The sequence below is a fragment of the Zingiber officinale genome, chromosome 2A (assembly GCF_018446385.1).
Source record: "Zingiber officinale cultivar Zhangliang chromosome 2A, Zo_v1.1, whole genome shotgun sequence".
Classification (NCBI taxonomy): domain Eukaryota; kingdom Viridiplantae; phylum Streptophyta; class Magnoliopsida; order Zingiberales; family Zingiberaceae; genus Zingiber; species Zingiber officinale.
The window spans coordinates 147207941-147278624 of NC_055988.1; the positions used below are offsets into that span (position 1 = coordinate 147207941).

Below are 70684 nucleotides of genomic sequence, written 5' to 3' on the forward strand. Positions count from 1 at the left end.
TGACTTGTGTTTGTGTTACCATCGTTTGTGATGATTTTTATTGTATAAAAATTATATATATGATAAGTGGGAAATGCAAAGGAGGGGTTTCAATTTTTTTACTGCATATTGCCGACGGAATTCAATATTCCGTCGGTAATTTATTGAACTGCAACAGGGTCTTTATGATAAAATGACAACGGAAAAGGTAATTCCGTCGGAAATCATCGACGGAAAAGGTAACTCCGTCGGAAATCAGGGACAGAATATTGAATTCCGTCGGAAATCACTAACGGAATTACCTTTTCCGTCGGTGATTTCCCGACTACATTTTATTCCGTCGATAACCTCCGTAACATTCCGTTTGCCTTTTGCCGACGAGATAAGTTTTCTGTCGTTAATATATACCGACGGAATTCATGAATTCCGTCGGTAATTTACGACCGAATATAATTTCCGTCGGTAAATTGAGCGACGATCCAATTCTTCCCGATATCAAAAATTCCGTCAGTATTCCGTCGGAAAACTCATTTACCAACGGAATACCGACGAAATATTCAGTCTTTATTCGCAACTATTTTTGTAGTGTATTATGAGATTTGGGCATTAATCATCAACAACCAATACTTTTATATTGTGATAATCAAGCAACTATGCACATCGCTGCCAATCCGGTTTTTCATGAAAGAACAAAACACATTGAGATAGACGGTCATATTGTCCGCGAGTGAATCGAAAAAAGAGAAATTAAGACTGCTTATGTGTCAAGTGAAAATTAGATCGTAAATATATTCACCAAGGCATTAGGTGAATCTCCATTTCACATATTCACAAGCTGGGTATTCTTAACATCCACGCTCTAATTTGAGGGGAGTATTAAAGAAATGATTCTAATTGATTAACGAAATCAATTTAATTAATATGATTTTCTAAATATATTATATATAATTAATTCATATTAAATTTAGTCTTAATTTCCTTATTTTATGTATTGAGAAGTTATATATATTTTTATAATTGACTTTTATTTTAGATACATAATATTAATGTAATTTTTCTTCCTACATATTTTCATATACTTTCATATTTTTCATGTACTGCTTCTTAGATCCGTACACTTGCCTACCTCCGTAACCGAGTGGGCCGCCTCTCCACCTATGTTGGATCACACTTAAAAACAGCTATTGTTATATGTTGGGATTAAAGGAGAAGGCAAGAGCCATGCATGAAATTATCCTCTTGTTATTATTTTTTACTTCACACTGTCGTAATTTTCTTGATACCTTACTCTTAAAAGAATTAGGGTAAAGATTAAAAAGACATTATTATTATTATTAGCAGCAGTAGAAGTGAAAAACAGATGTTCTTATTTTTAAAAAATTTATCATATTTTTTTTTTAAAAAAATTCATAATAGTTAGCATTAGATATTATAGATAGCATATTATTATATTAAACTATGCTTTATCACTTAATTAAAATTATTTTAATATTATTATAATAAGTATAATTATAGTTGTTATGATATGAAATTGAAATAAGTTGAATAAAATTATTTTAATTTAATTAAATTAAAAAAATATATATTAAGATATTTTTAAGCAATTTTATTAAAATTATTTAAATTTATCAAAACGACTCTAGCTTGATTAAACTCTCATTGCAGCTGGTGTTATTATAACAGAGTTAAATTGGATTTTAACCGATTTAGAATTATTTTAATTGATGAAGAGTATTTTTATTTAATAATATTTTATTTATTATAATTTTAATAATTTCTCCTTATAATTACTCCGCGATGGATCAGACCATCCGTTTGGTTCTGGGGCGTCAGGATTGGAAAAGCTCTGGGCGTCCCTTTTCGATTGGTCGCTGCGGTCGCCTTGCCATCCACCGGAGGAAGCAGCACAGTAGCAGCGCCATCGCCATCGTGCTTGCCGTCTCCTTCGCGTTTTCTAACTAGCCCTTGTCGAGGTCTAGGGTTCTGTATTCCCACCTCCTCATACTCCTTGGGACGCCCTTTCATCCATGTCTGCCGCTTGCCGTTCCCTCGCTCTACCTCCGTTGACTCCCCTGCCCTCGCCATCTAGGGCTCGCAGTTCCCTGAGAACCGTTTCTTCTCTACCTTCGACATTTGGGCGATCTTTGTCAGCTTGCAGAGCTCCCAGAAAGGTTGGTAGTTGAACGTAATAGAGATTGGGGATGGAAAAGGTCTTATGAGAGTTTTTCCCATGGAAAAATTTGATTTTTCATCAGAAAAAGGGTTCGATTGTGGGGTTTTGTTTTCTGCAGGGATGGAAGACTGCTCGTGTGTCGTGCTTTATGCACGAGGAGGACGAGGAGGAGACATCATCCAGCAAGAGGGAATTTGATTTTGTGGAAGTTAAGCAAGGCGGGGAAGTAGGAGAGACTAGGCTGGAAGAATCAGGGAAGGAGAAAGCAGGTTGGATTTTGCGAATTGGGAAGGTCAGTTACCCGTATTCAATTTTAGACGCTACTGTTATGATTCTGTGACTATTTCATTGTGGTGGACTTTTGTTTTCTGGTTGCGATGTATTATCAAGTTATTCTACTTTTAGGCACGAACAAATTTTGCATTTGGAAGCCACTGCATGCTAACATAAAGGAATGAACGAATCAAAAGGCAGTGTGAACTTTGTAAACATTTTATAACTACATAAGTTTGTATGTCTTTTGTAAAGATCCGGTGGATCTTGAACTACTCTCCCTTCCTTTGTTGGTAATAAGCTTACAACATCTTCTCTATAGTTAGTTGTATAGTAGTGCACTTACATAGAATCCATGAGGCACATTTAGGGTCTCACTCTTGTCAAACCTTCTAGAAGAAGGGGTTGGATTTCTATATTAAGAAAGCTACATTTAAGGTTGAACTTCTACGTAATGAAAGCAGCTGCAACCACAAAGAGTACAATTCTCTCTTAGCATCTATACATGATCTGTTCTAAGCTTGAGGAGATACCAAAACTGGTTGTGTGGTACATGGGTTATAGCACCTTGAGTTGTCTTTTGAGATTCAATCAGGAGATGCAGCCTCCTCTTCACTAAGGTATCAAAAATATATGCAATTTGCTTGCTGATATCAGGCCACCATGTCATAGGAATATGCAAGACATATATAGTCCTTATTTATATTTTACTTGAACTGATTTATATATGGTCCTTATGTGGGACATATATTGTCTTTGTTCATAAGAGCATAGTTTAAATAATTACGTAGAACTTAACCAATATAAAATGTCCATAAAAGGCTAACATCTGTTTTATAATAAATAACCCAATGCAAATAAGACCTACGTCTTTACATAAGAATAGATCATTTAGTGGCTACCCAAAAGCTTTAACACCGATTAGAGTATTTTTTGGGATGGAAATAAACTAACTAAATCACATCAATGCTCTAGTACTCATTGTTTGTTTACTGGAAGGGTTCAGGAAAGGAAATCTGGAAGATGAAAGATTGGGTAACAAGATTTATCTATTGCTATATAAAAAGATGATAACTTTTAGCCTTTTAGTACCTGATAGATGTTAGTTGGCTGAAACTCAACAATGCTTGAATTTTGTGAGCCTAAGCAAAGAAAAATGCAGTCTGCATATATGTTATGTAGCCCATGAAATTTCTCATCTTGAATGCCTGTTACTCCTATCTTCAGTAGGATGGACACTCCTATCTTTATTTCGTAGGCATCTTTTTATTTAAAAACAACTGTTGTGTTTGTTTAAACAAAGCATACACAACATATTTATCTCATATCCATAGAGTTGATAAGGTAACTCATAAAACCCGAAAGAAAAACCTGCTTAGGTATCTGAACAACATTGGCAAATTACTGTTCCCCTTTCTAATTGTATGTGATCCCTCTATCTCTATAAAATTTTCAACATGACCTTTTGTCTTAAATCAGATTAATTAGAGTTTATGGCATTGGCAGTGCTTTTTCACTTCTTAAATATTGTACCAAAACATCAGCATCTGTCTCTAGGCGAGTCCTTCCATTTAGTTTGAGCTTTTTTAGGTGGTACAGACCGTCTTTAATAATCAAAGCTTCGTTTCATTATGTTCCTGCCTCTTGCTTGTCAGTCTCCACAAATCAAGGCAGAAGTTAGCTTGGGAAAAATGATCTAATTTGAATATTAGTAGTCTATACATTTGCATAGAGCTCATTGGAGGATATGGTCCTTGAAACTGAGCTTGATGCAATAACAACAATAACAACAACCAAGCCTTATCCCATTAGGTGGGGTTGAGACAAATTGACCTTAATAGTCAAGACAAATACAATTTGACAATGAAAGTTAGAGGAACCATTGTGTGCTCATTGACAACACTGTTGACATTTTAATGTAACAGTCAATTTGGTGTAATATTCAAACACTGAAGTTACAAATTGCCCAATCTTGATCTTTCCTTGACATAATTCAATAGAAATATAAATCTCCATGAATTTGGCAAAAGAACAAAATCAAATAAGGGATCTTGATAGCTTCTCTTTTCCAGAGAAAATAAAAGAGCATCTTAAAAATGAAAAGTAAAAAATTAGAGTTGCCATCACCTTCTTCACTTGGCTACATGATATATTATAAAGGATGCTTGATCTTCACTCTAAACCATTTTTCTCATCAATAATTTCCCTTTCATTTTTTGAAATGGACTTCTTTATCTTACAAAATAAACAAAATCTTAGCTTTTGCCTCCTAGTATCTGTGGTTGAAATGGATTATGTACAAGGAAACTTCATTTTTTTAAAAGTAAATTTAAAGTAGAATTTTGCATTTTCTTTGATTTTCCTTCACTTATCTGATTAGAATTCAAGGTGTAAAAGTTAAAGAGGAACCAAAGAAAACTATACAAATGGATTAATTACCATGTGCATTACATTTACTGGTGATGTAGCCGTGCATGATGAGATCAATGCCAGCAAGCTTCAACAAAGTTGGAACACATGGCTTATTGTTGGGATTGTTATCGTAGTAGGTACTATGGAAGCTCTATGAATATATAAATGACACTAAACACCTTCAAACTATTGAGATTTCTTAAATTTCCGGAATAAACAACCATTGTGTGCTCGAATACAATGGATATTATATATTTAAGATGGTCTTTTATTTCATGTTGCAAGACCCAACTTTTGGGTATACCTTTTCTTTAACACTTGTTTTTCTATTGAAAAACTAGTTTTTCTATTTAGCTTTTCTGGGTTAGGATGAAAGCATTTGCTCATTGCTTGTTTATTTAGGCTGTACTATTTACCTAACATGATACTTTTCAGGTATTAACCAGGATCTTCACTCTTAATGGCAATGGTTGGACAGTACCATGGACTTTGGAAACAATTGTCCAAGTTAGTAATTTATCTAGCAATCTGTTGTCTTCACCTTTTTATTTTTAACTGAATATTTTAAGATGATATAGTTTTGGCAGTAGTTTTATTTGGGCTCTTTCATCAATTTGAGATGGACCAGCCTCTTTTGTGTTTTGCTAATTTGAGTTTAATTTTTCTTAAGTTCTTTTCCACCAAAAAAAAACGAGCTGTGTAGTCTTTCATGCATCTCCTTTAACTCTACCTGGTTTAAAAATCTGTTTTGATTGTAAAAATGGGAGTAACTCTGTTCAATGTTTTGTGGAATCTCAGTACTTCAGTTTCTTGAGTTGCATATCCATAGACATTTGCCTGTCTTGAAGTTGTACCTATGCAAGGTCTTTGAAATTCATCTGGAATTGTGCTTTATCACTAATCTTATTAGAGTGGGTTGTTGCTTGTGCATCTTGTTGTTCTCTTAGTTGACTCACGTATAGCCTTACAACTATCTGCATCTCAATGCCCGTCAATAACATTTTGTAATTCCTTTCATTTTCTTGTTTATTTGTAGCAGAAGCAATTAATCATCTCTCCATAATTTTGCAAATTATTTCACTTACCAAATTTTGCAATTAATCATCTTTCATATTAAAAAACACTATAATATGGATGCTCCATCAAAGTATGAAATTAAAATCCATGCCGTTGCCAACCAGATTACTTGATTTTTTGGCTAAAAGAACTGATGTATTGACCATATAACATATTTGTCTCCAGAGTATAGTTAGGTCACCACTTTGTCGTTTTAGAGAAGTCTCAACTTGTCCTCATTTATCAGTCTTTTTTTTTACGTGGAAAGTTAAATGTATAATGTCCTATCCTTGTTTTTCTTTTTCTCTATCTTTTATTTGCCTATTCTTGATGGTTATAGTGCTGTAACATGTGGTCTGTTCTGATAGCTGATACCATGGTTCATTCAACTATATGGTTATAACAATTACCATGTGTTCCAAGTTCATGCGCAATTGTTACATCCAGTCTTTTCAAAATTAAGTAAAATGATGAATTTTCAGGTAATGCTTCTTTGGATCGCATCGTTCTGGTTTGTGGGATCCTGGATAATTCCATTCTTGGCTCATGCAGCTGGTTTTAGCAAGGAATCTCTGACACACCGAGGTCAGGCTTTGTACAGCCTCCTTACGGATGTAGCTGAAGGTCTAGCTGGGATTGCAATCCTGCATCGATGTCTTTCCAGATTCCAACCCCTTCCATCAGGCTGGTTCCAATTCAATATCAAAGGTAAAAGCTGGCATTTAGATGTGGGTTTAGGATGCCTACTCTTTCCGTTGGTCAATCTTCTATCCCAGATCAACATAAGCATGGTGCCAGCTCTCCCTGCTCCTCCCGTCGGAGTTTCTAGCGTGGAGCAGTCAATTCTGGCCCGTGATCCCGTGGCCATGGTTATTTATGCCATTGTGGTCTCTGTGTGCGCTCCCGTGTGGGAGGAGATTGTGTTCCGCGGCTTTCTTCTCCCTTCGCTCACCAGGTACATGCCATTATGGGGATCAATTTTGGTGAGTGCAGTTGCATTTGCACTTGCACATTTTAATGCTCAGAGACTGCTTCCCTTGGTGTTCCTTGGAGTGGTAATGGGAGTGGTGTTTGCGAGATCCAAAAATTTGCTGCCTCCAATTCTCTTGCATAGCCTATGGAATGGTTTTGTCTTCTTGGATCTAATGAAATGACAACTTTTTTTTTTGTTTGTAATATTAGTGACAATTGTGGTTTATTTCATATTTATTTGCCTAGTCCGTATGATTAGTAATGAAATGGGAAGGCATCTTTTCAAGGATCATCAATGATTTCCTTCTATGAAGCATTCAGTTATACATATAATCAAGTTATATATACTCAAAAATTGTCATTTTGGAAAGATCTTGGGGTCGAAACTTGACGTATCCGAACATGCCTAGTAGCTATCCATAATTTTCCTCTTCTGTGCTGGCAACATATTAGTAAAGTACTGGGATGAGTGAATTTCCTTTTTTACTACATGATTAGAATCACATAGTAAAACTTGAACAACATTCAAAAGAATAATAAAGATTATAATTATTTTTATGTTATCTTATATAATTTTTTAATAACACAAATGATACAATACGTATGCTATAAAATTAATATAGCATAATACAATTGCCACCTTAATTAACTGCACCAAGTAACTTTTAGAAGGTGTCTATGGAGCTTATCCATTCAATCATGAGTGGAGAAGTTATCGTACAGAGACAAACAGCAGAAAGTCTGTAACAAGCGCAGCTAAAAAGGCAAATGGTGCACCTTACAATCAACAGATGATCAGTCACAGTACAAGGAATCTTAAATCCAGATGAACAAAATTTGAAAACATTAAACATGCTTGTTTCAATCCAAAGATGGGGAGTAACCACGTACAAACATCAAAATCTTCCAAGCGACTTGATTTGCTTAGATGTTTCTGTATCCACACACAAGCAATAGTATGAGAGCGCTTATCATACACGACAAGGTTTACCAAGGATGAAATCATCGGAAGCATAAATCAAGCTCCTGAAGCACGATAATAATAAAAATAGAGAGCATTTAGTAGCAGAGTAGCTGCTGAAGAAAACAACCCACTGCGGGAACGGATGCGAAGTCGCCATGCTAACTTGATGTTGGTTCCTGCATTACCCATCCAAATGCATGTTAGGTTATAGAGGCTGAATCTGAATGGCAAAATAAAGAGGAACCTCAAGCATACTAATGTTCACTAACTTTTATTCGGTTGTCACAGAAACATGATTCTTGTATTAGTCATGACTCGTGTATACATGTTTGAAAATGTGGGTTTAATTCCTGCAAGTCAGTTACAAGTATCTAATGTGCTCGGCTGAATTTCTTCAATTGCCTGAAATTACAAGTTAAAATGTTGTGGTTGAAATTGCCGAACAATAGAAATCAACACAAGAAGACGAATCACACTGGAAGAGGTAAGAGACCACCTAACTATTTGGGATTGATATGAATCTTATTCTTCAATTAAATTTTACCTAAAGATATATCACATTCAAAATCCTTGCAGGAGTTTTGGACCCCAACTATTTGGGTTTGAATTTATGAATCAATATATCACCATTGCTCATATTGGACAAAAATCAAAAGGGCGCCCCTTTTTTAACAAATTGTCAAAGGGACGCCCTACTTTGATTTGTCATCAAAAGGGTGCCCCCACCCCTTTCTACATTTCTCCTTTTACATTCCAGTAGAGTAATTGCTTCATACACAGGCATGCATCTGACACACGGACTCCCACCTATATTCCCACCTAAACCTTGACTCGGGGTCGCGCTATAATAGCTATGAGAAACGAGGAGTTAAGGTGCTTAGACCTATACCCCTAATTGCTCCCTACATAGGAGCCTATGGTTCCATTCTTAGTAGCTACATTTTGTTGCTGCTACAACTACAATAGCAACTACGCAACCGTAGTTATTACAACATGATTTTTTTTTTTAAATAAATAGCACTAAGTTCTTTTGTAACCCTAAAAAAGGACTTCTTTTGAATCTATTACAGATCGAGAAACTAATATGATGTGTGCATCTTTGAGTTCGTTTATGATAAATTCATCTAATTCTGAGTCGAGAAACTAATTCGATGTGTGCATCTTTAAGTTCGTTTATCATAATAAACTAATATGAGTTCGGATAGAAAAACTAATCCGATGTACGCATCTTTGAGTTCATTTATGATAAACAAACCAAAAATTACCAAAAATAGTGAAAAGATGCTTGGAGTCTCCAAAAAGGATCCTAAATGATATTTTTTGAATTCGAAATTTGACCAGTTATGGGTTTCACTCGGTAACAAATATAGATCTCTCAATGAGCTTCGATTAAAAAAAATGCGTCTTGTTCTGATATTCGAGTCAAAAGTTATGACCTTTGAAAGTTTGATTGTTTCCACATCATTAACTAACCACTCTCGATTGTAGTTGTAGCAGCTACAGTTTCATAGCTGCTACAACTATGTGGCAGTCAGTTGTAGCAACTACGAAACCGTAGCTACTACAACTATGTAACAACTATGAAATCCGTAGCTACTATAATGCGCCGATTTAGGTGGTAAATAGGGTTATAAATGAACCAAATATTCGTAAACAAGCTTGACATTTAGCTTGGTAAGAGCTTGTTTATGCTCGTTCAATATACATAAGATTGATTAAATGAATAAGCTTGAACAACTCGTTAAACTAAACAAACAAACTTGAACGCATGTGTTCAGTTCGTTAATGTTCGTGAACAACATTTGTGAATAATGTTTATTAATAAAACTCTTATCAACATGCTAAATAAATGAAAATAATGTTTCAAAATGAATAAATAAATTTATATTATGAAACTCAATAACCAATCAAACAAGCTTAAAACGTAAAAATTTCAAATAATTAAACAAGCTTGAGAATTAAGAGCTTAATAACATCTAAACGAACCAAGCTCAAGCCAAGCATGAACCAAGCTTAATATCATAAAAATGAACCAAGCTAAGCTTGAACAATTATTTAACAACTTGGTTCATTTTGGGCTCGGCTCGGCTTGGTTATCTTATCAAACAAGCTTGAACACCATAAAGCTTGGCTCGGCTTGACTCGTTTATAGCTCTAGCGGTAAAAAATAGAAGAGAGATAATAATGGAAATAAACTGCTACTATATAGTAAAGGACGAATGTGTCATTTTATAGGGAGGTGGAGTGTTTCTTTGATAATAAATCAACATAGGGCGCCCTTTGACGATTCCTTAAAAAAGAAGCGCCCTTCTGATTTTTGTCCTAAATTATTAACAGTTCATATCCATCTTATGTTTATAGTTTATTTGATGATTTTCTTGGCTTTCAGAACAGAATGTTGAACACAAGCACATACAATACAGAACCGAGGACAAGAAATAACACAATAACTTGAAAAATACATTGCAACAAAAGTGAGAGAACTGAAATTTAACAAAAAATGGTTCTACGTCAGTCAAATCTTAGTAGAGCTTAACATGAAATCAACTAGGATGGGATACTAATTCTTCAATTCAGATCCTCACCAAACATAAATGAGATTTAAATAGTCTGGATGATAGTTATAGAAAAAAAATGATCTGCTATCATTTCTAATACAATTAGGAAGATCTTAGCTTGTTTGTCGAACTATGGTTCCTAATCTTACCTATAAAGTATATTCCAGCTGTTGGAGCAAATTTGGCCTCTGCAATATCCCATCTAATGTACCTTAAGCTAAACTTATAATTGTTCAAGCTCTAGAAAGATCAATCCAACCCAAAGCACACAATAAGGACCTTTAGATATTTAAGAATGGTTAAGAAGTTTCAACAATGTGAAGTTAAGGAGGCGAAGTTTCTTGATATCTGCCTTTCCTATTTATCTCAAACATATTCTTTCACTAGAGGGAGATTCTATACTCTATACCATGTTAAAATCTAAGAGGTCACTGAATTTAACTCAAAATGCTAAGCCTCTAAGGTAGAAGACCTTTGTTTAAGCATGCTTAAAAAGTCTCACTTAGCAACGTGAGAGATATGAAGAGTTTAGATTTTGTTCTTCACTCCCTTTATATTCCTTTACCAGCAAGATCTTATTGTCAGCCTTATGGATTGAATAGTCTTTAGCTTCAAAAAGCTTGGCCATTCCAACGGGTCTTCTTATAATTCTACTACCCTTCTTACCGATTGGCTATGCCAAATTCATTGGTAGATAACTTCTAGATCCATGGGACACGTATTCTAGTAACGCTCCCAATTCAAAGGGAAAATATGACATATGAAAGAAACTCCAAGAAAAGAACAGCAGAAAATTAGCTAAGTACAAGGACCACCATTGTGAATAGGTCAATGTTTATCTCAACTACCTGAGGTGGTCTTTAAAACTCAATTCCTGCTAAAGATACAGATCAATGCTTTAAAACTTGGATGTTTAGCAGCATTGCTTTAAAACCGTCAAGTTGGCTAGAGGATGATAGACTTGCTACAATAGGACAAGGGATCAATTCCCGATGGGCACATATCCTTGGGGAAAAATATCCCTCCCACCCCCTCACCAACTTGGTGGTTGGCTATAAGCTGATCCCGTGATTTACCTTCTTTCATAGGAACTAGGGCGTCTAAGGTGAGCGTAGTCACCTTTTACTATAATTAATGGAACACATCACACGTGACCAGTGACCCTTTGCACGGGGGTGAGGTAAACAACATGACATTGTGCACACACTGGACTTGTGATGTGCTCCATTAATTTTTGCATATCCTGATTTATCTACTTGTATCTTGCTGTAGAACAGGCTATAGATACTGAGCCGCCTGAGATGAGCGCATTACCTTTTTGCCACGTTAATGGAACACATCATATACACTCTATCTGGAAGTCATGCATGTGTTTGAGCTCAGCATCCAACCGAATCATCTCTCATGGTTAATGTGAAGGCCAAATATAAAAATTAGATGATTTAGTAAATTAAATGCGTCCATTACATACCTTAAATTCCATTAAGTGGCATAGTGATACTACAGTGCCTCTTGGCTCTGGGACGAATGATCTCTCTGTGAAAAAGAGCTTTACCTCTACCATAACAAAAACTAAGTGCGACTTGATTAGGGTCAAGAGGGTGAACGTGATGACTAAGAATTTTATGATAATTTGGACGGTGATAGTGACACTTTGTCCAATAGTGCCACTCTTCCCTCTACTATAACAGAAACTAAGTGACTTGATTAGGGTCAAGAGGGTGAACGTGAACTAAGAATTTTGATGATAATTTGGATGGTGATAATGACACTTTGTCCATTAAGATCCTTGAGTTCCTTTTCAAAGAGGATTAATACTTTTGAGAACTTTTTTTCCCCAAAGATAATACTGTATTTTGCTTGCTTTGGTATCTAAAGTTAAGCTTATATGATGATATATTCTGTATAAATTGTAATTTTTTGAATGATTATGTTGATTTAGCAATTTATCTAATACGATATACACATTTTTTTTTACCAAGGATTATATATGTACCCGATGATATTTTGCATGGAACTCATTCGAGGAAGAAATTCATGTAGCTGATTGCAAATATTGGAGACAAGCTTGGCTTAAAGATGCTGACGTTGGTGCACCTACTCTTCTAGGCATCAAAATTTGTATGTTTTGCGTGGAAATTCAACAACAAACTATATTTTTCTAAAAGATCATAAAAATTTTTATAATCAACTGTACTATTTAACTTTTTCTAGATGTCAATACCCATCAAACTCAAAACAATCTCGGGTATAGGTTTGAATCAGCTATTGGGGGGAAATTTCCATGAATATAAACCTAAAATGTTCCAGCATGTATCGAATTTATGATGTAAGACAATGTGTTACTAAGGGTAACTCGGTGCACGAACCTCCCGCCATGCGGGGTGCCGGGGAAGGATCCATTGTACGCAGCCTTACCTTGTTTTTTGCAAAAGGTTGTTTCTAAGATTCAAACTTGTGACCTTTAGGTCATAAAGTAACAACTTTATCATTGCACAAAAACTCTCCTTCTAAGACAATGTGATACTGTGTTAAAGAAAATCTCAAGTCTACTGTCTGATTTTGTTATTGTTTAAAGAAAAATCTAAGGGATATTATGTGATCGATGGTTGTAACATGCTGAACTCATTGCTGGCTGCATGGATCTTATACATCCTTTAAATTCTATGAAAGACTACATTGCACCAAAATTATAACCCTCAAAATAAATAAATAAATATATATATATATATATATATATATATATATATATATATATATATCAAGGACTTTCAGTGTGGACTAGGCTTTTTATTTGGGCCCAAATCAAGTAGAATTTGAATCTACACCAGAACTAAACCTCTACCCGCTAATCCATAACTTAACCCTTTTGGGTCAATGGGTTGAGAAGGTCGCTTATTGCTTGCCTTTTCTTCCTCTCAATCTTCCCACATCTCATGTGTTGTTGTGAAGGATGCAAGTAAAAGCAACCCAATCCATCCCTTCCTTATCTTAACATGATCCTCATTTCTGATTTCTTCCATTCCTTATTCCTTCTCTTCCTCGCGCCGTCTTAATTGCTTCATCCCTCTCTTTTAACATTGACAAGGGCAGCAACAAGAAGACATTCCAAATGTGAGTTAAACTCCTAGTACTTCTTGAGATTATGAAAATATAACTTATCACGTTAAGCTAGATAATGTTGAGTAGTGGAAGTGTGATTACTACTTATTTGTGTTTCGTACGTGTGTACAATTTTATTATTTGCATCCATGTGATTGCTATGAACCTCTACTTGTCGACATGGTTGCAAGCATTTTTTTTATCCTTAACTCGCTTGATATATCGTTGACGAGTGTGTGCATGCATTGGATGCAGTATATTCAGATTGCTGTCAGCTACACTTAGCACAGAGATTTTGATGTTGAGAAATGAATGTGATTATTTATGCAAGCTAGTTTTATTAGTTGGGTTCCGCATGGACCCTAACTTTTTTTGTTATAGAAATCATATTACTATTTTCCTAACTGCTATTCCCAATTGACTCCTTTTGCTCTCGACTGTAAATTTTCTTGATGCAATTGTTCCAGATGTTAGAGTTAGCAACTTCATATTTTGATATTGTGTGTCTGTGGAGATTTAGTTGTAAAATAGAATGGAAAGAAATATAAGTACTTGAACTTATTAACAAGTGCAACATTTTCTTTACCTCATCAATATTGTATACTATACCAAGGTAAAGTTGCCATTTTTTCCAACATTGCACCTCTTTAAAAGTTGGTACAAAGTTTACAATTCACATGTATATGGGAATCAAATTTTTATCGCGTATTAAGTGTATCTTTGGATTGGATCAGAAAAAATTAGAGACGGAAAGGATCAAAGTAATTAAGGTTTTATTAGTAAAAAAAATTGCATATCCCTTCTCCTGTCAAAAATTTAAGTTGTGCCAATCCTTCAATGAAAAGCCAAGAAGAAAAGGAGTGTCAACAAGTAAGAAAAAACAATGCTTTATCAGCAGCAGCAAGGACAATAGGGTAAAAAAAATTACGTCGAGGGAAAAAAAGGGACATGAATGTTCCTATTTGTTTAGGGGAAAGTTTACAGTATAGAGGACAAAAAATTGAGCGGTTTGAATTTTGCAAACCAATTTCTATATTTTTCTGCAGGTTGATTTGGGCGAAAATTAAATATAAGAAAATGGAAGCTGCAGTTCCCATCTTTTCTCTACCCATATTTTCTACAGCAAAGGAGAAAATCAGTGTCTCTCAGAAAATTCCGTCTCTTGTATCTAAATAGATATAGAATTAAAAGAGCTTCTAAACAAAAGAGTAATTTACATCCTTATTCCCTCTCATTTTTCTCTCCATTCGTGTCCAAAAACACCCCCTAGCTAGAGCGTGAAAATAGGAAGGTGCCTTATTAGAATTTATTCAAACAATTACTATACTATGCGCTAAAAATATATAGGATACAAAAAAGAAAGGTCGGTCCGATGCAAATCATCTAATAAAAAAGATGTCAGGCTACAGTTGATGTTGTATGAGTGGGTGGCAGGAACAAGATTGCCTGATTATTGGATTTCATAACTGTGACAGTTACGCTTGTTCTAACCAACAAATAGGTGAATTACAAGTGAGATATAAAATTACTAGCGGCCACTAGTCAATCTACTATTAGTTTTTCTTCTCCTGTTACAGATTATTAGGTTATAAAATTATGGGGACTGAATCAATACATGCAACCTGGAGAATAGCAACCCAATCACATAAAACGGAGAACATCCCAAAGCATTTTGGAAAAGTGAACAGTGGTAAATAGAAAAGACATGATCAACCTATTAAACTAATAGCCATAGATGAACTTTAATTTGTTAGCTGAAATAACTTACCAGCAACGTGAGTGCACAAAGACCTCAATTGTTGACCATTCAGCTCTTCCTTTTCCCTTTCAGGTCTGATTGCCGATAGCCATCCCCGTAGTAGAGCTGCAGACGACCGTCAAAGCCTTCTGGGAAATGGTTCTCTGCATTGGTAGGAGCAGCAACCGGACCTGCGGCAGAGCCAACAAAGAACTGGAGGTTTGATCCGTCAACTGTAGACGAAAGCCTCTGCAGATAATTGTGACTGTGGTTGTGATGATGAGGCAACTGAGCTGGTGAATTGGACTGAAGGGTCCCCCTATTGAAACCCACAAAACCAGAGGAGGCAATTGAAAAGTTGAGGTTGTAGTCCCCTGTCGCTGCCACCGCCGAGGCAGGGAAGAATTGGTCCTGCAAGAAAGCGAAATGCTGCATCTCTTGATGGTCACCAGTGGAGACAATGTTAGAAGGAAGCATTCCCAGAGAAGAATTGTTTCCCAAGTGAGGTTGATTGGAAAACCCTGATGGCAGCTGGTGACTCTTCTGAGACTGGGGGAAGAGAGCAGCTTGGCCGAAGTAATCCGCCGTTGAGATTTGCTTGTGAATGCAGGCATGGCTAGAATTCTCGCCACCTGCGGCGGCAGCAGTTGCATTGTTATCGGCCCCATTGCTGCTGCCACCGCCTGTTAGAAGCTCAGTAAAAGAGGTCTGAGCATTCAGGTTCTGATGAGGGGAAACATCAATGCGTCCGCTGTCATCTATGTCTTTCTCTCTGTCCTTAGCGGCTCGCCCTTGCGCTCGCTCTCTAGCCATGATGCGGCTCTCGGAGCGCGAGAGTGACAAGACAGAGCCTTTGCTGGTGTCCGAGGTACTGCTGCACCCGGATTTGGTGGAGGGATGCTGCTGCTGGTGGTGGCTATGGTTGTAGCTCGACTCAACGTCTGGTTTTGTCTTCATGGCGTCTTCCTCCATAGGAAAAGCCAGCCTGGGGAAACCGTCGAGGGGAGGCAGCTCATCTATAGCAGCCGACGCTGCCTTAATCAACCATTCGATAGCCTTGCTCGGCTGATCGTAACCTAGGCGGTCCTGGAGGTCATAAAACTGGATCGCAGTAGATACGGAGAGGCGTACTCTCCGGTCTCGGAGGCCCTTCGCCGTGTAGACTTTGCTGTGCCGATCTTTTCCTCCTGAAGCGCCGGAAACCCGAAAGATCCTCGAAGATGGGTGGTTGTGCCAGGGGGCGATGAGGGCAGTCACTCCACCCTTCTTCTCGCCTTCCTCCTCGTCGTCGTCCTGGAGCTCCTTTCGCCCCACAGCCACCCTGGTCCGCTTGCAGCCTTGGTTATTCCCCTCCAATGTCATCCCGTTCTCGTGCCTCTCCTGGGCCCAAGATCGGTCTTAACACCTCCCGACCTCTCCTTTCTTATCTCAACCACCTGATCTCCTTCCTTGAAAACGGCGACTGTGAATGGAGCTGTGTCAGCTCTGGGGCACAGGGTTTCTGAGAGTGCGCAGAAGGTCGTCCTTTCGCATTGATGACGAGTTCACAGTGGCAGTAATACTTTGTGCGGAAAAGAAACAAGAGTAAGAAGGCTAGACCTTTGGACGCTGAAGATCGAACTGTAGCCAGCAATCAGCTGCTCGTCTTGCTCCTCTTTCTTCCTTGTGATCGCGGTCGCCAGGCAGCCAGCAATCAGGGCTGCCGTCTGCAACACAGCAGCAGCACTGGCTGCAACAAGCGCAGTATGAATTCTGAGAACGAAGACATAAAAAAGACGAACAAAAGGCAGCAGCAACCTTTAATCCTAGCAGAAACTTTAGAACCAAAACCAAACAATACCCAAAATACAGCAAAAAGAGCAACCAAGCAAAGGAAAGCTAATGACGAGAAACAAAAACAAATGCTCACTTAGCCAATGGACCCTGGTTGTTGAAATCTCAGAAAACTCTTCAATCAAACCTCAAAATTTAGCCTTCCCACCAAGAAACGCACCCAAGCCCCCCCAGATCTACCCACTCAACGCCGGGAATCATGAAATTCCGTTCTCAAATTCACTCCTCAACAGTTTGGAAGCTTCCGTCATCAGATCGACCTGCATTCCTCCGGAAAGCTCCTCCTACGAATGGCACTTTCCACTTCCTCAGAACAAGACCGCTACACCCGTTTCAGACAGAAATCCTCCATTCCCGCACCTCGATCTCCTCCTCTCTCCTCTGCAATCGCGTCGGCGTGCAAGAAGAGCGCCAGCGACTCGGCAAAGCGAATAGCGAGAATCTAGAGCCCGCAACGTAGGAGCCGTGGGGAACCGGCCTAATCTCCTCGCTGAATCTTGTTTAATCCGCTCGAGAAAGGATACGAGGGACGGAAAGCGATTGGCGAGGCCTCGCGTACCGAAAACCTAGGCGTCCGCGCTCCAGCAATGACCGAGCTTATCGGGAAAGACAGCGGCGCCGTTTCTCCTCTCCGGCAATTTATACATCGGCAGGCCGGATCCTCTGGACGCTCTCTCTTCGTACTCCGCAGCCCGCCCTCTCCCGGACACCAACCACCCTATCATCCACTCCACTTCCTCCACGCCATCGAGCCTCCAACTCCTTTCGTTCTCATTGGGCCACGTCGCTACCTCGCTGTCTCACGCACCTAGAAATCCCTCTGTCCCTGCGTCTCGGCCCATCCACGCTTACCTGCCTCGTCGAACGGGCCCACAGTTTCATCCACTCTTGATAAAGGTACACGACGGATAATATTAACAAAAGGCAATTAAATTTTACATGAAAAGACAATTAATTAACTATGAAGATTAAACACTGTAATTAGTTTAAGAATGTGGTGATAATGACGCTTGCCACGTGTCTCATTTAATATATGGTTAAATATAAGATGAAGTAATTATTTAACTTGATTAGTTCTAATGTGGGAGTCAAGTTAAATGAATTGAAGTGATAACTTCATGGTTTTAATAAATTAATGTGTTGTTAAACTAATCCTAAACAAGAATTCAAAGCAAGGCAAGAATTAATGTGTTATAATTAATTGAGGTATTAGTCTTCTTGATTATTCGAATAAATTCAAAGCATGCTTATATACATTCCAAACCTTTTAAAAAATATTTATTTCATTTTAAATTTTAATTATTTTATTACTCTTTTAAATATTTTATTGTTTTTATTTTTTTTAATAAAAATGAAAAGAATGCCCTTTTATTAAAATAATAAAAGAGGTGTCACTTTTTAAATTATTATAAAAAAAATACATTTCACCTCATCAACTCCCTTTTAAAAAATATATATGTTTAAGTCTGGAATCGGAGGCAAAATCTCCTAGATCACTTTTTAAATATATGATCACTTATCCATCATCGGAGGTTTTCGGGCGGCCTCCAGCTACTCGCTCCGAATAAAAACTATAATTTGATGGAGACGGTGAACTTAGGAAGGGATCGTAATAATTTACGGTCGGATCGCGACCACGATCCGACCATAAATATGAATAACACATCCCTTAGATCATAAAAAAAATGGTCCAAAAAATCTATGCTCTTGAAATTGAGGGATGAATTAACTCCCACAAAACGTCGTATAATAATTTGATGAATTATCGGATTTGGACATGTGTCTTCGTTCGAATCAGCCGCCAATGAGTAGCTCGACTCATTCCCCTTGAATTTTGCTCAACTAAGACATATAAGACATGCTCAATTAGATCAAATTTTGACCCAGACCCTCATCAACGTTATTAAACTTGTCAAGTTCGTCGGATCATTCAGAATTTAAATTCGAGCAGGTAGCTATGTGACGTCTTTTTTTAAAATAAATAAATAAATAAATGAATGAACGTTTCTTTAATGGTTTTAATAATAATATAAAAGGACGGTCCTTTTAATCTTTTTTGCCTTGTTCTTTATTGACGGTAGTTTCGTAACAAAGGGAACATTGTTGGTGTCCCCTTGCTGCTCACTAAAGCAAAGTGTAACGGTGGAAGACAGATACACGGCAGATCTATCTAGCTAGCTACAGTAGAGCCATATCCCATAATTGCTTGCAGATGACTGCTCTGCTGCTCTGCGTGCCTTCTCTTAGAGTGCTAAATGCACTGCGAGTACTGCAAGCAAGGAATAGGACACATACACATGGCTGCTGTGCCTGTGAGGAGGAGGTGGAGAGATGAGGGAGGAGACAAGCTATGGCCTATGGCGATCGAGAGACCTGCAGCTGCTTGGCCTTTTGCAATTTGCATGGCCCTCCCTTGTCCCTGTCCTGATGCCCCTTTGGACCTCTGATGGTGGTCGTCGTGGTGTGCCAAAGGACTGCTTGCATGTTTGCCACAGTGCTGCGCATGGTTTTTGTTACAACATTTTTAGGTTACTAATTTGTCTCCAGAGAATGGCTGGCGAGTGAGCTGGGAAGTGAGCTGGATAGGGCTATCAACTTGATGACATGTTTGGCAGCACTTGTAAATGTGTTTTGAGTTTTTTTTTAATTTTTTTTTTTATATAACTGGGTATCAAATTCTTACAACTTTCTTTAACTTGCATGAATGGATGATCCGACTCTATATTCCGTCTATCAAATAAATTCAAAAAAAATATCCTACCTCTCTTACCACCGCATCAAGTCATGAGTGGCAATTGTGCTTTAAGTGGAGATATAAACTAGGAGAAAGAATAAGTCTAGTTGATACTTCTCGTTAGTATAATTAGAATTGTTAAGATTTATATTCTTCAAACTGTAATTCAATCAAGCAAATCTTTTTTACATTTTTAAAATTTATTTGACTAATTAATAAACTTGATTTTTAAAGGTTGTTTGCTCATTTTAAGAATTTCTTTATATCAGAGTTTTATTAATTAATATTAATGAGCTAAACTTGTTCCAGTATAATTTTGAGTTTAAGTGGATGTGATCATCCAATAATTGAAATAAATTTGAATTCAAAAATTATTTTTCAAGAGGATGAGAGATGGCACACCATGTGTCACATTATATCTTACTATTTTATTAAAACTCTTCCCCCTTGATCCGGTTGTGTAAGGGGCAGAAAAGGAGATAGGAGAAAGTAGAGGGGCATTTAGGTCTTTTAGGGGGAAGCTAGGGTTTTGAAAGGAAAAAAAAAAGGCTCGGGTTTGAGAGGAGGGGAGAGGCGGCGGTAGAGAAAGAGGGAGAGGCGGCGGCGGCTCGGGTTCGAAGAGGAAAGGGGGTTTCCGCCGCCAGAGAGAGAGAGAGAGAAAGAGGAGGAGCGTTCCTCTATCACCGCCACCCGCAGTCAGCACTGCCTCCGGCCTCCTCGCCGGCAGCCTCCGCGCGCACAGCAGCCCTCCTCGCCGGCAGCCTCCGCGTGCACAGCAGCCTTCCTCGCCGGCAGCCACCACGCGCACAGCAGATCCTCGCCGGTAGCCTCCGCGCGCACAGCAGCCCTCTCGCCGGCAGCCTCCGCGCGCACAGCAACCTTCCCCCGCGGCCACAGCCGCCGCCGGCAGCCACTGCTGCCTTCCCCCGCGTCCATAGCCGCCACCGGCAGCCAACGCTGCCTTTTCCCGCGGCCACAGTCGCCGCCGACAGCCGCATCTTCCCCATCTCGCATCTACTGCCGCTGTCTTTAGTGGATATCGTCACCTTCCAGATAGCCGCAGCTCGATACTATTTGGGTTATTCCGGCCATCGCGCCGAGGTTGGGTTCGGCCATCGAGCCGAGGTTGTTCCGGCCATTGAGTCGTTGGGTTTCACTCTGTGCATCTCTTATGATTACGAGCTATCTGTGTTATCCGGCCTGCGTGCTGCGTATCGGCCTACGAGCCATTATGTCTCGGCCTACATGTCGCTTTTCGGATCCGGGACCACGACGACTTGATCATTAGCTCGACCAGCTCATCCATCCATCCGAGGGCGCCCCCCTGGGCCAGGGTACGTTCTCGTACCTTTTCTGCATTATGCGGTTATTTGTGGGATTCGCCTCGAGCACCGAGGTACCAGAGACCGGGGGAACCCGGTCGCTGGATACAGGTACAGTTGACCGGAGGAGGACTTCTGACGATCTGGTCAACGTAGAGGACAGATCATCGACCGGGTCATGGGGATGCGGTCAACCTTCCAGACACGTCACACCGGCAGGTTCGTTTTCTCAGCTTCCAGACAGGATCAAAATGGCGCCGTCTGTGGGAACGCGCCTGATCTGGAACGTGAAGATGGATGACGCCGGATAGTTCTGCCATCCTCATGATCACGGTCAGTTTTTCTGGTATTTATCCTGTCAGTTATATGATCTGTATTAGTCCCGAAGGCCCCCGAGCCGTTCGGCCGGGAGGTTTATATCCGAGCCACAGGCTCGAAGGCGAAGACCCCCGAGCCGAGCGTCCGGGAGGTTTATATCCGAGCCACAGGCTCGAAGACGAAGGCCCCCGTGCCGATCGGCCGGGAGGTTTATATCCGAGCCACGGGCTCGAAGCCGAAGGCCCCCGAGCCGTTCGGCCGGGAGGTTTATATCCGAGCCACAGGCTCAAACACGAAGACCCCGAGCCGTTCGGCCGGGCTGCATACTATTATGGCAGGATGGGAAACCAAAACCCTGCGCTGTTCAGGATGATAGAGGGAGGTTATTGCCTAGGAGCGAATGCCTGAGCCGCTCGGCCAGGTACATTATAGCCGAGACTACCTCGGGGAGGATTATATGCGAGCCAAGCGCTCGATGTGAAGGCCCGAGCCGTTCGGCCGGGTATATGGTATCCGAGCCCAGCGCTCGATGTGAAGGCCCGAGCCGTTCGGCCGGGTATGCCGGTCGGCCGGGTATATGGTATCCGAGCCCGGCGCTCGATGTGAGCCGTGCGGCCGGGTATATGGTATCCGAGACCAGCGCTCGATGTGGAGCCGTTCGGTCGGGTATATGGTATCCGAGCCCGGCGCTCGATGTGAGCCGTTCGGTCGGGTATATGGTATTCGAGCCCGATGTGAAGGCCCGAGCCGCCGGTATATGGTATCCGAGCCCGCCGATGTGAAGGCCCGAGCTGCCATATGGTATCCGAGCCCGGCCGATGTGAAGGCCCGAGATATGGTATCGAGCCGGCCGATGTGAAGGCCCGAGCTGCTCGGTATATGGTATCCGAGCCCGGCGCTCGATGGCCCGAGCCGCTCGGCCGGGTATATGGTATCCGAGCCCGGCGCTCGATGGCCGTTCGGTCGGGTATATGGTATCCGAGCCCGGCGCTCGATGTGAAGGCCCGAGCCGCTCGGTATATGGTATCCGAGCCCGGCGCTCGATGTGAAGGCCCGAGCCGTTCGGCCGGGTATATGGTATCCGAGCCCGGCGCTCGATGTGAAGGCCCGAGCGGCCGGGTATATGGTATCCGAGCCCGGCGCTCGATGTGAAGGCCCGAGCCGTTCGGCAGGGTATCCGAGCCCAGCGCTCGATGTGAAGGCCCGAGCCGCTCGGTATATGGTATCCGAGACCGGCCGATGTGAAGGCCCGAGCTTCGGTAGATATGGTATCCGAGCCCGGCCGATGTGAAGGCCCGAGCTGCAGATATGGTATTCGAGCCGGCCGATGTGAAGGCCCGAGCTGCTCGGGTATATGGTATCCGAGCCCGGCGCTCGATGTGAAGGCCCGAGCCGTTCGGCAGGGTATCCAGCGCTCGATGTGAAGGCCCGAGCCGTTCGGTCGGGTATATGGTATTCGAGCCCGGCGCTCGATGTGAAGGCCCGAGCCGTGCGGCCGGGTAGAGCCCAGCGCCCGATGTGAAGGCCCGAGCCGCTCGGCCGGGTATATGGTATTCGAGCCCGTTCGGCCGGGCAGCCGGGTATATGGTATCCGAGCCCGGCGCTCGATGTGAAGGCCCGAGCGGCCGGGTATATGGTATCCGAGACCAGCGCCCGATGCCGTTCGGTCGGGTATATGGTATCCGAGCCCGGCGCTCGATGTGAAGGCCCGAGCTGTGTATATGGTATCCGAGCCCAGCGCTCGATGTGAAGGCCCGAGCCGTTCGGCCGGGTATATGGTATTCGAGCCCAGCGCTCGATGTGAAGGCCCGAGCCGTTCGGCCGGGTATATGGTATTCGAGCCCAGCGCTCGATGTGAAGGCCCGAGCCGTTCGGCCGGGTATATAGTCTCACTTGAAGACCGACGAGCACCGTCGTTAAAAATCGAGAGCCGCGCCGACCGGCTATAAATATCCGCGCCGACGAGCACCGTCGTTAAAAATCGAGAGCCGCGCCGACCGGCTATAAATATCCGCGCCGACGAGCACCGTCGTTAAAAATCGAGAGCCGCGCCGACCGGCTATAAATATCCGCGCCGACGAGCACCGTCGTTAAAAATCGAAAGTCGGACCGGCGACTATAAACCTCCCGGGCGACCGACCAAGAGTCGGGACGCAGTCGGGCCGGCGACTATAAACCTCCCGGGCTGAAGACCTCTGCACGGACCAGCATATCATATATTCTCTCCCCTGTTCGGGGTCGAGTTATCACCGAAGGCCCCCTAGCTGGTCGGCCGAGAGGTTTATATCCGAGCCACAGGCTCGAAGAGGTTTATATTCGTGCCACAGGCTCGAAGAGGTTTATATTCGAGCCACAGGCTCGAAGAGGTTTATATCCGAGCCACAGGCTCGAAGCCGAAGGCCCCCGAGCCGTTCGGCCGGGAGGACCAGTATATCGGACCAGTATATCATACATCTATCTCCCCCGTTTGGGTCGAGTAGCCATCGCGACCCAGCATCTATTTGACCGATCGACGTCACCACGGTCGCACGAGCAGTCCTCGCGGCCCAGCATCTATTTGACCGATCGACGTCACCACGGTCGCACGAGCAGTCCTCGCGGCCCAGCATCTATTTGACCGATCGACGTCACCACGGTCGCACGAGCAGTCCTCGCGGCCCAGCATCTATTTGACCGATCGACGTCACCACGGTCGCACGAGCAGTCCTCGCGACCCAGCATCTATTTGATCGATCGACGTCACCACGGTCGCACGCCCAGCATCTATACATCCGATCGGCAGCATTACGACCGTTCGGGGTCGATCAGTCCTCACGGCCCAGCATCTATTTGACCGATCGACGTCACCACGATTGCACGAGCAGTCCTCGCGGCCCAACATCTATTTGACCGATCGACGTCACCACGGTCGCACGAGCGGCATCGTCCGCCCAGTATCTATCCATCCGATCGACAGCACTTCGATCGTCCGGTCGGTATTTTCGCGGCTGCGCACTTGGCATTGGTCCAGTTTCCGACTTAGTTTGCTCGGTATCGTAACCATCTCCTGCGACACCATTATTATCGCGACCGCTCGAGGGATATTATATTATTGGTTCAGCGTTTTGGCTTTGACATCGAGAGTGGTTCAATTCTTTGCAATAGACTGTCCAGTCAGTCGGACTCACGCCTCCTTCGACTAGACTTGAAGGGGAGGCTTGTGATCCGGTTGTGTAAGGGGCAGAAAAGGAGATAGGAGAAAGTAGAGGGGCATTTAGGTCTTTTAGGGGGAAGCTAGGGTTTTGAAAGGAAAAAAAAAAGGCTCGGGTTTGAGAGGAGGGGAGAGGCGGCGGTAGAGAAAGAGGGAGAGGCGGCGGCGGCTCGGGTTCGAAGAGGAAAGGGGGTTTCCGCCGCCAGAGAGAGAGAGAGAGAGAGAAAGAGGAGGAGCGTTCCTCTATCACCGCCACCCGCAGTCAGCACTGCCTCCGGCCTCCTCGCCGGCAGCCTCCGCGCGCACAGCAGCCCTCCTCGCCGGCAGCCTCCGCGTGCACAGCAGCCTTCCTCGCCGGCAGCCACCACGCGCACAGCCGCCGCCGGCAGCCACTGCTGCCTTCCCCCGCGTCCATAGCCGCCACCGGCAGCCAACGCTGCCTTTTTCCGCGGCCACAGTCGCCGCCGACAGCCGCATCTTCCCCATCTCGCATCTACTGCCGCTGTCTTTAGTGGATATCGTCACCTTCCAGATAGCCGCAGCTCGATACTATTTGGGTTATTCCGGCCATCGCGCCGAGGTTGGGTTCGGCCATCGAGCCGAGGTTGTTCCGGCCATTGAGTCGTTGGGTTTCACTCTGTGCATCTCTTATGATTACAAGCTATCTGTGTTATCCGGCCTGCGTGCCGCGTATCGGCCTACGAGCCATTATGTCTCGGCCTACATGTCGCTTTTCGGATCCGGGACCACGACGACTTGATCATTAGCTCGACCAGCTCATCCATCCATCCGAGGGCGCCCCCCTGGGCCAGGGTACGTTCTCGTACCTTTTCTGCATTCAGTTAATTATGCTATATTATTATGCGGTTATTTATATGTCTGTGGGATTCGCCTCGAGCGCCGAGGTACCAGAGACCGGGGGCGACCCGGTCGCTGGATACAGGTACAGTTGACCGGAGGAGGACTTCTGACGATCTGGTCAACGTAGAGGACAGATCATCGACCGGGTCATGGGGATGCGGTCAACCTTCCAGACACGTCACACCGGCAGGTTCGTTTTCTCAGCTTCCAGACAGGATCACCCCTTTACTAACTAATTTTGGTGAAGCCTAAAATGCATTTACGTTAATGTCCTTTTTTCTATTTACACTAAAAATAATTTCAAGATTTATTAGTAATTCCACAAGCGAAACAATCAATGATCTAGAGTTCGAGACTCAGGTACAACGTATTATTATGAATTTTTCCCATCATTAATTTTCTCTAGTTGTTTTATATAAAAAAAATATAGTTCTCTTTAGTCTCATATCTTAGAATTGGCAACACTATAAAAAAGAAGCTTCTATAAATATTTTAGGCCGACGATGTTAAAAAATATACTTTTCTTAGTTTTTTTACTAAGACAAGTATAATATTTAATTAAAATAATTTTTTTACATAGGGAAGCTCGTTACAGTAGTTTATTGCTCACCCAAATAATTAATTCTTTATTTATAAGAGTGACACTAGAAAATCCAAATAATTCGATTTTTCAAAGACCCAAATAATTTATATATTACTAGTGCGTGTTGCGTGTGTGATTGTCATCCTTAAACTACTGTAACAGGCTTCCCTATACAAAAAAATATTTTAATTTAATATTATACTTATCTTAGTAAAAGGAACTAAGAAAGGTATATTTTTTAACATCGTCGGTCTAAAATATTTATAGAAGCTTCTTTGATCATAATGTTGTCAATTTTAAGATATGGGACTAAAGATAACTATATTTTTTTATATAAAACAACCAGTGTTTCGTTTGTGGAATTACTAATAAACCTTGAAATTATTTTTAGTGTGAATAGAAAAAATGATAGTAACGTAAATTCATTTTAGGCTTCACCAAAGTTAGTTAGTAAAGGGGGAAGATTTTTAATAAAATAGTAAGATTATATTATACACGCAACGCATGTGCACGATCACACTAGTATATATAAAAAAAAAGTAGTGCGCGTAGTTAAGATTTACAATATGAAAACGAATTAAATAAATTTTAAAAATTAATACTATATAAAATTAAATTATTTAATTCTAAAAACTAGAAAATACTTTAAAAAATATATAATTTGAAATTGAAGAATCATGTATGATATAATTTCTCGTAATATTTAGTACTTCTAGAGCTTCATTTCGATCTAAATAATCATTTTAACTAACAACCTAATAAAATAAAATTTATATTTTATAATTTTACTTAATTAATGAAACATGAAAGAAGAAAGGAACAATTTACTCTTCTGATTGTTGTTGAACAAAGGAGAAAAAGTATTGCTTGTCAATGGTTACTCTCTAGAAAAAAATAAAATGAAAATCATTGCTTTTGAGAAAAATAGAGAAGAGAAGAGAAGATAGGGATGAAGAAGTAAAAGAGAGTGCTTTCCCTTCTTTATTAACGACATTGATTAGTTTCGATGAGATCGACAATGAGACAAAGAGAGCAAAACAATGCAAACTAGGATTATTTTTGTAATGCAAACAAAACCCTAGAAAATATGAGAAGAGGAAAAAGATATGAGAGCTACTCTTATTGTTGAAAGAGGATAGTAGTTGATATTGTGTTTCTTGTTTGTTGGAAAAGAGAAAGGAGAAGAAAATAAAACTATTGTACTTATTGGAGAAGAGGAGAGAAAAAACTACAAATTTATTATCATTGGAGAAGAGAAAGAGAAGAAATAAATAGGGAAGAAGAGGAGGAGAAAAATAAAAGAAATGAGGAAGGCATAGCTAAGGGGTTATTGCATGCATAGGGAGAAAAGAAAAAAAAATAAAAAAAATCCTCAAAAATGATCTAATTTATTTTAAATCGATCGAATTCATTTAAATCATAAATGTGATTCAGTCATAATTTAATTAAATCATCTTCAAATCAATCACAATATGAACCAAGACAATCGTTATCTTCATACTTATCTGTCAAATTTATTTTTAATTTGGTCTGATTTTAATTTAACTCTCTCATTTCATGTTCTATAATTTGATTTATTCGTTTATTATTATATGTATTTTTTAAAAATTAAATACTTAATATTTTGATTTTTTTAAAATGATATCAATAAATAACTCAGATAAAAAGCTTCCTAAATATATGATGAATTTTAATTTTCGAATGACAAAATGATGAATTGGCATGAGGATTTGATATTAATTGTTTTTTTAATCTCACATTGCGATCGCACCCGTCCCATATAGAGCTGTCAGACGGGCCAATCCATGGTGGGACGGGTCAGGCCATGGCGGGCCAACTATTTGGCGGGGCAGGTTGGGAAATTTCTAACCCAACCCAATCCAAGACGGGTCGCGAGTTTGACGGGCCAACCCGCGGGCCTATCAAATGTTTTAAAAAAAATAAAAAAAAAATAGTTCATATCTTAAATGTTTTACTTCGTAAATATTTTATCAATCAAATGTATTCATAAACAAGTATTTTAAATATAAATGGAAATAAACAAGTACTTATGTTGGGTCAAAAGTACTATTCTTATTTTAAAATTATGACAAAGAAAAATAATAAATTGACATAAAATTGTGCAACGAAGAGAAATAGTAATTAGGACTCTTGGCTGTACGTCGAGCAGTTTAGATAAGTGGTACCCTGGCTGTGCGTGCGTAAACGAATCAAATAAGAAGGTCATATACTTTTAAGAAAGACATCTAGTTTGGGTATACACACCAAGCTCTTCATTGTGCATAATGTATATTTCAGATTTATCCCATAAATGAATCAAATAAGAAGGTCATCTACTTTTAAGATTAATCGACTTTGTGTGCATATATATTTATGTAACTTTTGTCTATCACACTCAACTTCACAAGTATGAGCTTTTCCTAATTAGTATTTCTCTCAACGAAGAAGATAATGAAGTACTACAATTTAACCCCTGGTACTCTCACAGTTACAGCATTGACTACTGATCTAAATTGCTTACACAATGCGTTTCTCAATCCACGGGTCAACCCAAGCCCATCGTGGCCTGATCCGAGCGGGTCGCGGGCCTAGGCGGGTCGATCCGCAGCGGACTTGAGTTGATAAAATTTCAACCTAATCCACTTAAATTGTTTGACGGAGTGAGCCAATCCAACAAGTCTAATCCAAATTGACAGCTCTAGTCCTAGGTGGCTACGCCGCTGTTGGAAGGGAGCCATTAAATTAACATTAGGATGTAATAATTATAAATAATGCCTGGTTAATTATTTAATTAGAGGAAGAGCTCTTGAATTGAAGAGGCATTAAAATGGAGGTTTGACCATTAAATCAATGCGCCACGTGGCGAGGTTATTTTGGTCTTTGAAGCTTATATTCGTGTACCGCTGCCACTTTTCTAAGGATGCCTGAGGACACGTTTCGGTCTCCAGTTGGTCGTTGGGTCCCTAATATATCGACACTTATTTTAATTATTTTGAGGGGGGAGTTAATTAAAATATTTCGAATTTAGGAAATGCATAATAGTTGTTTTTTTATTATTTTTTACAATTTGAAAATTATGTTTATCTTTTCGAGGTTTCCATGCTGAAGTCAAGTTCGAAGGTGGAAATTTGTGGATAAAAGAAAGAAGGAAAATAAAATGAAAGAAAATAGTTTAAATTACGATGACTAAATTGACGTAGTCAATTAATGCAAGGTTTCTAGATGAATTAGGGCAATTGGATTCGATTTATATGGCGACGTTGAATTTGTGAGTTGCCGACTTGGTTTTCTCGAAAAGTTTCTTTTGTGCTATTAGTTTGAAGAAGAAGAAGAAATTGAAAAAGATAAAGATAGTTATTTTTTAAGATAAAAACATGTTTGTACAAAAAAAATTCTTGCAAGACTCTTCGTCGTATACATTTTTGTTTGGAAGATAATTGTCTATCGTCCTTGTAACTCCGTGTGGAGTTCTTTGTCCATCGAGCCCGAATCTAGATGAGTCGTCGCTGAATCTTGGGAGGAAATTACTTTAGAAGCAAACCATGGTTGCTTTGGTTCGGGTAAGAGATTGATATCTTCTGTGTTGTCCAACATTGTCAATACCAAAGGCATTGTTGGTCTATCTTTAGGCCACTCCTGAACACATAAGAGTCCAATTTTTATACATTTCGTAACCTCCGCCTCCTCCGAAGAGAATTTGTCGATGTTTTTGTCCACCAAATTCCACCATTCGCCTTCTTTCCACATGTTCCATGCCTACAAGTAATCGCCGGTGAATCATCATATCGACAATAATATATATGTACAATAATAAAAAGACTTACATATTCTAGAAGGTTCGATTGATGTTGATAAACTCTTCGGTTAGTTTTGCCTGATATAATCTCAAGTATTAATACACCGAAACTATACACATCTGACTTTATTGAAAATACTCCATCTATGAGATATTCAGGAGACATATATCCACTGACAACGATGAAAATAACTATGTCAAAGAAGTATAATATGAAAAAAATGAAGTTAATAGTGATTACGATTATGATTTCTTACTATGTTCCGACGACTCTTTCAGTATTTGTTTCGGATTGATCTCCTCTAAATATTCTAGCCATTCCAAAATCTGATATTTTAGGATTCATATCTTTGTCAAGAAGAACATTGCCGGCCTTCAAATCCCTATGAATGATTCTAAGCCTCGAGTCGTGATGAAGATACATAAGACCTCGAGCGATCCCAAGTATGATATTGTATCGTCTTCTCCAATCTAGCAATTTACTTCGAACTTCATCTGAATAAAAATAATAATCGATCACAAATTGCTACTTAACTCGAAAAAACAAAAGTAAATAATATAGAGAAAAAGCTTGAACTAACCGAATAGGAAAGCATCGAGGCTTCTATTGGGCATGTATTCGTAGACGAGCATCCTCTCTGCTCCTTGAATGCAACATCCAAGAAGTCGAACAAGATTACGATGTTGCAGTTTTGCGATCAAAGTAACCTCGTTTTTGAATTCGTCGGCGCCTTGAGTCGATGTGGTTGATAATCTCTTGATGGCGATTTCTTGATCCACCCCCAATTTCCCCTTGTATACAGGGCCGAAGCCTCCTTCTCCGAGCTTGTTGTCCATGGAGAAGCCATTGGTGGCGTCTCTGATGGTGCTCAAGTCGAACAACGGCAGCTCTAAGTCCTCCTTCTCTGCTATTTGAGGAAGTTGGGTACCTCTCTTCTTCTTCCTCAAGACGAAGTAGGAAGCGCAGGCCAGCGAAATGATCGCAAGAGGAAGCACCACGCCTATCGCCACCTTGAGATTCCGGCGACGAGATTTCTCAGGCGAAGACTCGGATACTGATCGGATTTGAGATAAATTAAGCAGTGGTTGATTGAGCTTCATTTGTTTGGGATTAATTTTTGGATACTTACCGAGATCTGCTGCGGCTAATCTGACGTAAAGATCCTGTCCTAATCCGCCTTGGTAGGCTGTGATGTCGGTGAGATCGGTCGTCCAGATTATGCATCCGCTCGCGGCGACGCTGACGTTGGAGGCGGCGAACGCGGTGCAGTTGCAGGTGCTCAAGCAGAGGGCTCTGCATTGATCCAGAGTCAGGGTTGGTACGACGGTCGACCTCGAGGTGTCCGGCAGCTTCGCGCCTCGCTGGATGAAGAAGCCGTCGGTGTTGTTCCGGCAGTCCAGGGCAGTCGTCCTCCGGCAGCCGTCGGAACCGTCGAGGAGCCCCCAGTTCCTGGGGTTCCTGGGGCGGAACCCCTGGAGGCAGGCGCACAGCGGCGAGCTGCTCGGGCGGCAGAGGCCGTTGGGTCCGCAGGTGGAGACGCTGTCGCAGAGATCCTTGGGGACGAACCAGATGATGTTCCAATCCTGCTCCGATTCCAGCCAAACGATGAGCCGGAGCTGGCCGGAGTGGTGAATCACCCACCGCAAGATGGCGGTGCTCTGGTGGTTGTACAAGAAGGTGATCTCGTTGGGCTGCACGTTGAAGTTGACCAGCCCGTCGGACATGTCCCTCACCTCCGGCACGCCGCTGAACCAGCGGCCGTTCCACGGGCCGCCGCGCCAGTGGGGCTCCGCCCCGGACCAGATCAACAACTGCGGGTCGCCCTCCACGTCCAAGCCGTAGGTGTACTGCGACGGAGCAGGGTCGCCGTCGCTCGTCCACGCCGTCAGGTTGATGTTGTGCTCGACCCCATTCCTGAGCCTCCGCCGCCCCACCATCATCCCGGGGATCTGCGTGTCGGTCGGAAAGTCAAAGCTCCGCCACGCGAAGCTCTCATCTTCCTCGGTGCCATTAATGTCTCGGGCCTCTCGGACGACGAAATCCCCGTCGTCAAGGAGCTGCGCGACCGGATTCTCGAGGGCCGGCGCCGGCGAGCCAGACGACCAAACGACGGTGGAGTTGGCGGACCCATCGGCGATGACGAGGGCGCCGTCGGCGGTCAAAGAGAGATTGCCGGATCGGTCGGCGATAGGCCGTTGGCGGTTGGCGACCCACACGACAGTATGAACGGGGATATTATTATACCTAATATGGAAGATCAAATCCAGTAAAAAGCTAAACTTATTATAGTAAAAATCTACAGATGCAGCAGTACCAAATGCCAATGTAGCGACTGTTAGATCCATTAGGGCTGAAGAATCCCAACCGGAAGTTACCGTTGGCTGAGACCAAGGTGGTTGTATCGTCGTCGAGAAGAGGTCGATCTATCGATAGGGTGTCTATTCCATTAGAGATCGAAAAGAAAGTAGAAACAAAAAGAAAAAGAAGACAAACGAAGGAGAATGAAGTGGAGGAAGCGATTCTTCCTTCCATGGCTAGCTGAAGAGGAGAATCAGAGGACTAGTTGATACTTCTCATCCTCTTTTATTAATGAGCAAGTGTATTTGAGTTGTTTAGGGAATGGATCGGAACGGCACTCAGCTCTTAATTATTCTTCTTCCGTGGGCCACCTTTTGACTTGACGCCTAATTTGTTCATCACCACACTGTTACACTGATCGGAGACTTTGAAGGTGCAAGATATATCATGAGTTTGACCAATTTGTCAAAGTATGTGACTGGTGGACATGAAAAAATGTGTTGGATGATTAAGCTTTTGTTTGTTTGTTATATATTCAACGAGTGCCAAAGCCTCAAACTGAGAATGATCATGACCTTCCTCTCCATTTTAACATCGTCGTTGGCTGAAATCAGCTATCAAATAACTATTTTTTTTGAAAAAAATAAAATATTTAATTTAATTGTTATTCAATCTAACTCTTAGAGATGAGTAGCATAGTTTGTTTTGGGTAAATACATGGTGGCCAAGTAAAGTGGGAATAAACTCTTTCAAAAATATATTTTTTATTATTAAATTAAAACTTGAAATCTCTATTATAATGACATAAAAAATAAAGGATCAAAGTCAATTATTGTGTGCCAGAAAGTCAAAAGTCAAGAATGGCGGGTAGATCACCTTAAAATCAACTAGCGACAGCTGGAACATTTGCAGCCTTTCTATTTTTTTAAACCAGCAAAATACGAGATTAATTCAGTTTGAATGGACGAAGAATAAAAAGAGTAGAAGGTTGACAGAGTCAGATTTCAATCAGAGACTATTTTTCCCAAAACAAATTCATGCAATATAATTTTGTTTTTCCTAAAACGGGTTTTGATATTATTACTTTTTTAGAAAAAAATATATATATACGAAGGAAGTTGAGCATCGTTTTCTTCATTAACTAAAGTCGTACAGCTTGAACTAGCTCATTAATGGTGTACCATCAACCTTACGGCGCCGCCCCCATCTCTCTGCTTCTGCTCAGCTTTTTGAACTATCATAATTAATGCACCTCCATAAAGACTTCTTTTATCAATTGATTTACGGTAAATCTCAATAATAATCTGGTCTAGAAAATAATTATACGAAGGAAGATAAATATTAATTTATAACTGACGTCAAATTAATTAGAGAATTCAATTAAATTATATTGGAATCAAATGGATATGTCATCTTGATCCCTCATCAGCACCGGTTGATTCCACAAAGATAAATATGAAGGAAAGAAAAATAAAAAAAACTAAATCATATATTTAATTTTCATAATATTAAAATTATGCAATACATTCCGTTATATCTCTCCTTCTTTTAAATCATTCTAAATTAAAATTAGTGTACCTCCGAAAGTCTCTTAGTGATTTTTTATGCGCGCCACCTGATTTTTTATACGATTAGGTATAAAGGCAGTTAAAAATCTGATTGGAGGGCGTTAAAGTGCGGAGGGAAAATATTAGTCATTCGATCAAAACTGCAATCCTTATTAGTGTACCACATGGGGAGAGTAAATAACTTTGGCGGAATTCTACCCTGATACGGTAAATCCTGTTTCCGTGGTTACCGCCATGCCCTTGGAAAATAATTAGCCATGAATTGGTTGGTGGTCGGCTCTACTTTATTTTGCTATTCATATTAAAGTCTGAGTGGAACATGTCGACATGCTGATCCACATCTAAAATACAATGCGATGTGAGTAAATAATGGGTTAATTAATAAATTTATTTAGTTATTTTTCAAATATACAACCAAATCATATTAATAAAATTTAAATACAACAAAATACTAACTTTGGAGGAGCCACTAGCTGTGTCCACATATTCCAGTATTAGTCCTCCTACGTCACCATGGGGCAGGCGTAGGGGCCGTCGGGGCGGCGGATTCCGTCTTTTTTAACATATTCCAGTATTAGTCCAACCTCACTGAAACGAAGGCGTCAGCCACGTCACGTCAACGTCAACGTCAACGTCAACTGCCCATGAATTTCAATTTCCCTGCGGACACGGCGAAACGACTGGCCCATATCGTCATTAATTTATTATTATAAACATCTCCGGCTGCTACCGACAATTTGGCCGAGAAATTAGCAGGGCGATGAGGTTGAGAAGCTTCGCTGCGGTCGTCTTCTTCCCTCTTCTCCTCCTAGCGGCGACTCTGGTCGCTATCTGCAGTGGAGCAGACCGCTTGGCCCCGGATCTGCCTCTCCTCGATGACGGAGCGTCGTCGCTCGTCTCCGACAGCGGTAGATTCCGGTTGGGGTTCTTCAGTCCCAATGGATCTGTCAACCGCTACGTCGGCGTGTGGTACGCCGAGATCCCGGTCCAGACCGTCGTGTGGATCGCCAATCGCGAGCAGCCGGTGACGTCCCGCTTCGGGAACCTCTCTATGACGAGGAACGGGACTCTAGTCCTCGTCGATGGGTCGGCTTCGGCCGTCATCTGGTCTACGGCCTCGTTTTCGCCGGCCCTTGTAAATCCCGTCGCGCAGCTGCTCGACGATGGCAACTTCGTCGTCCGTGAGGAAGCTGAGCCTGACGGCTTCGCGTGGCAGAGCTTCGACTTCCTGACGGACACGTTCATTCCGGGCATGATGCTGGGGCAGAGGAAGCTGAGGACTGGGCGAATCATTGACATCAAGATGGCTTCCTGGGCGAGCGACATCGATCCTGCGCCGGGACGATACTCGTTCGGATTAGATGTGCAGGGCGATCCCCAATTGTTCCTCTGGTACGGGACGCGACCGCACTGGCGCGCAGGGTCATGGAACGGCCGCTGGCTCAGCGGCGTCCCGGAGGTGAAGGACAGATCCGACGGGCTCGTAGACTTCGACGTGGAACCAAATCAGGTCACCTACTTGCCCTCCAACAAATCTACTGCCATCTTGAGGTGGGTCGTACACAACTCTGGCCACCTACAGCTCGTCGTGTGGCTAGAGACTCAACGAGCTTGGAACGTCATCTGGTATGTGCCCAAGGATCTGTGCGATAGTGTGTCTTCCTGCGGTCCCAATGGCTACTGCCGTCCAAGCTCCTCCCCGGTTTGTGCATGCTTGCAGGGGTTTCACCCTAAGAACCCTAGGAACTGGGAACTATTGGATGGGTCAGACGGTTGCGTGAGGACGACTACATTGGACTGCCAAAATGGGACTGACGGATTCTGGCTCCAAAGTGGCACAAAGTTGCCAGACACGGCTAGAGCGACAGTGAATGCAAGCTTGAGTTTGGAGCAGTGCAAGGAATTGTGCTTGAAGAATTGCTCTTGCAGAGCGTATGCAGCCTCTAACATTAGCAGCAGTGGCAGTGGCAGTGGATGCATAATATGGGCAACTGATCTCACTGATATCACAGTTTATCAAGGTGGATTAGGGCAAGATCTTTATGTCAAGCTAGCGGCAGCCGACTTAGGTGAGTACCTTACTAAGTAAATTGTTGGCCAAGCAAAAGAACTACACGATGTGCTTTTCTGTTTGATGAGCAATCAAATTCAACTCTTGCACTGACTCAATTTCTGTTATCCTTCAGCATCTGAGCCTTCGCCTAACCATTCTCTCCGGAAATACATGGTGGTGATGCTTGTGATCCTTCCTCTGGCAATTATTTTCCTAGCTTGTGTTGCTTACTTCATTTGGAGGAAAAAAAGAAGTAAATTCATTCTTTGTCAGCTATTTTACTTGGTTATCTTATTTTTTTTTTATAGTCACGCTAGCCTTGAAGATGTTACCTAACTTCCTGCATGTGTTGTTCTCTTAATATGTAGGTGTTCATATTAGTGAAAATGCAGAAGAGAAGAACTTGGAATTGCCATTATTTGACTTGAGCACAATTAGAGATGCAACTGACAACTTCTCAATAGACAATAAGCTCGGTGAAGGAGGTTTTGGGCCTGTATACAAGGTAGGGAATAGAATGAACTCGTAAACATATTTCATTATTTTTGCATATATGATCTTGTAAAGGAATTTCCTATTCAGTTGTTGAAAAATTTCCCCCAAGTCCACCTTCTGCATTTTTCAACATAAAAATTCTAAATTGAAAGAAAATCTAGGGTAAACTTGAGTTTTTCTTGGGCTCTAATAGGGAATTTCTAGACATGGAAGGAATATATTTCATGTAAACTAACAAGAGGTCTTGGGATCAGTTACTCCTAATCGAATCATACTGTTGGTGATAATAGTATTTTGGTCTATGTAAACAATATTCGACACTTTTACCAAAAAAATGACACTAAATTGCGTGTAGGGGAAGTTGGAAGACGATCGAGAAATAGCTGTAAAAAGATTATCAAATGCATCGACTCAAGGTGCAGCTGAGTTCAAGAATGAGGTTACATTGATTGCAAAGCTACAACATCGTAATCTTGTAAGGCTACTTGGATGCTGTATTCAAGGGGGGGAAAGAATGTTGATATATGAATACATGGCTAATGGAAGCTTGGATGCTATCCTATTTGGTTAGTTAATTTTTTGGTTCACATAGAATATATATATTTTTGTTCACACTATGAAAATTGATTTTATTTGTTTAATAGTTGGCATCAATTAATAACTCAAAATTTCATACAAGGAAAATAGTTTGATTATTGGTTATCTGTTTAGTTTATAAACCTAAATATAGTTTTATATTTTGACTATGTTTGGTTGCTGAACTTAGGTCAAAAGTCAACTAGAAAATTTTAATTTGCTCCAGTTTGAGTTAAACCCCAACTCTTGTGCATTCCTAGAGAAATTCAAGTTGATCTAAGAAAAAATTTTAGTTAGTCACCGCATACCGACTACACAATATATATTGAATCATGTAATCTGATCAATAAGTAAACTTACAGTATTATTTTTATTCAGATGAACATCAAGGTGCTTTGTTGGACTGGACAAAACGATACAAAATCATACTAGGAATTGCTCGCGGTCTTCTTTATCTGCATCATGATTCCAGACTCAGAATCATCCATCGGGATCTCAAAGCAAGTAATGTTCTTCTAGACAAAGAAATGAATCCCAAAATATCAGATTTTGGAATGGCTAGGATATTTGGAGGCGAAGAATCAGAAGCAAATACTAAGAGAGTCGTCGGAACATAGTGAGAAATAGCAATTGCAATTATCTCCAACTACATTATATATACTAGGCCCTAACATTCATTTCTCTACCGTTATTGCAGTGGATATATGGCTCCAGAATATGTCATGGATGGAATATTTTCAGTAAAATCCGATGTATATAGTTTTGGGGTATTAGTACTTGAGATGGTAACAGGCCAAAAGAACAGAAGTCTGTCTCACACAAAGCTGCAACTGAACCTCTTAGGACATGTAAGTGTAAACATCTCCATTTCATATATTTCAACCATGCTCATATCATGATTATGCTCTCGTTTTCTACTAGATTTGGATGATGTGGAAACAAGGTAAATGCCTTGATTTAGTGGATAAAAATGTTGGTCGTTCATTTTCAGAGGATGAGGTTTTGAGGTGTGCCAAAATTGGACTTTTGTGCGTTCAAGAATCTCCCATAGATAGGCCAACAATTTCTTCGGTTCTAACAATGTTGGGCAGTATGGAGGACGACATTTCTCTTATACCAGAACCTAAACAACCAGGTTTTTTTTCTTCAGCAGATTCATATGGAAACTCAGCAATGAGGGATCCGCATTCTCTAGCCACAGAGAGAGAATCATTTACAGAGTTGGAAGGTCGATAAGTAATGCTTATCAGAAGGTGTTGTACTACAGTAGTAGGTAGGAAATACAAAATATGTTTAAACATAAGAGTAAGATACTCCTGTAAACATAAGAGCAAGATAATTGTTTTTTTTTTTTTTTGTTGTAAACATGAGTACATGAACGTTGCATGTGTTGTTGAAATTGCAAATTTAGATGGGTTATGATACGGTGAATATGGTGGATTCCTTAGTTGTGTCAAAGTTTAAGAGGTCGATTGATATGATGGTTAAAGTTAAGGAGGGATCAATTCTCAGAGCTAGTGTAGTCGATTGTCTTGGCCGAGAGGTTATCTGATCGAATCATTGGATTTGGTCAGACGTTGAATCCCTCAGTATTGATGAAACTCGAGCCAAGTTAGTATCCTCCAGAGTTAAGTCTTCTTCATCACTCGGGGATAGCGCAGGTAAGTATTTCAACCGAGTCATCTAGCCAATTGGATCTTTGGTTCGATCGAACAAATTGGACACTCGGTCTGACCGAACTCTTTTTCCAAACGGAGAGGTTGAACGAGGGATGAGTCCCTGACAATATTCCTTAAATTTGACCTAGTTAGTATTGCAAGCGACAACCGATCGAACTACAGGAGGGATTCGGTCGATTTGCCAGTTAAGCATATTAATGGCCCCTCAACCCAATAGCCTCACATTCTTTTTTGGCGTTTTGTGCCACCGATGATAGAGAATATTCTATATGCAAACTGTACACTAGAAGCTTTCATCCTGCCAAACGCAGAGATTGCGGGTTCATTTTGGGAAAGATGTTAGATCATCTTTATAGTCTATCTTTTTTTGAAAATGCTTAGATATTCATGTAAATAAACAATAACACTATAAAAGGAGGGTCTTTATCTACAGACATAGGATGCGATACTACGTAATTTTATGCACCCATAGCTGCTATTCGTCTATTGTTCGTTTTACTGTTCATTGCATTCGACTCGAACACTTGAGCATCGGAGTGCTTGCGTCAGGGACTCCTCCTTGGCTCGGTTGCTGATGTTCCTTTTGACATGCAGAGCCACTCGGAATAATTTTTTCCGGTTAGGAGTTTTCACTCAGTCAATATTAGAGCCACCTACCAGTGTGCCATTTTTCCCACTTTCGGATAGGATAAGATTTAACGTTGTCTGTGAGAACTTCGCCTGCATTTGAAATGAGAAGATGGATGAGACTGGACTACTCACTACAAAAACTTTATCACAAGAACATTTAGAATTGCTAATAGCTGTCCGAGCGACTAGATTGGTCAACAACAATAAGCAGCGACCGGATGCCCTCTTCCTAATGACCCGGTTGTATCTGTGACTAGACCGCAGGCCGAGCAAGGGACTCATGTGGAAGGCTTGACCGGGTTTCAACTGATCCATCCTCCCCCAATCGTCTTCCCGTAAGCACCCGTGCATCCGACCAGCCTCTTGCCCGTGCCCCCATCGCCGATTGCATATTACTGGGTTCTATTTCGCACACCCTCAATGAATGAGCCGAACAGAAAGGCCCCAAGGATCGTCTTCTGAGAATGCACCTGCCCGTGACCTTCAGAAGGGTAAAGCTCCGATGGCCAATGGCTCTCCCGAGAGAGCGAGCATGTCATTCTCCCAAGAAATCTTGGGAGATAAACTGCCAACTCATTTCCACTGCCAAGTTATTTCTGACCTTGTCGATCAGAGAATATGGAGCAGAGACCAACCCTAAAAGTCACTTGTTAAAATTTGAAAATACTACTATCCTCCATCAGTATACTGATGGAGTCAAGTGCCGAGTGTTCCTCACCACCCACGCTGACTTGGCACAGAGATGGTTCAACCGACTCCCATCCGAATCCATCTATTGCTTTTAGGATTTTCACAAGGTATTCCTTTATCACTTCATCAGCAGTCGCACCTACCATAAGACAGCGATGAGCCTATTTTCCTTCAAGCAATGGCCTAAGAAGACGTTAAGAGTTTACATCAAAAAATTCAATCAAGTGGTCATGAACATTGCCTCGACCATCTTGGAGATTCTCGTGAGCGCATTCTCTCAAGGGAACACAGATGGTGATTTCTTCTGATCACTCATTAAGAAGTTTTTGACAGACTTCGATCATTTGCTCAGACGGGCCACCAAGTATATTAACATGGAAGAAGCTCAGTTCGCTCGGAAGAAGGAGGTTGCCCCTTCTGCTTCTACCTCCGCTCTCGAGCGCTGAGTCATCTTCCTACTCTACTGTAATGACCCGCCTCCTACTGACTAGGCTGCGAGGCCGATCGTTACGTAATGCCGTGCTAAATTACTATTGCGGAAAATCTGGATTTATTAAAATTTTGCTAAACTATTATCTTTGAAATCTGATCTTAATATTCTAGGTGTACCTAGGAGTTGTACACATGCTAGGGGAGGTGTTTACAACTGATAATAAACTTCGGATCGATCCATAGACCGATCTACTGATACTGGCACGGTAGGAAACTCCGGATCGTTCAACCGACCGATCCATAAACTACGCTGCAATCTTGTACGCTGCTGGATCGGTATGCCGACCGATCCAGCTGGTCCCTGATCGGTCAATGAGACCGATCAGTGGCTTACTGATCGGTCTGCTGACCGATCCAGACCCAACTCCTGATCGATCCACGGATCGATCAGGGAACGAACAGAAAACTTCTGTTCGCAGAAACCAGGTCCCTGATCGGTCTACCGACAGTTCAGGGGTTTCTGATTTCGTATCAGGCCCCTGATATCAGCACTGATGCGTGCCAAGGTCATTACACAACGCTATAAAAGCTAAGAGAAACATTCTACTAGGTAATGGCTAACATACTAAACATGATTAAGGCATAGAATACTAATTCATGGCATGTAAACATATGGAAACCAAACTAACAAGGTTTTAAACTGTTCTCTTGCTAACTAACAGAAACATAAGATAACGCTTGCTATAAGTACTAATGCATACTGAACACGTTCTAATGCATAATAAAATAAAACTAGATCCCTAGGATCTTTATTCCAGTTCCTTCCACACACATCTTGATCTGCATTGACCTCCAGCCTCCACTGCTAGTCCATTTTCCTTTTACCTGTATCTGCAGTATAAGGAAAATAGTATCTGTAAGCTAAAAATCTTAGTAAGAAACCATCTACCTCACTAAAACATGCATACGATGCAAATATGATTTTAAATCATGCTGTTTGAAAGGATATGCTAGGTATACTGAATAAACTAAACATGGCATGACATATAAGCATACAATCATGATTTATCTAAAGCTGAACATGATATCAATCACATGGTATCAATGAAGAACTAAGCATATACTAAAAACTGAGCTAAGCTAATACTGAGCTACTGTTAGGACTGTACTGAATTCACGAACTAATTTGTGAAAGGTTGAAAACCATATACATATAGTAAGTAAAAATACTAAACATGCTGCTGATGGGCCCTAGCAACTGTACTTGCTGTGCGCGCATCCCTAACTAGACTCGGGATTGCAAGTTCCGAATCTAGTAGGGTTTACTAGGTTAGCTAAACCTAGGGACGACTATGGGAGCCCAACCCAATGGATATCTAATCCAGTACAATGCCACTGAAAAGTAAAATACTGAAATAGCTAATACTATTTTGCTGAATCTAGGTTATCTGAACCTAGAACTAGGTTGTCTGAACCTAGAAGCGACTGTGGGAGCCCACCCATTTAGACATCTAGTCTCATAAAAGCTGAAATAAAAACTGATCATGCTAATTAACATGTTCTATGACATTTAACTAAATGCCCACTGTATCATAAGGCTGTGCTAGGCATTTTGTCGAGCATTTGGCGCTCTCTAACTCTCCTCTCGATCAGGAAGACCACCTCTAGGCACCCAGCAGCGTCTAAACCCCTATCTACAGAGGATACACGTGCTCGGCCCATCTAGAGATGCTCACTAATCCCTAAATCTGTGAGAAGAGTTAAAATACACACTATATGCTGACAAAATTCAATAAAACTAATCTAATGCATAAAAGAAAACACGCGAGAGCTACTTATACTGCAGGTGAGGGGTTTCTTACCTTGTGTGCTAGATTTCTTACAAATCTAATCGCTAGAAATTCCGGTGTAGACGACTTCTCGACGATTCGCTCGTGTCCACGTGCTCTACTCGCGGAGGGGAACGTCCTTGTGCTGAAATCGTCGTCGGAAAGTGACCTTGGGACCCTAGGGATGGAACCCTAGTTCTTCCCTTGTTGTGGCGCCGAGAGAAGGAGAGGGAAGAGGGTTGGCGTCGGTGTGAGGGTTTTGGAGAGGAGTTGCCGAACCAAGTTCTAAAAATAAACCAAACCCCAACTTAACTTTCCTATTTATACTAAGTAATTAATTCGGCCAAACCAATTATAAATATAATTGATTCCCTTTCCTTTCAGCACGACCCTGCTGGGTTCACCGGTTACTAAGGTTAACTAAAGGTTTTGCGAACCCGAGAGGTCCCGGGTTCGATTCCCGCTTAAGCCATTTTACTTTTCTAATAATTTTTGCTACTTCCGCTACTCGGAAAATTCCGGAAAAATATCTAATAATTCTAGAAAAATCATAGAATATTCCTACAATAGTCTTGAGAATTTTCGGGCGTTACATCTACCGCCTAAAGGGTCTCGATCGATTCACCCGTCACTTCACCATGAGCAAAGGCCGAATGTAGTCCAACATGTAGAGGTCGAGCAGACGCGATTAACTGAGTCTCGTTGATGGACTTCGATGTTTTGTACCTATCACCAATCGGGAACACACAACACTGAAGATTTTTATTACTATAATCAATAAATATGTCGAGCAACCAATCACAAACAAGCAACCTTGACTATATTTGTAAGTTTACCTAATCTATTAGGCTTACCTTTTGCTTGGAGGTCCCTCCTCCAAGTCTACCACCTAAGGTCAATCCCATAGAATCAAGCCACACTCATGTAAGTCTACCTGACCTATTAGGCTTATATTTTGCTTGAAGATCCCTCCTCTAAGTCTACCATCTAAGGGTCAATCCCTTATGATCAAGTCGTACTCCTATAAGTCTTCCCGATCTACTAGGCTTCATGCTTGGAGTTTACTTCTCCAAGACTTCTCATTATCTAGGATTACCTCTCCCTAAGGTTTTCTACTGCTTAGCTTCACTTACTAGAAAATTCATCACCTTTCTTCACTAGGGCCTAGCTTCACTTATTAGGACTTCCACTATCTGCTTCACTCACTAGGACTTCCACCACCTGTCTTACTCACAAGGGCTAACTTCACTCATTAGAGCTTTCATTGTTTGACTTCTCTCATCAGGACTTCCCTTTGTCTAACCTCCAGTTAGGACTTTTCTTTGTTAGTTATCTAGTCTTGACTAGACTTCTCTCTTTCAAACATTAAATCTTGTTTAGAGCAACCCTTGGTTAAACTGACCAGACTTAAGTACATTGTCAAATATCAAAACCCTGGAAGCTAATTATACTCACAATAGGGAGTTCTATCAATATTAATTTCAAAAAGGCATTCGAGAAGCTGTAGATAGAAAAAAGCAAACTCCAACCAGGATTCACGAGCAACAAGGTACAACTGATCAAACAAACCTGATTTACTATCTCTCTAGGGGAGGAGCCCCTGATGAGAACCCGCTGGTCAAACTTCATTGTGGTAGATGCTTCGTCAGCCTACAATATAATTTTGGGATGATCGACGCTGAATGAATTCTGAGCCGTCGTCTCCACATTTTTTCAGAAGATCAAATTTCTGGTTGATGACTCGGTCAGCGAGATGAAAGGAGATCAACTGGTGACATGTAATTACTATGTGGAGGTGGTGAAGACTGAAGCTCACGCCGCTCAAAAAATTAGTGAGTAGAGGTTAATGTCATTCAAGAAGCTCTTCTGACTTTGGTTTATGAAGAAAAGGAGGAAGTGTAAATTCATCCTAACTGACCGGAGGCCACCACTCAAATAGTAGCTGATTTGAGCCTGGAACATAAAGCAGAGCTGATCATGTGTATAATATGCAATAATGATGTATTCTCTTGGACGCTCAAGAACTCACAGGTATCTTACCAACAGTAATGGAGCATGTGCTGTATGCCCGCTTGGATGCTCGGCCAGTCAAGCAAAGGAAGTGGGACTTTAGAACTGAGCAGAATCAAATCATTGGAGCGAAGGTGGATAAGTTACTCGAAGTTGGACATATCCATGAAGTACAATTCCTGAGCTAGCAAAAGTGGTGCTGGTGTCTAAGCCAGGGAACAAATGATGAGTCTGCGTGGATTTCAGAGATTTAAACAAGGCTTACCCAAAAGATTATTACCCTCTACCATGCATTGACTAGGTGGTAGACTCAATTCACTCCAAAAAAAAAACCAGTATTACTGACAAGCGTGCCGATGGAATGTTTATTCCGTCGGTGAAAATGGACATTACCGACGGAATTCTTATTCCGTCGGTAAGTATTTATTTTACCGACGGAATTTAATAATTCCGTCCGTAAAATACCGACGGAAAATCGATTCCGTTGGTAAACTTACTTACTAACCCTAACCCGATTTTTTTCCCCTCACGCGCTGCGCCGACTTTCCTCCATTCTCTCCCAATCCAGATCACAGGGCGCCGACAACTAACAGCCTAGCTTTTGGTATAAAACATTTATCTAGAAATAAGAATCACATTGGTCAAATGTCTATATTTGTGATAAATGTAGTTGTTCAATTAATTTATATTGTAGATAACATGGTGTGTGGTGTCACACACAGAAGATCATGTTATCAGTACCTTATAAATTATAAACAGTAGCTCACGACCAAGATGGAAAGGAACAAACCATTGGAAGGTCGTAGTGTAATTAGGTATTAGTTTATCTTAACTATATAATTACACTAGTACACTTAGAGTGTATTGAGTAGGACCATTTGAGGTCGTTCCTTTTATACTGACTTTATGAAAGAACAAAGACCTCAGTTATTATGGAAGTGTGCGCTCTTAATCCTAATATAATAACAAGCACATATATTTGATATTTATTTCTTTAATTTATCAATGGGTGAGATTTAATTCGATAAATCAATAAGCCCGATAAGTTGGGAAATGATATCACTTATAGTGTGTGTTGTTGATTATAGAAGGAAACTGTGTCCTAGTAATCTAGGTTGAGAATGCCCCCAAGAGGAGCTCATAAGAATTGTCATGTTAAACCCTGCAGGTGGACTTAGTCCGACATGACAATGAAGTTGAGTGGTACTACTCTTGGAGCTATATATTAATTAAGTGAGTTGTCAGTAACTTACTTAATTAGTGGACATTTGTTATCTTAAACACAGGGAGACTAACACAGTCATAATAAGAAGGAGCCCAAAATGTAATTTGGGATTGGTGCGGTAGATCAATAATAGTTCTCTAGTGGAATGAATTATTATTGATAAAATTAAGTTGTGTGTTCGGGGCGAGCACGGGATGCTTAATTTTATCGGGAGACCAAAACCAATTCCTCCTCTCGGTCCATATCGTAGCCTCTAGTATATAGAGATTTATACCCACCGCATACCCACCTTCTTACCCATCTAATGGGGCCGGCCAAGCTAACTTGGAACCCAAGCTAGGGCCGGCCAAGACCAAGTGGATGAGCCATGTAGGTGGCCGGCCAAAGCTTGGGCCCCAAGCTTAGGTGGCAGGCCACTAGAATATTAAAAAGGATTTTTATTAAAATTATTTCTTATGTGGATATCATGGTTTTAAAAGAGAGTTTAAAAATTAAAAATGTCCTTTTATAGCTTTCTACAAAAGATTAAGAGAAGAGATTAATCTCTTTCCTTATTTGTAGTTTAAAAGGATGATTTTAATTTTTGGTAAAAATTTTCCTTATTTGTAAATCATCTACATGTTTAAAAGAGAGTTTAAAATTTAAAATCTTTCCTTATTTGTTGATTAAAGGAGGATTTTAAATTTTAAGAAAACTTTCCTTTTTAACCATGTTCATGATTTAAAAGAAAGTTTAAAAATTAATAATTCTCTTTTATTAGTTTCTACAAAAGATTAAGAAAAGACTTGATATCTTTCCTTATTTGTAGATTAAAAGAGATTTTAATTTTTAGAGATAACTTTCTTTTTATCCACATGTTTAAAAGAAAGATTTTAATTTATTAAATTTCTTTTTTATAAACCAATCATGAAGGGATTAAATTATTGGAGAAATTTTTATAAATTTCCGGAAACAAATTAGGAAGTTTTAATTCTTGTTTTAATTAAAACTTTCCTTGATTTGGGGCTTGAGGTGGCAGACCATTGTATTTGAAAAAGAAAATTATTTTTAATTAAATAATTTTTCTTTTCAATGGAAAAAGAATTAAGGAAATTTTTATTAAATTTTACTTATTTGCCAAGACCAAGGATTATAAAAGAGGGGGTAGAGGAGGCTTCAAGGTGAACGACTCTATTTTATTTTTCTTCCTCTTTTCCTTGGTGGTGTGGCCGGCCCTTCCTTCTTCTCTTCTTCTTCTCTTTGTGGCCGAACCTCTTCATGCTTATGGAGTTTTAATTGGTGGCCGGATCTAGCTTGAAGAAGAAGGAGAGAAAGCCTACATCCCTTGGAGCTTGGTTGGTGGAAAAGATCTTCATCTTTTGGAAGCTTTGTGCTTGGCCGAAATTTGAAGAAAGGAGAAGGTGCTTTGGTGGTTTCTCATCTCGGAAGATCGTTGCCCACACAACGTCCGAGGTTAGAAGAGGAATACGGTAGAAGATCAAGAGGTTTTTCTAAAAGGTATAACTAGTATTTTTTCTTTTCGCATCATAGTAGTTATTTTTGGAAATAATACTAAATACAAGAGGCATACGATTCTAGAGTTTCGAATTTGTTTTCGATATAGTGTTCTTTTGTTTTTCTTTTCCTTGTGATTTGATTGTTCTTTTCGGTTAACCTAAAGTTATTTTAGGAAATTAAATATTAGCTTTCCATAAAAGGTTTTGTCTAGTCGGTGGTGGTTGCTCCCATATCCAAGAAGGCCATGTGCCTCGCCACGTCAGTACTGGGAACCAATTATGGAAATTAATATTTAATGGAATTAATAACTTAAGGTGACTTGGGTCGAACGTGTTAAGTTCCGCAGGAGATCCAAGTCAAAATCTAAAAGAACAAATAGATTAAGTTTTGGATCAAACGTGTTAAGTTCCGCAGGCGATCCAAAATTTAATTTAAAAGAACACATGGTAGCTAGGAAAAGGTTCAGACCTTTGTACAAAATTTTTGTACAGTGGAACATCTAGGTTTTTCGAGTAGCAACCAACAATTGGTATCAGAGTTAGGGTTTTGCCTCTGTGTATTTGGTATTAGTTTAATTATACACATGTCGTACATAATTTAGGCAGGTTAATAGTAGGATGTGCTAACTTTGTGGATGCAGGATCCAACTATTATGGCTTATAGTTATTATGTGTGTGATTGGACCCTTAGACATGTCAAGGGCATTTTATTGTGTGTGCATGATTGTATTATAAAATACAGCAGGAGCTGTATTTAGTTTTATTAGGATTTTATTTTTTGATCTAGTTACATGTACATTCCTTTTATGGAATATAGGATCGATGGATGTAAATTTTATTTTATGTTCGATCTAGTTTACATGTACATTCCTTCGAGGAATATAGGATCAAAATGTAAAATTCTATTTATGTCGCGGATCGAATCTTGCAAAGCGTGTAACCTTCTAAGGACTAGAGGCGCAGCGGAACTAGGAGCAAGATGGATGCGACAGCTAGACCCGGTGACAGTGGCCAAATATGACAGCAGCTTGGGATGACAATACACGGAGGACAACTAGAGATAAAAGCCATAATAGTTGAAAATTAGATTTTCTATTTATTGCTTTTATATTGTGCTGTGTGTGCATGTTAGTTTACATATTTAGTAGGCTAGCATAGTTAAAATTCCTCATTTATAAATAACTAAGTGGGAGAGAGATTTTTAAGTAAATCCCATGGTCTCCATTACTGGTTTGTAAGTGATGCAAACAAGCTTGCGCGTTGGCTCTGAGTGCCTTCCTCCATAACGAATGAGCTTGTTTGTGGATCACTAGAACAGACTTCCATTTTTGGATGACTATAGGAAGTTAATTAAGAGCGTGTGATCTTCCCCAACGGAAGGAGCATAATCTTATTAATGGACTTAGTGTCAAGTAATGATATACACTTAGACACATCTAATAGTATCCTCCCCATCGGAGTCACTGCTATTATTTGTGTGACCAAATGATACCAACTATTAATTTTATTTGTCAAAAAGTTAGGTTGACAAGATAATACAATTAATGGGTTAAAACCCTCCTTTTACAAATATTGAATTTGTATACGTCCACACTAACGTGACATGCAAAATTCATGGTGTTTGAGGTATTGGAGAATTTAAATAATATTGTTTGAGGAATCAATATTTTTTTTTATTCAAAAATTTTTGACCAAATATTTGATCAAAGACAGATCAACTATTAATTTTATTTCGTCATAAAGTAAAGTTGACGAGATAATAAAATTAATGAATAAAATCTCCTCTTCGATTTTGTATACGTCCACACTATCGTGGCATACAAAATTCATGGGGATTTTTAAGGAGTTGATCTTGACCAAATATTTTTGTGATTCTTAGGATTTAAAATGTTTGTCAATTCCCTAGTAGTCATACTATAGAAAAGACTTAGTAATCCCAATTGTAATGATTGGAAATAGGACTTGGACATTAAGGTAGACTGTCTTCTTAGAACTAAGAACAATATAGGTGTATTTAATTCATTAGTTGAAACATGTTTAGTGGTGTTATCTACCAGAACCTGGAGTGTAGATACAGATGCCATTAATCATTGCAGGGTTCCAGGAAACCCGGCAACTAAATGAAAATTAAAACACCGTCTACATGGGCACTACTGTAAAAATGGTAGCTGTTGCAGTGGGAGATGTTTATCTTTTGATAAGAATAAAACATGGATTTTTGAGTAATTGTCTTTACGCACCAAGTTTAGAAAGAACTAGTTTTCAGTTTCTAAACTATTCAAAGAACTTGATATTCTGCCTCTTTTAATAACAAAGTTGTTATTAAGAAAAAGAGGGAAGTTATCTGTTCTGGTACGTTGGTTGGCAATTTATAAATCCAATAACTCTCACGATGCAACAAATGGAAATTAGTAACACATCTTCTAACTTTAAGAGAAAGTAACCTTCGAAAATGAACCAATTATATCTTTGGCATCTAAGGCTAGGTTATATTAACTTGAGTAGGATTCATTGGTAGCTGATGAACTTTTGGGTTCATTAGTAGTGGAAATCTTTCCAACCTACGAGTCTTACTTGAAAGGAAAAATAACCAAGAAGCTTTTAAGTCTAAGGGGTATGGAGTCAAAGATATATTGAAATTGGTTCATTCTGATTTGTGTGATCCTATGAGCATCCAGGCAAGAGGTTGTTTCAAATATTTCATCTATTTTATAGACAACTATTTGAGATACGGATATATTTACTTGATGTGCCGCAAGTCTAAGTGCTTTGATTAGTTCAAAGAGTACGAGGCTGATGTGGAGAAACGACAAAGTAAAAGTATCAAGACACTACGGTAAGATCGTAGTAGCAAGTACCTCTTGGGAGAATTTAGGAGTCATTTAACAGAAGTAGGGATTCAATCCCAACTAACTGCACCTGGTACACCCCAACAGAATCGTGTAGGACAAGGAAGGTATATGACTCTTATGGAAATAAGTAGATTGATAAGTTATTAAGAATATTATCAAAATCATTTTAAGGATATACTCTGGAAACGGGAGTGAATATAGTACCTTCTAAAGTCAGAACTCTCTACTCATATAGAAATGTTGAATAGGCGTAAGCCTATTTCGAAGCATATTCGGATTCGGGTAGTCCAACACATATGCAAAAGAGAGACAATGATAAGTTGGACAGGAATTCACTTGTTTATGGGTTATCCTAGTGAAATGAAAGTAGGTTTATAGTCTTAAAAATCAGAAGGTCATTGTTAGCATCAATGACCGATTTTTAGAAAAGGACTATGTAATAAACCATGTACCCATAAGAAAATTTGTTCTTAAGGAAATAATAAAAGGCATGTATAATCTAGTACCAACTGTACAAGATGAGATACCACAAGGAAACTGCAACACGTATCACAAATGATACACAATTGCAGAAAGTGCCTTGTCGTAGTGGGAGGGTTGTTAGGCAACCTAAAAAGATTCATGTTTTGGGAGAGTTTTTGGACTCGATCCCTGGAGGACATGAACCTGATCTCCGGACATATGACGAAACACTCCATGATAAAGATGCAACATCTTGGCAAAGAGTAATGAATAACAGAATTAGAATATATGTATTCTAATAAAATCTGGAAGCTTGTAGAACCACCAAATGGTGTAAAAGCCTTTGGGTGTTAAAAGGTCTATAATAGGAAAAGAGGGATAGAAAGGAAGGTAGTAACTTTCAAAGCAAGGCTTAATGAAAAAGGAAACTTTTTCACTGGTAGTCATGCTTAAGTCTATCCGGATTCTTTTATCTATTTGGCAAGTGGATGTCAAGACAACATTCCTTAATGGAAGTCTTGATGAAAGCATCCAAATAAAGCAGCCAGAAGGGTTCATTGCAAAGGGCTAAGAGCATCTTGTGTGCAAGCTCAGTCAGTCTATGGACTGAGGCAAAGCTTCAAGGTCTTGGAATATCCGGTTTATCAAAGTAATCCAGACCTATGGATTTATTGAGTAAACGGATAAGTCTTGTGTATACAAAAGGTGTGATGGAAACGTGGTGGTATTTCTTGTACTATACGTAGATAGCATTTTTGGTAGTTGGAAACAATATCAAAATGTTGTCAGAAGTAGGGGTATGGTTGTCCAAATAATTCGATATAAAGGACTTGGGAGAACGTATATATTATTGAGATCAAAGTAATAAGGGATCGCAAGAAAAGAATATTTTACTTATCCCAAGCTTCATACATCGGAAAAAAATCCTTGCTCGTTTTAAGCATGCAAAACTCCAAGAAAAGTTTCTTACCTTTTTAGGATGGAGTAACTTTATCTAAAGATATGTCTCTGTAGACATCAAAGGAGATAAAGGAAATAAAGGCAGTTCTTTATGCTTTGGCTGTCGGAAGCCTAATGTATGCTATGCACGAGATCAGAAATCTGTTTTGCCAAGGGTATAGTTAGCAGATATCAAAGTAACCCTGGACTGCAGTAAAGCATATATTGAAGTACCTTAGAGGCACTAGAGATTATATGCTAGCTCACAAGGCAGTTAATTTGGTTCTTGTGGGTTGCATGGATTTTGACTTCCAATCGGATAGGAACAATAATAAGTCAACCTCGGGGTTTTGTGTTTACTTTAGGAGGAAAAATCATAACTATGGAAGAGTGATAAGCATAGGTGTTTTTCTGGACTCCACCATAGAAGTTGAGTATATGGCAAGCCTCTGAGGTAGCTATAAAAGCTGAATGACTTAATAACCTCAAGATAGACTTAGATATGATTTCTAGTTTGTCCAAAGAATATTACAATTTATTGTAATAATAATGGTGCAGTAGCAAACTCGAAGAAACCATGAGTCTATAAGGCAAGTAAACACAATAGAGCGCAAGTACTACCCAATACGAGAAATTGTATAACGAGGAGAAGTTGTTGCCGCCTAGATTGCATCAGATGATAACCTAAGGTCCTTAAGGCAAGAGCTTTTTAAAAGGCATGAGAATCAGATGTATGGCAGCAGATATGACAGCTTAGTCTTTAAGTATAAGTGGGTGATTGTTAGAATGTATACTAAAAGCCTAGCTTTTGGTATAAAACATTTATCTAGAAATAAGAATCACATTGGTCAAATGTCTACATTTGTGATAAATGTAGTTGTTCAATTAATTTATATTGTAGATAACATGGTGTGTGGTGTCACACACAGAAGATCATGTTATAAGTACCTTATAAATTATAAACAGTAGCTCACGACCAAGATGGAAAGGAACAAACCATTGGAAGGTCGTAGTGTAATTATGTATTAGTTTATCTTAACTATATAATTACACTAGTACACTTAGAGTGTATTGAGTAGGACCATTTGAGGTCGTTCCTTTTATACTGACTTTATGAAGGAACAAAGACCTCAGTTATTATGGAAGTGTGTGCTCTTAATCCTAATATAATAACAAGCACATATATTTGATATTTATTTCTTTAATTTATCAATGGGTGAGATTTAGTTTGATAAATCAATAAGCCCGATAAGTTGGGAAATGATATCACTTATAGTGTGTGTTGTTGATTATAGAAGGAAACTGTGTCCTAGTAATCTAGGTTGAGAATGTCCCCAAGAGGAGCTCATAAGGATTGTCATGTTAAACCCTGCAGGTGGACTTAGTCCGACATGACAATGAAGTTGAGTGGTACTACTCTTGGAGCTAGATATTAATTAAGTGAGTTGTCAGTAACTTACTTAATTAGTGGACATTTGTTATCTTAAACACAGGGAGACTAACACAGTCATAATAAGAAGGAGCCCAAAATGTAATTTGGGATTGGTGCGGTAGATCAATAATAGTTCTCTAGTGGAATGAATTATTATTGATAAAATTAAGTTGTGTGTTCGGGGCGAGCACGGGATGCTTAATTTTATCGGGAGACCAAAACCAATTCCTCCTCTCGGTCCATATCGTAGCCTCTAGTATATAGAGATTTATACCCACCGCATACTCACCTTCTTACCCATCCAATGGGGCCAGCCAAGCTAACTTGGAACCCAAGCTAGGGCCGGCCAAGACCAAGTGGATGAGCCATGTAGGTGGCCGGCCAAAGCTTGGGCCCCAAGCTTAGGTGGCCGGCCACTAGAATATTAAAAAGGATTTTTATTAAAATTATTTCTTATGTGGATATCATGATTTTAAAAGAGAGTTTAAAAATTAAAAATTTCCTTTTATAGCTTTCTACAAAAGATTAAGAGAAGAGATTAATCTCTTTCCTTATTTGTAGTTTAAAAGGATGGTTTTAATTTTTGGTAAAAACTTTCCTTATTTGTAAATCATCTACATGTTTAAAAGAGAGTTTAAAATTTGAAATCTTTCCTTATTTGTTGATTAAAGGAGGATTTTAAATTTTAAGAAAACTTTCCTTTTTAACCATGTTCATGATTTAAAAGAAAGTTTAAAAATTAATAATTCTCTTTTATTAGTTTCTACAAAAGATTAAGAAAAGACTTGATATCTTTCCTTATTTGTAGATTAAAAGAGATTTTAATTTTTAGAGATAACTTTCTTTTTATCCACATGTTTAAAAGAAAGATTTTAATTTATTAAATTTTCTTTTTATAAACCAATCATGAAGGGATTAAATTATTGGAGAAATTTTTATAAATTTCCGGAAACAAATTAGGAAGTTTTAATTGAAACTTTCCTTGATTTGGGGCTTGAGGTGGCCGACCATTGTATTTGAAAAAGGAAATTATTTTTAATTAAAAAATTTTCTTTTCAATGGAAAAAGAATTAAGGAAATTTTTATTAAATTTTACTTATTTGCCAAGACCAAGGATTATAAAAGAGGCGGTAGAGGAGGCTTCAAGGTGAACGACTCTATTCTATTTTTCTTCCTCTTTTCCTTGGTGGTGTGGCCGACCCTTCCTTCTTCTCTTCTTCTTCTCTTTGTGGCCGAACCTCTTCATGCTTATGGAGTTTTAATTGGTGGCCGGATCTAGCTTGAGGAAGAAGGAGAGAAAGCCTACATCCCTTGGAGCTTGGTTGGTGGAAAAGATCTTCATCTTTTGGAAGCTTTGTGCTTCGCCGAAATTTGGAGAAAGGAGAAGGTGTTTTGGTGGTTTCTCATCTCGGAAGATCGTTGCCCACACAACGTCTGAGGTTAGAAGAGGAATACGGTAGAAGATCAAGAGGTTTTTCTAAAAGGTATAACTAGTATTTTTTCTTTCCGCATCATACTAGTTATTTTTGGAAATAATACTAAATACAAGAGGCATACGATTCTAGAGTTTCGAATTTGTTTTCGATATAGTGTTCTTTTGTTTTTCTTTTCCTTGTGATTTGATTGTTCTTTTCGGTTAACCTAAAGTTATTTTAGGAAATTAAATATTAACTTTCCATAAAAGGTTTTGTCTAGTCGGTGGTGGTTGCTCCCATATCCAAGAAGGCCATGTGCCTCGCCACGTCAGTACTTGGAACCACTTATGGAAATTAATATTTAATGGAATTAATAACTTAAGGTGACTTGGGTCGAACGTGTTAAGTTCCGCAGGAGATTCAAGTCAAAATCTAAAAGAACAAATAGATTAAGTTTTGGATCAAACTTGTTAAGTTCCGCAGGCGATCCAAAATTTAATTTAAAAGAATACATGGTAGCTAGGAAAAAGTTCAGACCTTTGTACAAAATTTTTGTACAGTGGAACATCTAGGTTTTCCGAGTAGCAACCAACAATAACTGTAACGACCACCCTTCTTACTACTACTACTACTCTCTAAGAGTGACCGTTACTTATCTACTAACTCTACTTTACCGGTTTATTAAAAATCACATGGAAAACCCTACCGAAAAATTTCGACAGAGTCTCCCCTGTACCGGTGACCATTTTCCATAATACAAGCATAATATACTCAGCCACAGGCGGTTGGAAATATATTTCAATCAACCACGCAGTTTAATAAGAAATGAAAACTAACCACAACCACGCAGTTTAATAATTCAAATCATGCAGATAATGAAAAACCGAAAACATAACTTCTTACTACATCCTTTCCTTATCAACTTAATAAGAAATCAAACTAATCACATTTTTAAACTAAATGAATTCCTTAGCTGAGTCCCAAGGACCTCCATAGTCCACACATCACACACTCCTCTTGTATCTCCTTGTCGCCTTCCTTCACTGTATCTTTTCTTTCCCTTTATCTGCAGTAGGAGGAAATGCAGTCTATAAGCATAAAGCTTAGTGAGCGCTATCTACTCACAAAAACTCAATATGCATGTATATAAATAAAAACATGCTAAAACTGAATGCTAACATATAAAACTACTCATGCTCATATATAGCAAAGGAATCATGCTAACTGAAATACTAAACATGTATAGCTAATCATGCTCATAAGAATAAAACTATAATAGCATGCTGAAAGCAAATAAAACTAAACATGCTGAATAATCTAATAGCAAGAAACAAATAAAACTACTACTGAATGCTTTAAACAACAAGAAACTAAACTTTCTAATTCTAAACATATTTGAAGCTTGTTTCATTTGTTTCAAAACTTATACTTTAATACTTCAAAATAATAATAAACTTCTTTTGGGTCCGGCATTGTACCAATTTGCGCGCATCCTTAATAACAGTCGAGGTAGCTAATCCCGAAACTACTAAGGTACTTCTAGGCGATCTTGTGCCTAGGGGCGATCTAGGAGCCCACCCAATGGACCTTGTGTCCTGGACCTCGTGTCCGGTACATGCCATTAAAAGTAAAATACTTTCTTTTTAACTATAACTTCTTTATACTTGCCCTTACTTGGCATTTAAGCAAACACCTTGTGTGCGCTTTTGATATTCAATCTTCTGGAATTGAAATCAAGTCTAGACCTTAGTCTTTCTTACTTATAGTTCTTAAAGACAGAAACTCATGCTTAGGTAAAAGCAAAGAAACTAATAATTGCATGCTCAAGATATTCAAATAGCAAAAGAGACTAGAAAGTATCACCGTGCACATCTAATGGCAAAGGGAACTGATCATGCTTAATTATTAGCAAATGAAAAATTGCTCATGCTTATAGAATAACAAAGAAACTAAGTTTGCAATGGTATTAAATAGACTTGATCACGCTTAATATATATCAAGAAAGCTCACACTAAGTACTTGGATTAAGGGCTGTTCGTGCCCAACTAATAACAAGTGAAAGCTAGAAAATCTGCTTATGCATATCTAATAGCAAATGGGAGCTACTGTGTTCAGCTAATAGAAACCGAACCTAAGGTTGTTCATGTTATTCAAGAAAACCAAGAAACTAACACTACACTAAGAAGGAATTTAAATCTGTGTCAAAGAATTAATAACACAAAGTCTAGCAACATGATAAGGATTAATAACACTAAGTCTAGCAGCATGTTAAGAATTTATAACACTAAGTCTAGCAGCATGTTAAGGATTACTAACACCACCGAACCTGCACAGCAAGCTCCAACTCAAGCTAAAACCTGCTGGGATAGGGTCATATGGAAGGGTGTACTTTGCAATTCTAGACAATGAAAAGCATGTTGCTGTGAAAAACTTGATGCTTCTGAAGATGGCTCAAATGATATCCAGATTAAAGCATGAAAATTTTGTTGAGATTCTAGGATACTGTGTGGAAGGAAATATGTGTCCGTAGGCCTATGGGTTTGCAACTATAGGCTCTTTACATGATGTTTTGCATGGTATGGCTATAACATTTATCTGCTATTTCGTGTACAGCAACAGAGCAACTTATAACATAACCCAATTTCATCTAACATCCAATCTTAATTTATGAATGACTAACTAACCAATTCCTACAACAATTCAACAGGAGAGCAAAACCTCTTCATAGATTAGATCAATGTTAACTATAAGGCTGTAGAATCTAGCACGCAACTTATACATTCATCTAACAACTCGGCTAGGCATTTTTGCAAACAGAGAACGATCAGAGAGCTCGCAAAGAAACCTTGAGGAGAATAAAAAATCCACCGAGCATAAACCCAATTCAAAACCAAAACCAAGTCGCGAAACGATTCCTACTGCAGGTGAGAAGCAACTCACCTTAGGCTTTTCTTGAACTTACAACCGACGGCAGCTTCTAGGGTTTGCGGAGAGATGAAGATCCCGACGGTTTCTTTGCGTCCGCGAGCTCCTCACGACGAGAGGGTCACAGTGGAGTGAAGACCGGCCGGAAAAAAAGCCTAGCTCCGTCGCCTTCTCCGCCCGAACAGTGGAGTCGCCGCCGCCGTCGCCGTTCGCGAGAGAGAGAGAGAAGAAGATTTTGAGAGGAAATTTAGATTTTCTGAAAATAAAAACCTAAATTTCTTTTCTTATACTAGGGTTATTTTCGGTTCCAAAAATATCGCTTAACTACTACTGGTTTCGGTTTCCTTCAAGAAACAATTGCTTGCTCACTTGGTCAGCCTGGGCAGATAAAGGTTTGGCTGAGTTGAAGATCGCTAGTTCGAATCTTGCCTCAGCCCCTTATTTTGGTATTTTCGTTTCCTTTTATGGCTTAAGGTTAATTCTGACTTAAGATCAATTAAGTTCCTATTTGTTCACAAAAAAGGTTGCGGACCGGTTGGCTGGCCGAATTTGGTTCAGGTCCGAGGTTGTGGGTTCGAAACCCGACTTCAACACATTTATTTTTTTTAACTTCTTCCTATGGGTAAAAATACTAAACGAACTCTAAAAATTACATAAAAATACTCTAAAAATTCTTAAAAATCTCTAGAATATTTTAAAAGCATTTCTAAATATTTTTAAGGATATTTAGAACTCAAAATAGGGAAAATTGGGTCGTTACAATTCCCTATACCTTATAAAAAGTTCGTCCTCGAACTTAGAACAATTCTGGATACTTCTGTCTCATACTGTCCTCACGCTCCCAAGTGATTTCCTTGTGCTTCTGGTTCTGCCAGATGACCTTCACTAGTGGTACTTCTTTGTTTCTTAGTCTCTTGACTGCACTGTCCACTATATGTGTAGGTTTACTCTCATAACTAAGATCCTCTTGGATCTGCACTGACTGAGGCTCAATCACTTGGCTAGGGTCATGGAGACACTTCTTTAGCATGGAGACATGAAACACATTGTGTATTGTTGACATGTCTTGTGGTAAGTCCAGCTTGTAAGCTACTTTCCCAATCCTTTCTGTAATTAGATAGGGTCCTACATAGCGAGGACTTAATTTGCCTTTCTTGCCAAATCTCATCACTCCCTTCATAGGAGCGAACTTGAGAAAAACTGAATCCCCTACATGGAATTCAAGTGGCCTACGACGTGTGTCAGCATAACTCTTCTGTCTACTCTGGGCAGTCTCAATTCTCTGTCTGATCTTCTGAATAGCCTGAGTAGTCTCATCTATCAGCTCTGTCTGAATGCCCAGCTCCACTTCCATTTCTCTTCTTTCACCTGCTTCTTGCCAGCAAATGGGTGATCTGCACTTCCTGCCATACAACGCTTCATATGGTGCCATTTTGATGGTGGCTTGATAGCTGTTGTTGTAGGCAAATTCAGCTAAGCACAGGTACTTGCACCAACTTCCCTTGAAATCTAGTGCACAAGCTCTGAGCATATCTTTTAGAATCTGATTTACTCGCTCTGTCTGTCCATCAGTCTGAGGATGGAAGGCTGTACTGAACTTGAGTTTGGTGCTTAGTGCAGTCTGAACACACTCCCAGAAGTGAGAGGTGAAGCACCCATCTCTATCAGAAACAATAGATTTAGGAACTCCGTGAAGTCTGATCACCTCTTTAACATACAGCTGTGCCAACTGCTCTATAGAGTGGGACACCTTGATGGCTAGAAAATGAGCAGACTTGGTCAATCTGTCCACTATCACCCATATCGCATCATATCCATTTGTGGTTCTTGGGAGACCTGTTATGAAGTCCATGGATATGTCTTCCCACTTCCACTCTAGTATAGGAAGAGGCTGTATAACTCCTCCTGGTCTCTGGTATTCTGCTTTGACCCTCTGACATGTCAGGTAGGTACTGACATATTTAGCTACATCTCTTTTGAGTCCAGACCACCAGAATATCTGTTTCACGTCTTGATACATCTTGGTAGAACCAGGATGCATGGAGTAGGGTGTACTATGAGCTTCTTCTAAAATTTTCTTTCTCAGCTCTTCATCATTGGGAACACAAAGGCGACTCCCCTGATAAAGAATTCCACTGTCTGATACTCAAAACTCCGAATTTCCTTCTTCTTGTATCCCTTGCTTGATCTTTTGGATATCAGGATCTTCACTTTGCTTTCTCTGTATATCCTCAAGTAGGGTTGACTCTAAGGTCAATGCAGAGAATTGCCCATAAATAATTTCCATACCAAAATCTGACAACTCCTTCTGCAGTGGTAGGGCTAATGATGACAAAGACATCAGGGATGCACTGGATTTTCTGCTTAGTGCATCTGCCACTTTATTAGCTTTGCCTGGATGGTAGAGGATTTCACAGTCATAATCTTTGACCAACTCTAGCCACCTACGCTGTCTCATGTTTAAGTCCTTCTGAGTGAAGAAGTACTTAAGACTCTGATGGTCTGTGAAGATTCTGCACTGGACTCCATACAGGTAATGTCGCCAGAGTTTCAGTGCAAAGACCACAGCTGCCAGCTCAAGATCATGAGTGGGGTAGTTCTTCTCGTAGTCTTTGAGTTGCTTGGAAGCATAAGCTATAACTTTTTCTTCTTGCATGAGTACAGCTCCTAGGCCCATCTTGGAAGCATCACTGTAGATGTCAAAACTCTTGTCACTTTCTGGAACAGTCAGAATGGGAGCACTGGTTAGTCTCTTCTTGAGTTCTTGAAAACTCTGCTCACATTTATCTGACCATTCAAACTTCTTGTTCTTCCTGGTGAGGGCTGTAAGTGGAGAGGCTATTCTGGAAAAGTCTTCCACGAATTTCCTGTAGTACCCAGCTAAACCAAGGAAGCTTCTGATCTCCCTGGCATTCTTGGGTCTCTTCCAATTGCTGACCGCTTCTACTTTGGCTGGATCCACTTGAATGCCTTCTTTAGAAACGATGTGACCTAGAAACGCCACCTGCTCCAACCAGAACTCGCACTTTGAGAATTTAGCATAGAGCTGCTTTTGCTGAAGGGTCTGCAGAACTATTCTTAAGTGCGTGTCATGCTCCTCTGGGGTTCTGGAATAGATTAGAATGTCGTCGATGAACACAATGACAAATTTGTCAAGGTATTCTCTGAACACTCTATTCATCAGGTCCATGAAAACCGCTGGTGCATTAGTCACACCAAAAGGCATGACTACAAACTCGTAGTGTCCAGATCTGGTCCTGGAAACTGTTCTGGGTGTATCACTTTCTTTCACTTCCAACTGATGATACCCAGAGCACAGATCTATTTTAGAGAACACTATTGCCCTTTTTTAGCTGATCATATAGATCATCTATTCTGGAATGAGGGTACATGTCCCTAACTGCTACTTTTCTCAGCGCTCTAAAATCTATGCACATTAACATGGATCCGTCTTTCTTCTTAACGAACAACTCTGGAGTTTCCCAGGGTGAATGACTAGGGCGGATGAAACCCTTGTCAAGTAACTCCTGAAATTGTTCTTGTAGTTCTTTCAGCTCTGCTGGAGACATCCGGTACGGAGCTTTTGAAATTGACTCCACTTCTCTGTTGGGAGGTAGTCCAGGTAGCCATTCTGGAAATACCTTTGGATACTCACAGACCACCTGAACATCTTCCTGCTTGGGTCTTTCTTGTTCTTCTGTACTCCAGTTCTGATTACTTGACTGGGGTCTCTGTTTCCCCACTGTCTTGTCTTCTAACTTGACTGACTTGTGTTACGTTTGTTGTGCCTTATTGCTGTTCAGATAGTGCTCACTAATGCCCTGCTGACCAGCTCTTCACCAATCTATGGTCGGTGAGTTTCACTACTCACATTAGGCGTTATTTCTGGTCTCAGCATTAGGAACGTTAGTCTGACTCATTCTTTCACTGTACTTACTTATTCTAGGCAAAGGCGAGCTAGCCTGTCGAATCTTTTGACCGCTTCTTCTACCGGTAGATCACCTTGTCTGAAATCTATAAGCTCCTCATACTGTTTATTGGTGATCCGTTGGCGGAAGACTTCTTCGTAAAACTCTGTCTCGAAGTCAACCCAGCTCATCTGGTTGACTGCTCACTTACTCTTAACTCGCTCCCACTACATACAAGCATCTCCAGATAGGCAGAAAGATGCACACTTAATGGTATCAACCTTCTCGACTTCAGGTCAGTCAAGAAGCTCCATTGTGCTCTCAAATGTCTTGAACCAAGCCTGGGCATCCCAGGGCTCAGTCGTTCCTGAGAAGCTTTCTGGTTTCAGCTTCAGCCACTGGATGAGATATGCTTCTTGTCTTTTAGATGCTGTGGTGACTTCCAGGGCAGCTGATGGGACTTCAGTCACCACTGGGGTCTCCACATTAATGGTTGGGGGAGTGGGAGGAGCTGGCTTTTGATTGGCCATTAGATTGGCAATCACTTGCTGCTGCTCGCTACTTGTCTCTGAAGTTGAGCAACAACTTCAGAGAGAATAGGCCCAGGGGTTCTGGGCTCTTCGTTCTCCTGAACTTAGTCCTCAGTATGAACGGTACGGGGACGTCCTCTTCTTGACATCTAATTATGCAGAGGAAAAGGCTTGATAGCTTCTCTAACCCTTCTAATCATAATTATATATATGAATAGAGAAAAGGGAAACAAAATCTTCTATCTTACTTAAGCATTCAAAAACAAATACTCTATACTGCAATTACTAATAAGGAAAGCAGAATAAAGAAAGAATTTAAATACTTTCTTACTTGGAGACGGCAAGGATGATGCTGATGTGTGTGTGATGCTGGAGAATGGAACACTGCTCTGATACCAACTGTAACGACCACCCTTCTTACTACTACTACTACTACTCTCTAAGAGTGACCGTTACTTATCTACTAACTCTACTTAACCGGTTTATTAAAAATCACATGGAAAACCCTACTGAAAAATTTCGGCAGAGTCTCCCTTGTACCGGTGACCATTTTCCATAATACAAGCATAATATACTCAGCCACAGGCGGCTGGAAATATATTTCAATCAACCACGCAGTTTAATAAGAAATGAAAACTAACCACAACCACACAGTTTAATAATTCAAATCATGCAGATAATGAAAAACCGAAAACATAACTTCTTACTACATCCTTTCCTTATCAACTTAATAAGAAATCAAACTAATCACATTCTTAAACTAAATGAATTCCTTAGCTAAGTCCCAAGGACCTCCATAGTCCACACATCACACACTCCTCTTGCATCTCCTTGTCGTCTTCCTTCACTGTATCTTTTCTTTCCCTTTATCTGCAGTAGGAGGAAATGCAGTCTATAAGCATAAAGCTTAGTGAGCGCTATCTACTCACAAAAACTCAATATGCATGTATATAAATAAAAACATGCTAAAACTGAATACTAACATATAAAACTACTCATGCTCATATATAGCAAAGGAATCATGCTAACTGAAATACTAAACATGTATAGCTAATCATGCTCATAAGAATAAAACTATAATAGCATGCTGAAAGCAAATAAAACTAAACATGCTGAATAATCTAATAGCAAGAAACAAATAAAACTACTACTGAATGCTTCAAACAACAAGAAACTAAACTTTCTAATTCTAAACATATTTGAAGCTTGTTTCATTTGTTTCAAAACTTATACTTTAATACTTCAAAATAATAATAAACTTCTTTTGGGCCCGGCATTGTACCAATTTACGCGCATCCTTAATAAGAGTCGAGGTAGCTAATCCCGAAACTACTAAGGTACTTCTAGGCGATCTTGTGCCTAGGGGCGATCTAGGAGCCCACCCAATGGACCTTGTGTCCTGGACCTCGTGTCCGGTACATGCCATTAAAAGTAAAATACTTTCTTTTTAACTATAACTTCTTTATACTTGCCCTTACTTGGCATTTAAGCAAACACCTTGTGTGCGCTTTTGATATTCAATCTTCTGGAATTGAAATCAAGTCTAGACCTTAGTCTTTCTTGCTTATAGTTCTTAAAGACAGAAACTCATGCTTAGGTAAAAGCAAAGAAACTAATAATTGCATGCTCAAGATATTCAAATAGCAAAAGAGACTAGAAAGTATCACCGTGCACATCTAATGGCAAAGGGAACTGATCATGCTTAATTATTAGCAAATGGAAAATTGCTCATGCTTATAGAATAACAAAGAAACTAAGTTTGCAATGGTATTAAATAGACTTGATCACGCTTAATATATATCAAGAAAGCTCACACTAAGTACTTGGATTAAGGGCTGTTCGTGCCCAACTAATAACAAGTGAAAGCTAGAAAATTTGCTTATGCATATCTAATAGCAAATGGAAGCTACTGTGTTCAGCTAATAGAAACCGAACCTAAGGTTGTTCATGTTATTCAAGAAAATCAAGAAACTAACACTACACTAAGAAGGAATTTAAATCTGTGTCAAAGAATTAATAACACAAAGTCTAGCAACATGATAAGGATTAATAACACTAAGTCTAGCAGCATGTTAAGAATTTATAACACTAAGTCTAGCAGCATGTTAAGGATTACTAACACCACCGAACCTGCACAACAAGCTCCAACTCAAGCTAAAACCTGCTGGGATAGGGTCATATGGAAGGGTGTACTTTGCAATTCTAGACAATGAAAAGCATGTTGCTGTGAAAAACTTGATGCTTCTGAAGATGGCTCAAATGATATCCAGATTAAAGCATGAAAATTTTGTTGAGATTCTAGGATACTGTGTGGAAGGAAATATGTGTCCGTAGGCCTATGAGTTTGCAACTATAGGCTCTTTACATGATGTTTTGCATGGTATGGCTATAGCATTTATCTGCTATTTCGTGTACAGCAACAGAGCAACTTATAACATAACCCAATTTCATCTAACATCCAATCTTAATTTATGAATGACTAACTAACCAATTCCTACAACAATTCAACAGGAGAGCAAAACCTCTTCATAGATTAGATCAATGTTAACTATAAGGCTGTAGAATCTAGCACGCAACTTATACATTCATCTAACAACTCGGCTAGGCATTTTTGCAAACAGAGAACGATCAGAGAGCTCGCAAAGAAACCTTGAGGAGAATAAAAAATCCACCGAGCATAAACCCAATTCAAAACCAAAACCAAGTCGCGAAACGACTCCTACTGCAGGTGAGAAGCAACTCACCTTAAGCTTTTCTTGAACTTACAACCGACGGCAGCTTCTAGGGTTTGCGGAGAGATGAAGATCCCGGCGGTTTCTTTGCGTCCGCGAGCTCCCCACGACGAGAGGGTCACGGTGGAGTGAAGACCGGCCGGAAAAAAAGCCTAGCTCCGTCGCCTTCTCCGCCTGAACAGTGGAGTCGCCGCCGCCGTCGCCGTTCGCGAGAGAGAGAGAAGAAGATTTTGAGAGGAAATTTAGATTTTCCGAAAATAAAAACCTAAATTTCTTTTCTTATACTAGGGTTATTTTCGGTTCCAAAAATATCGCTTAACTACTACTGGTTTCGATTTCCTTCAAGAAACAATTGCTTGCTCACTTGGTCAGCCTGGGTAGATAAAGGCTTGGCTGAGTCGAAGATCGCTAGTTTGAATCTTGCCTCAGCCCCTTATTTTGGTATTTTCGTTTCCTTTTATGGCCCCTTATTTTGGTATTTTCGTTTCCTTTTATGGCTTAAGGTTAATTCTGACTTAAGATCAATTAAGTTCCTATTTGTTCACAAAAAAAGGTTGCGGACCGGTTGGCTGGCCGAATTTTGTTCAGGTCCGAGGTTGTGGGTTTGAAACCCGGCTTCAACACATTTATTTTTATTTTTATTTTTTTAACTTCTTCCTCTGGGTAAAAATACCAAACGAACTCTAAAAATTGCATAAAAATACTTTAAAAATTATTAAAAATCTCTAGAATATTTTAAAAGCATTTTTAAATATTTTTAAGGATATTTAGAACTCAAAATAGGGAAAATTGGGTCGTTACACGCTGGCGGGTGCAGGCGGCACCTTGCGGCCGTCGACGGGACCCTGCGGCTGCCGGCGGCACCCTGTGGCTTCCGGCGGCCGCTAGCTGGTGCAGGCGCCTCCCTGCGGTCGTTGGCGCCCGCTACCGGCCGCTGCCGTCCGCTCTATGGCGGCCGCCAGCTGGTTGTTCCTAAGAGTGTGTTCTCTACATCCTAGATGAATTTAGAGAGTGTAAATTCTAATCGGAAGGATAGTTAACCTAACCTCGGTGTAATTGACACTTGGAGGTATTTTTAAAGTTTTGTTAACCTTTGAATATGTAGGTTTAAATGTTTACTCTTTTGAAAGAGTAAAATGTGTCAAAAATTTGAAAAATTATACTTAATTAAAATTAATACAAATAGGAAGAGTAAAGAAATGTCAAGTCGGGATTTTGACATTTTCTTAGGAAGAAAGAGAAACCTAGGATTATTTTTAGCTTATCAAATGGTTTAAGGATAGAAACACTTAGATAGATAATTTAGGTATATTCTTTATGCTAAATTACCATGATTGTTTATCTATCATATGCCATGACTTTATATTTTACATTAATATTTTTATGAAAACACGATTTCATGTTATACATACATCATATAGCTATAGTAGATTTTTTTTTTGAAAAAAATTTCATGTTGATGTATGCCATAATCATGTTCATGCATTGTTCCAATTCCTTGTAATTACAGATAATAGTATTAATTATCAAGTGACATTCTAGGTAGATGCTCAAATTTTCAAATGCCTAGATAGATATGTAGGGGATCGGTGACCGGCTAGAAGGGGGGGGGGGGGTTAGATAGCTAGGTCACCCCCAATTCGATTTCTTCACTACATGGTTAGTTTGCGCAAACGGAAATGAAACTAAAACAATGAAAGCAATAAGTAAGAACACAAACGCTAACATGATTCTTTTACGTGGTTCGGAGATTGCTTACTCCTACTCCATGACGTGTCCTTGAGGTGGACGAACCCTTAATCCTTTGGTAGATTAGTCCCCGACAATCTCCAGCTAGATCTTACTCCTTCTTAGTGGAGCAAACCTCTCACAAAGGTCTCTTCCTTTTTACAAGATAAACACTTAGGTTTGGAGAGGAAGAGAAGACTTGGAAGCTTTGAGCAGAGCCTTAGGAGTTATTCAACAAGCATGAGTAACCTCCTTCATGCCCCAAAACTACCTATAAATAAGAGGAGAGAGTTGATTATCATATCAACTCAACCTGACACAAGTTGACTAATCCATGCATCAGTCGACTGGTGTGACCGTTGGACACAGCCAATGACACTCTACAGAATTCACGATTCTACTAACGGCTATGTACCAGTCGACTGATTCCCATAGCCAACGAGTACAAAACCTTTCTGTGCTCTTCGTGAATTCGGACCAGTCGACTGGTTTAAGTACCAATCGATTGGTACCTTACATTCACTCATACTCATCCTTTCTGGAGTCACCTTTGAAGCCCTCTTCCTCGGCCTTCGTCCCTCAGATGCACCCGAGCCCGCGGCTTCTCTCCGTGCCATCCTTCACGTTGCCTTAAAGTTCGCTTCCCTCAGCTCCACTCCATTGCTCCTCATCCCTCAGTCCCTCAGATGTCTTCCACACCATCCTTCATTGACTCAAGAATCCGAGCCCTTGGATGAGCTTCCCAAGCTTGACCGCACCAAGTTCTTCATATGTTTCACCAAGTCCTGCAATACTCAAACACATATCAAACACATATAAAAGCCTAACTTAAACTCTTGACACACACATCAAAATACCGATCAAACCTAGGCCGATTGCACCAACAAGATATGTATGATACCTTAGATTAGGGTAAAAACCAATATCTACATCTCACAAAGACCATAAGTTGACTTGTATGTGTTTTAGTGCACATTAAATACAAGTGAGTTGTTAGAAGGATGATCATAACTCAAGATGTTGATTTAGTGTATATTTTTGAGTTTTGGTTTCATCAAAACACATAGTTATGTGCCATCTAATCATTAGAAAAGCTAGTGTATAAGTCATGTGCATTTAACCTAAGGGACATGGTTGAAAATTGATTTTGAAAATTATTTCAAAAATACTTTGAAAAATCTTGGTAAAGGTTATCTTTTGATAGTAATCATCATTGTATAGTTAGACACAAGTTTGAAAGAAACATTGAAGTTTTCAAGAGTTTCTAACTTTATGTCAATGTTTGAAAATGAGATATATTTTCTCAGGAAACTATTTTTCTATGAAAATATATGGATTAAATAATATCTATGTAAAATTTTATATTTTTTGGAGAAACGTAGAATTATTTAGGAATTTTCGAAATTCGACCGAAAGCTAATTTTAGAAAATCAGAAACCCAATCAATCAGCTGATTATTTGAAGTGTTCAATCAATCAGTTGATTGATTGAACTAGGGTTTTCGTGAGTAGAGCCTCACGAAATCAATCAGTTGATCGATTGATCAAGTGTATTCCTGTCAGCAGAGCCTCGCGGAATCGATTAGTTGATCGATGAGATAACTTTGATCGATTGAATCCCAATTTCAATCGATTAAAAAAGCTAATTTTGGCTGTGTTGGTCTGACTTTAGTCCATTATGCCAATTTTAGTTGTGTTAACCATCCTTAACCCTAAGAAATATATTTATATATAATTAAGGGTAATTTTCTTAATGAAACAAGAAAGGATTGGTTAAAGAAGACTAAGCTGGAGTTTAGAATAATGTTTAGTTTCAAAGTTCAATTTTGAACCTTAAAACTTTAAATTTCGGATTTCCTAAAGGTTTAGAAATTTCAAGTCATTTTTGGTATAATGGCTGAGCATGTTTTGAGGGGGAGCTACTCCTTAAAAACATAGATTAGATTTTTTTCCGAACAAGGAAATAATGGAAGGTGAGAAACCTTTATTGTTGTGAATGCTTTAGGATGAGCATTGGATGATAAGAATATGCTCTAGGAAAAGTATTCTGTATTTGGAGACAATGAAGGGTATGATACCTTCATTGTGATGTTGTGAGGTTATGAATAACATATGGATAACTCTTCAGGGGGAGAGTTTTTGATGTATGCTAAAGGGAGAGAATGTAGGATTTAAATTAGAAAACCTTCATTTATCCAAAGGGGAAGATTATCCTCTTGGTAAGGGGGAGAATGAAGGAAACCCTCATTTATACTTTGACATGAAGAAGTAGTTGAGGCTAGTTGATGAGCCTAACTTAAACGTATTGTCAAACATAAAAAAGGAGGAGATGTTTAATCCATATCGTTAAATTTAAACGACCAACAATCACATCAAATATTAACAGTCACCTTTCACATAGAATATTCTTTAACGTAGGCGTGCGATGCGTGTCAACAAGACACAAGCTATATTTATGAGGGATGAGAGACAATAAGAAAACTTATGATAAAAAGATGTGCTAATCATATTGAGCATTTATTAGTAAGTGGTGGCCCTATTTCCTAGGCGCTAGAGTAATGTCAGTTCTAGCTGAGTGACAATACAAAGAATAAGCGTCCAATAGGGAAACATAGGATTCCAGAAGCACCTGCAGCTAAGTATAACATCGGCTCAAGCCGAGTGATCATACAAAGAATAAACGTTTGATGGAGGACACGGGAGACAAACAACACAAGTGTCTAGTCAGTCAGGTTTGTAGTCTCTTTTGACTATACTTGAAGGAGAGACTTGTGATACGGTTGATAAGGTAGGGCCCTTGAGTTGGGTCAAAGTCCAAGAGTCCGATTGACATGGAGGTCAAAGTCAAGGAGGGGTCAACCATTGGAGCTAGTGCGGTCGATTGCCCCATCCAAGAGGTTATCCGATTAGATCATTGGGTTGGTCGGATGTTGAGTTCCTCAGTATTGATGAAAATCTAAGCTAAGTTAGTACCTTCCAGAGCCAAGTCTTCTTCATCACTCGGGGATAACATGGTTAGCTATTTCGGCCAAGTAATCTAGTTGATTGGACCTATGTTCTGATTCGACAAACTAGACATTCGGTCTGACTGAACTTTTTAGTTAAATGGAGAGGTCGAGTGAAGGACAAGTCCCCAACAACATTCCTTAAATCCGACCTAATTACTCTTACAAGCGACAGCCGATCGAATTACAGGAAGGACTCGATCGATTTGCAGTTAAGCATATTAAGGGCCTTTCAATTCAACGGTCTCACATTCCTTTTTGACATTTTATGCCACGGATGACAGAGAATATTTCATATGCAAGTTGTACACTAGAAACTTCCATCTTGTCAAACTTAGATATTTCAAGTCTATTTCAGGAAAGATGTCAAAACATCTTTATGATTTATCATTTTTTGAAAATACTTTGAGATTCGTGCATAAATAAATATTAATACTATAAAAGGGAGTTTTTACCTATAGATGTAGGTATGCGATGCTATGTTATTTTACGCATCCATAGTTACTATTCATTTTATTGTTCATTGTATTTGATTCGATTATTAACTTGTGCGTCAAAATATTTACCCTAGGATTTCTCTCATCCGATTGTTAATATTCCTTTTGACATGCAGAACCATTTAATTTTTTTTTTCTAGTTAGGAATTTTCGTCCAATCAATTATAAAATCATATGTCCAATGCACTATTTTTTCCGCTTTTGGATCCGATGAGCTTCTTAATCTTTACGCTTTATTAAATAAAGAAATTTTATTTGTCAACTAATTACATGTTCGCTTATTTAGAATATATAATTTTTTTGTTTACAATCAACTAAATATTTAAAAATCTCGTTGGAAATGGGCCAAGACAATTACATCGACGGTTATTTAATTTTTGTTTACAATCAACTAAATATTTAACAATCTAGTTGGAAACGGGCCCAGACAATTACATCTACCCGTCGAATAGTTATCCAGTCACATGCATGAATGCCGATGTTCACATATTTCCCGCAACAGCAGGCACCAGATTAAACCAACCGTATCAACTACTGAAAATTAACGCCCACGTGCCAAAATAACACCCATTGTTTTCCAAATTCGCCGGCGAACTGCGCGACAGCGGATTCTCTCGCCCCGAGCCGGCCGACAAGTGAACCGGGCCTTCCCAGCGGACCACGTTGCCGCTACGCGCCCCGTGCGCCGTTATATCGGGGCGTAGACGATCTGCGAAACGCACGCGTGGACGACACGGCGCCCGCTTCGGCCCCGTGCGAGAGGCAAACCGCTGGTCTCGGCTGACCGAAGGGTCAGACCACCTGTGTCGGCAGGGCACGCGGTGCCGCCGCGTGTCCTCCGGGGTGGATTCTAAAATTACCGTATCCCCAGTATACCCTGTTCGGGGAACATCTGAGCTGGATACTTCCAATGAACTATGAGATTTTCTTTTCGCATCTTCCTTATCAAATGGTGTTTGTTTGTTTGTTGGCCAGTTGTTCTTGGTCGAGTGTTGAAGATCTCCATGCCAGACATGTTGGACACTAATTAAGCTAGTGGCATTTGAGAAAGGAGTGTTGTCTCAGGGCTACATGGGTAATTTAGGCGAGCAGCTAAAATTGGTTGGGCTTTGCTTTGCACTCGAATCCTTTTCAACAGGAAGCGGATCGTCATCGTCCCATCAACATCGATCTTCATCCCAGCTCACCTCTTCATTGATTGAAACCCACGAACTCGAAGAAGAAGAAATGGCGTTGCTTAGCTACTAATAATTAGCATGTTGAGCTGCAAAGAGAACACGGTTTCCATTCTCCTGCCACACAAATAATATTTCCTGTGCAGTGTGGAAGAGAGAAGAAGAATATAAAAAAGGAAACAAAGAGGCGAACGACCACTTTCAGACTTTCAGGAGCCTTTATTTCGAAAAAGGAAAGA

The 70684-nt window shown here is 40.0% G+C and overlaps 6 protein-coding genes across 9 annotated transcripts in view; 3 read left to right on the top strand and 3 right to left on the bottom strand.

Moving 5' to 3' along the window:
* The first annotated feature begins 1793 nt into the window (after window positions 1-1793).
* Window positions 1794-7157, top strand: LOC122042570. Its single transcript, XM_042602746.1, has 4 exons — window positions 1794-2150; window positions 2271-2444; window positions 5273-5344; window positions 6376-7157. Exons 1-4 carry the CDS (start codon window positions 2007-2009, stop codon window positions 7045-7047), a joined length of 1062 nt encoding a protein of 353 aa, XP_042458680.1. The 5' UTR covers window positions 1794-2006; the 3' UTR covers window positions 7048-7157.
* Window positions 7158-7622: 465 nt separating this feature from the next.
* Window positions 7623-17759, bottom strand: LOC122042571 (transcription factor TCP24-like). Of its 3 annotated transcripts, none has more exons than XR_006129300.1 (4): window positions 17137-17759; window positions 15258-16956; window positions 8099-8231; window positions 7623-8005 (listed from the first exon to the last, which is right to left on the bottom strand). XR_006129300.1 is itself a non-coding variant. In XM_042602747.1 (4 exons), the coding sequence occupies exon 3, from the start codon at window positions 16587-16589 to the stop codon at window positions 15297-15299; it is 1293 nt and encodes a 430-aa protein (XP_042458681.1). In that variant the 5' UTR covers window positions 16590-16728; window positions 16827-16956; window positions 17137-17758; the 3' UTR covers window positions 7623-8005; window positions 15258-15296. The 3 variants fall into 3 exon arrangements, 2 of the variants coding, with proteins under 2 accessions (XP_042458681.1, XP_042458682.1); XM_042602747.1 differs by lacking the exon at window positions 8099-8231 and having other exon boundaries at window positions 15258-16728; window positions 16827-16956; window positions 17137-17758; XM_042602748.1 differs by lacking the exon at window positions 8099-8231 and having other exon boundaries at window positions 15258-16952; window positions 17137-17758.
* Window positions 17760-20490: 2731 nt separating this feature from the next.
* Window positions 20491-25523, bottom strand: LOC122044100. Its single transcript, XM_042604641.1, has 2 exons — window positions 25452-25523; window positions 20491-21142 (listed from the first exon to the last, which is right to left on the bottom strand). The coding sequence occupies exon 2, from the start codon at window positions 20806-20808 to the stop codon at window positions 20491-20493; it is 318 nt and encodes a 105-aa protein (XP_042460575.1). The 5' UTR covers window positions 20809-21142; window positions 25452-25523.
* Window positions 25524-29403: 3880 nt separating this feature from the next.
* On the bottom strand, window positions 29404-32451 carry LOC122042572 (G-type lectin S-receptor-like serine/threonine-protein kinase At4g27290). 2 transcript variants are annotated; one of them, XM_042602749.1, is made up of 6 exons: window positions 32180-32451; window positions 30995-32109; window positions 30446-30919; window positions 30122-30359; window positions 29893-30037; window positions 29404-29824 (listed from the first exon to the last, which is right to left on the bottom strand). In XM_042602749.1, the coding sequence occupies exons 1-6, from the start codon at window positions 32395-32397 to the stop codon at window positions 29510-29512; spliced, it is 2505 nt and encodes an 834-aa protein (XP_042458683.1). In that variant the 5' UTR covers window positions 32398-32451; the 3' UTR covers window positions 29404-29509. The 2 variants fall into 2 exon arrangements, with proteins under 2 accessions (XP_042458683.1, XP_042458684.1); XM_042602750.1 differs by having other exon boundaries at window positions 29781-29824; window positions 29893-29942.
* A 2001-nt stretch (window positions 32452-34452) lies between these two features.
* On the top strand, window positions 34453-38279 carry LOC122042573 (receptor-like serine/threonine-protein kinase SD1-8). Its single transcript, XM_042602751.1, has 7 exons — window positions 34453-35800; window positions 35918-36037; window positions 36153-36289; window positions 36635-36845; window positions 37234-37471; window positions 37553-37703; window positions 37777-38279. The coding sequence occupies exons 1-7, from the start codon at window positions 34492-34494 to the stop codon at window positions 38089-38091; spliced, it is 2481 nt and encodes an 826-aa protein (XP_042458685.1). The 5' UTR covers window positions 34453-34491; the 3' UTR covers window positions 38092-38279.
* Window positions 38280-70227: 31948 nt separating this feature from the next.
* The window catches only part of LOC122042575 (CSC1-like protein ERD4), a 4719-nt gene continuing 4262 nt past the window's right edge, over window positions 70228-70684 (top strand). Inside the window, exon 1 of the mRNA XM_042602752.1 lies at window positions 70228-70684. This exon is cut by the window's right edge and continues 356 nt beyond it. The gene's annotated coding sequence lies outside the window, so the exon portion shown is untranslated.

What these genes read in the sequence shown, in the direction of transcription:
- LOC122042570 (XM_042602746.1), top strand. Translation starts at nt 2,007, where the DNA reads ATGTCTGCCGCTTGCCGTTCCCTCGCTCTACCTCCGTTGACTCCCCTG. An exon ending in CTTGCAGAGCTCCCAGAAAG is followed by an intron (nt 2,151 to 2,270) that starts GTTGGTAGTTGA and finishes TGTTTTCTGCAG; the next exon opens with GGATGGAAGACTGCTCGTGT. An exon ending in CTTTGGAAACAATTGTCCAA is followed by an intron (nt 5,345 to 6,375) that starts GTTAGTAATTTA and finishes ATGAATTTTCAG; the next exon opens with GTAATGCTTCTTTGGATCGC.
- LOC122044100 (XM_042604641.1), bottom strand. Translation starts at nt 20,808, where the DNA reads ATGCGAGATGGGGAAGATGCGGCTGTCGGCGGCGACTGTGGCCGCGGG.
- LOC122042573 (XM_042602751.1), top strand. Translation starts at nt 34,492, where the DNA reads ATGAGGTTGAGAAGCTTCGCTGCGGTCGTCTTCTTCCCTCTTCTCCTC. An exon ending in CTTGGATGCTATCCTATTTG is followed by an intron (nt 36,846 to 37,233) that starts GTTAGTTAATTT and finishes ATTTTTATTCAG; the next exon opens with ATGAACATCAAGGTGCTTTG. An exon ending in AAGAGAGTCGTCGGAACATA is followed by an intron (nt 37,472 to 37,552) that starts GTGAGAAATAGC and finishes CCGTTATTGCAG; the next exon opens with TGGATATATGGCTCCAGAAT.
- LOC122042571 (XM_042602748.1), bottom strand. Translation starts at nt 16,589, where the DNA reads ATGACATTGGAGGGGAATAACCAAGGCTGCAAGCGGACCAGGGTGGCT.
- LOC122042572 (XM_042602749.1), bottom strand. Translation starts at nt 32,397, where the DNA reads ATGGAAGGAAGAATCGCTTCCTCCACTTCATTCTCCTTCGTTTGTCTT. An exon ending in AGTCGCTACATTGGCATTTG is followed by an intron (nt 32,110 to 32,179) that starts GTACTGCTGCAT and finishes CTTCCATATTAG; the next exon opens with GTATAATAATATCCCCGTTC. An exon ending in GAAAGAGTCGTCGGAACATA is followed by an intron (nt 30,038 to 30,121) that starts GTAAGAAATCAT and finishes CATCGTTGTCAG; the next exon opens with TGGATATATGTCTCCTGAAT.